General features: G+C 41.2%; 1 protein-coding gene across 1 annotated transcript; it reads right to left on the bottom strand.

The window, feature by feature from the left end:
• Positions 1-507: 507 nt before the first annotated feature.
• arhgap20 (Rho GTPase activating protein 20) lies at positions 508-34,131 on the bottom strand. The gene is made up of 15 exons (XM_053328338.1): positions 33,866-34,131; positions 30,825-30,910; positions 21,174-21,350; positions 19,589-19,738; positions 18,887-18,928; positions 18,384-18,468; positions 18,136-18,213; positions 17,249-17,315; positions 16,688-16,897; positions 13,149-13,339; positions 12,382-12,546; positions 11,516-11,625; positions 10,804-10,993; positions 4,968-5,082; positions 508-3,449 (listed from the first exon to the last, which is right to left on the bottom strand). Exons 1-15 carry the CDS (start codon positions 33,956-33,958, stop codon positions 1,807-1,809), a joined length of 3,402 nt encoding a protein of 1,133 aa, XP_053184313.1. The 5' UTR covers positions 33,959-34,131; the 3' UTR covers positions 508-1,806.
• Between the last annotated feature and the right edge of the window lie 18,654 nt (positions 34,132-52,785).

Here is a 52,785-nt window from a genome sequence, read left to right as displayed (position 1 = left end):
GGATAAAGTACTTTTTTTCGAGACCATTTTAAATGGCAGCACAAGACTATGGCCTTATTCCAGCGTGAGACCTGGTGGACAAGTTATGTTAAGTTCATAAAAACACTGTGTTAATATTTCTGCTTTTATATACTTTTCTGAACGTTAACTGAACCGCAGAAATCAGCACTGCAATGATGGCTGCACTAGAATTAACATATAATATTATTATGGACAAACGTACAACAGCTAGAGAATGCATTCAACTTAAATTTACACGCACGCACTCACACATAGAAACACACACACACACACACACACACACACTACTCTCATTCTTGAGAGACTAAGAGGAATTCTTGGTGAGAATAATGAAGTACTATAAAAGCAAGAACAAAGGAGATTTCTCCCTCAATGGCACACATTTTCTCACATTCCTGTTGTGGACATGCTGTCAATGATCACATTATATTCACCAACCACTTTCTTTTTCACACACACACACATACACACAAACACACTCCCTCCTCCCTCCTTGCTCCTCCCCTCCCAGGTCACAGCGATAGAAACCAGAGCTGCAGTGGACAACACTATGTGTGCTGTGTGTCTGGAAACAATAGACATGAATAAATACCTGCCCCGCTGATTCACTGCTGAATCAGACACGTGCTTCACTCTCTAGGGAAATAAAAGTTGACAATAAGGATGGCCATTGGTCATAAAAGGTAAAAGAATGCCCTTAAAATAGTCTAAGATGGGTTTTTTAAGGTACAAATAAGGACAGCGAATATCTGTCTTAAAAAGTTCCTCCTCTGGTAAAACAGTAATGATTACAGGTGTTGTGAGTAGAGCTGAAAGCATGTGTGTATAGTATTTGCATGAAGTCACAGCAGTCATCTTGACCATATTGTTGTCGTTACTTCTACACAATCAGCCAACATTTTTGTACCCTAACATTGTTTTTTTGCCTTGATGTGTCCCTGTCTGAAATCTGCTTTGTAAGTGATTATGAAATACAGTATAGTATGAATTTTAGTTGAAAGTGTTGTATGTTTGGCTGTCAAAAACTGAATACAGAAATATGTCATCACCTTGACTTCTCACCAGATTTTTTGCTGGAAACACTAAAAACGTATTTAATTTTTTTTTTTTTCAAAAGGAGAATAGTTAAAAAAGAGCTCCTTTGTCCTCTTTCTCCTCTTGCTTCATTATTTCTTCATGCGCTGAAAAAGGCAACAACACATTCCAAAGGCAAAACCAGGACACGAACGAGGACAAAAAATATTTTTCAGAGCTCGCGACGGTGACCCAATTTTTGACGGAGGCTTTAACGATTGTTTCGGGATCCAGATGTCCAATTAAACTCTCTCTTTCATGAATTCTCTTAATCGGGTGTCACCACTCAATAAATGATGTTTGGAGGATTCCAGCTGCAGCGCTACGAAGCAACCTTCAAATACGAGGAAACGCTTTAAAACTCGTTCTGTGAATTTCTTATTATGACCCATCGCTTCAACGTTTTATATCAACTTTTTTTTCCACCAGATATCACGGCAGAAAAAGAAATCAAAACGTACATTTTAAAAGATTTCGGCTACCAGGGGTGAAACACTGAAGCAGGAAGTGCATGTGTACCTTGGATGTACCGTTAACAGTAAACAGGAACAGCTTTTTTTCTATTGGGCTGACTGCTGCCATGAGGAACAAGGTGTATACGGATGAATATTATTATAACATCAATAATAAAACAGCTGCATACAAGCCAACGTATCAAATAAAAATCAGTCTCTCTCTCTCTCATGCAGTTCATCTGTACACACTTCTCATTTACACGTATGACTCTTCTGCAAAAAACAGCTGGTCAAAGTCGTCCACTCGCGGGTCGCTGCACCGCCTGTTCTGCCACTCCCTCTTCCCCTGCACTATGGCCAGCGCCACCTCCTGGCTCCTCCTCAGGCAGGCCTCCGCATCAGACTGGCTGTGCGAGCAGAAGTAGTCCCTTACGGCTCGGGTGGCGGAGGGAGACAGGCAGAAACGTTGCTCGGTGGAAGACGGAGAGTTTTTGGGCTCCACGTCTGACACCCTCAGACCCCCGTCTTGAGCCTGGCTTTTAGAGACACGAGGTCTGTCCAGGGTGAGACTGGCCGATTCCACCTTGGCGGGTTCGGACGCTCGCCGGGGAAGGGTCTTCCCTTTGTCTCCTTCTGTGGCTGGAGTTAAAGAGTTCTGCCTTTGGAGGACCAGAGTGGTGGTGCTTTGTCCATAAAACACACCTTGGGGGGGCTGCACGCACTCACTTTCGGCTGGCCTCTGTGTGACCTCGCCTCCTGTGTGTGGCTTGGAGTTGTTGGGGGGTCTGAAGGTGGAGGTCTGGTCGTGGAGAAGCCTGAACTCTCTGACGGTCAGAGGTTTCTCCGTCCCCCTATAGAAAGGAGATCGACTGCGCTGCAGCTGCATCAGAGCCTGCTGGTAGGACGGGGGGCTGCTGGACCTCCTCTGGCAGTTTTGGTTCATCATCAAAGCCTCCAGGTTGCCGTTACAGGTAGAGTGACTTTTCCCGTTCGCCAAGTCCTCCTCTGTGTGTCCGTTATTAGACTGCCTCAGTGACAGGCGTCGGTCCTTCTTGAGCCACGTGTTGGGGTGGCCGGAGGGAACTTGGCTGGTCCGGGGGGCGTGGCTGGACTGCGGCCAATGAGGCGGGGCTTCCCTCTGAGGAGGAGAGCCCCTCGGAGACAGCTGGGGCCGACCGGGAAAGAGAGGGGAGAGAGGAGCCGGCTCGCCCAATGCGTTCACCCCGTTGGTGGCGTAGTCAGTAGAGTACTGCGAGAAGGCGGAGTCTAAAGAGCTGAGGGAGGAGCCTGTGGGAGAGGTCGCCGGGGACGACAGACTGGAACAGCTGGCGTCCAGTCTGAGCGGAGGAGGAGGGGCGTGCTTCATTTTCCTCCGCCCACCATTCTGGGTTTTGGCTCCTCCCTTCTCACATGTGTCCCCTTCCTCTTTTAGCTGCAGCCCGTTCAGTCCTTGCTGCATGAACACATCGTCTTCATCCTCCTCCCCCTCCCCTTCGATGGCGGCGTCGTAGCTCGCCTTCCTTATCGGCAGGCCGTGCTTATCGGCATGAACCGTCACCGTGCTGGAAGGAGGGGTGCTCGCCAGCGCCAAAGCGGGCTCCGAGCTCCTCCTCAGTCTCCTGGGACCCTGCGACGGGCAGTTGGACTGGCGGGTGCGCGGCTGTCGCACGGCGGGGCTGAACCTGCGCGGCCTGGCCAGCGGGGGGAGCTGCAGCAGGTGGTCGGTCTCCGGTTCGGGGTCCGGGTCGCAGTCGCTGAGGGTGATGACGGAGTCACGGCTGCAGCTGTCCGGCTTGTCGCGCAGGGGCAGCTGCTCCTGGTAGGGGGACTCGGGGTCGTCGTTCAGCTCGTTCTCCAAGCTGTCGTAGGACGAGTCGTTCATCTGAAAGGATGAAACATCTGGCGGGGAGGAAGAGAGAGGAAAGAGAAAGGGAGAGGAAGAGAGGAGAGAAAGAATATTATTATGAGACTCGGACTAAACATTGTGGAATCTGGAGTCAGGATCAAGAGAATTTAATCCAAAAATACACCGAAAAACACAATCATTTAGCAAGCTAAATACACAGACTTTGCTGTAATGGTGAAATAGCCCCAAAATTATACATCTTTTGCAGACATCTGCTTTCCTGCAATTATCCTGCAATTTTGTGTCTTTCCACCTACCAGCTACCAAAACTTGCAGTCAAACCTTTTTTTTTTTTATTTACACAACAACCTACACCAAACTGCAATAAAAGTTATAACTACATCTCCCACATTCTGTAGCTCTAAACTTCAATCCACAGAGCTAAAAAAAGAAAAGTGAGAGCTAAAGAATTTTGACCCCTGAGCTGAACGAACAACGCCACAGTTCACGGCTGGAGACGAGCAGAGAACAGACGAGCATAGCGTGGTCCTGCTGTGAGCTGCCTGGTCTCTAGTTAGTTATTTATAGCATGAGGAGGAACGTTAGCAGCATTTATGAATGAGGAGATTCAACGCTCTGTTAATCAGCACCTGTGACCCTGGAAATCACTGAAATTACCCCGGAGTCAACCTGCTGACCCCAATCAATGGGGCTGAAAGAGTCTCTGCCATTCAGTCGCACACACCCACCCACACACACACACCCACACACACACACACACACACACCCACAGTGAGCTAGTCTGTCTCAAACTGCCTTGTTACAAAATTTGAAGGTGTAACACATTAAAGCGTTGTCAGCTAAAAATAAATCCTTTCAGAAAACAAGTGAAGGAGCTCTTGTTCAGCCACACACACACACACACACACACACACACACACACACACACACACACACACACACACACACACACACACACACACATACACACTTTACACACTTTAGTAGACTTTCCCCTTGACCTTACTTTCATTAAACTATGTCAAATTGTCTATTTTGCCACAGTTGTGCTTAATTTCTCTCTATCACTTTTTAGCCTTCATCATTTTCAGCGTGGGTCAATGACAAGTAAGATTATTTTTTAACCAACTAAATAGATACAATTTTGAATTTGAGGGTCATGGGAAGATATTCTGTGTTTGTGTTACAGACTTACTTTGTTAAGAATGTCACTGACAACAATAACTCTTTTAGTTTCAGCTCTGACAGTTCTATCTCATGATATTTTAAGATTTTGGAAAACCACCAAACAAAAAAACAAATTATTCCACTAAAATATCAAATTGCAGCATTTATCATGATGCAAATACTGATTCATATGTTTCCTTGTTGTTGCTTTTAGTGGAAAGCAGAAGATCTTGAACAAACAATAGACACAGTGGGAAGTCAGACCTGGCCTTATTTTCTATTTATACAGTATGATTCCTCCTCAGGCTGATTACATCTCTCATTTCCTCTCCTCTCCTGTCCTTTCATTTTGAATCTCTTCTCTTCTAGTGTCTCGTTCTCACCTGATCCATGGTCGCTGCTGCTGCTCTTCTGGCTGAAGGCTCTAAACAGAGAGGTGACGTCTTCTCCCAGGACGCTGGTGCAGTTCTCTATGAGGAAGCGGACCAGCTCACACACCTGCGAGACGGAGAGAGAGAAACACACACTGTGACTTTTCCCACATCTTTACTCCTGCTGCTGCTGCTGCTGCTGACAATTCGTTTTAATAGTTATACAGTTGGATGAAGTGTAGCTCTGTAACTGTTTATGCAGAGCTGCGTTTGTTGAAGCGGTTCATCAAGGAAGCAGCCAAAGTTCAGCTCGGCAGAAATTCGGCAAACATGCAGTTTTCCAGCTTTCTACGTCTGCACGCCACTTCAAGTAAACACGTGGAACATACACACAGCGTTTATTATATATAGATATGACGCTATGTTAAAACACTGAAATAAAACAGCTATATTTTGCTCATACTGCAGCTACCGCCTGCTTCATTTTTTTGTGAAGTCATGACCTAAATAACTTTGTGATATCAGTTCAAAAGCTATCCAAAGTTGTGTGTGTGTGTGTATGTGTGTGTGTGTGTGTGTGTGTGTGTGTGCGCGCCACATATTATCACTCTGAGAAAAGTTTGTGTTCGTTTGTTTGCGCTGATGTCGACCTTCCAACTCCTACATGAGTATTTGCATTCCAAAGCCAGCAAGAAAACATCAAACTCCTTCCTCCCAGCGCTGGATAATGTCCTGATAATCATATATGACATCATGTATTGGCCATTATGCTCGAATGCTTGCTGGATGACCACAATGACAGACTGATGTAGTGCACGGGAGTTTCTGACAGTGACTTTTATGAAAGTTTGCTTTTTTTAAAAATGTTTATATGTTACAATTTTCGTCATTACAAAGGAGAAACACCCCAAATCACAGCTACAAATGGCTTCACATGGTGACTGTATTTGGACTTTTATGGGGAATAATCAACCCACAAGTCACTTTACTTGGCTGAAACCAATTCTTGTTAAACTAAACACACCAAATATACTAAATACATATGACGTCCTGTGACACAAACAGTCAGAAACACCAAGGCCACTCAGAAACTGTGACAGGTTTTCATTAAAATCTGTCCTGTTGTGTTTCTGAATGTTCTTCCTGTCATTGCTCTGCCTCTGTGACACTATGGAAACACAGCGGAGACAAACACAACTGTGAGACCTCCTTGTTTGTTTGTTGAGCCAGATGTTGTCTGTGTGGTGTCCATATGCTGTGTATTATACCATGTTTAGTACAGAAGAAGAGTCTGCCTGCTTTAACAGTGAACACTCAGGCTGCTGTAGGGATGTTAAATCATTCTTTCCTATTATTAACCTCTAAAACCTTTATTTTCTCAAAGCCAATCAAACAATCTGATCGTCATCATCGTCTGATTGTCCTTTTATTGACAGTCATTTCTACAAAATTGTGGAAACAAGAGAAGCAGGTTAAGATGATTATACACCGAAATTTGGATTAAAAATTGAATTTTTTGCAATTTACTAAAACCATCACAGATGGTGCATTTGCTTTTTTTTCCACCTGCCTGATGATGGAAAAAATATTTTTTTTACAGTTATATAACTTAATGACTTACACAATAGTTTCATTCTAACAGTCCGCTGCAGTTAATCCTTCAAAGTTGTAACCGGAGAGCAAATGTAACATGTTCCTCTTGGTTTTTATGTCCTGCGTCATGTACACTACTTCTCCTCAGATAACACATGCGCTAATGTCTGCTGTATGAAAGCCCTGAGGACACGGTTTATTTGGATTATGTGTAATTCTCTATGTGCCTGTCTATGACTAGCGCTGACTTACACAGGGAGAAAATATGAAAGCACAAATGTCACATCTGCTTGTGAAAAGATGTTCAAAAAACAAACTTAAATGACGCTCTTTCATTGCTTCCCACATGACTAATACCATTAAAGTGTGTAAGAAATTCCATATGCTCCACCTGTGTACATCTCACATTTAACATTTAATTATCCTCCTTCATATTTACCAAGTATTTCAGTCATTTGCTTCAGGGAGAGTGAAGCTATCCAATTATCTTCCAGAGAAGAAACCTGTTCCTGATTACAGGTAAGACATCTTTACCTTCATACTGTATGTTGTTGCTTCTATATGTCAAACCTGTGTGCTATCAGTACACAATGACTCCACTGTCTCCTTCCTCAATAACAAGTCACCTGATAGATATTTTAAGTATATGTTTATCAATGGGAGATTACAGTATGCATCCAGTGGTGCAAATCAACAAATTAATTAGAGGTAAGTATCTGTGCTTCCATGTTTAGGTGACTTATCATGGAATGTTAATGACTTAAGTGTGATGTGAAGGCCAGACATGTTGAATCATAGTCATTAAAATACCTGAAACTTAGCTCTACTGTCTTACTGGGGTTCTGATATGACAGCAATTAAACATTTCTTAACCTAAATGATAATCAGTTTGTTTGTCATTGCCACTAAAATGAGTCATATGAGTGTTTTTGTGGTCCAAAGACATAGTTTCACCCGTTCTCCAAAACTATTATAATGACCTTACACAAAGTCTTCACATTGACAGTTTCTGATGTGCACTGCTGTGGTTTAGATTTGGTTTATAGGAAACTAAAATGATTTGGTTAAGAGTGGCTTCCTGTGTCAAAGTAAAAAGCTTTTGTATACCCAATAAACCAATTCTCTTCTCACAGACATTATTCCTACGACTGCTAGAGGTTGCTTATGAAGGACACATGAAGGTTGTTTGAAGTCTTTGTTTTATGTCAGATGCAGTTGTTTTGCAACTGTGGCTCTATAATTACTGAGAAAATCTGTCTTTAGCCTCAAATGTTGGGATTAAATGACTTCCTGTTGCCCTCATGTGAAAATAGGCCGTTTAGCTTAGTCAGTCAGAGTGCTCTGATAACCAAAAATATGAATCTTTTCCTGGTTTTAACCTGGTTTTCATTTCAGTTTAGTCTGAAAACAGCAGATAATGCAACAAATGTGAAAAAAGTGAAGAAAATTAGCTTTTTTCTCAAATTCATACATGGATTGACAATTTATTGAGTTGTCTGGTCTAAATAATTAAGTAAAAATTGCACAACTCAAGAGGAATGGGTGTGTAACAGCTCTTCCTTTCTATTCTATTCTGTCTCCTTTTCACCACTTTCATTTCTTTCCCCTCCTCCTTCTTTCTTCACTTTTTCCTTTTTCTGCTTCCTCGCTGTCTTCTTACCTGCCTCTGTCTCTTTAGGCCTCCTGCCCTCCTTCAATCACTCACTCGGCATTCCTCTCTGTCTTTCAGAGAGCGCTGCTACGTGACACTGAGCACTGTTTCAATGAGCCCCTGAGCTTTTTCCGGGAGTCTTTCGCCAATCTGTCCATCAACGGCCCATTCAGGACTACACCTTCTTTAACTCAATAGGATGTTGTGTTAATCTCTCTCTCAACCATTGAAAAACAGTGCTGTATATACAAAAGATCTACCTGCTATATAAATGTAGAATGAATGCAGGTTGAGTGTGCTTTTTTCACCACTGCATGTACACATCTGCACGTGTGCGTGGGTGTATGTGTGTGTGTGTGTGTGTGTGTGTGTGTGTGTGTGTGTGCGTTTAGAGATGTCACAGCTGTGTGTAAGTGGGCAATTTGTGAGTATTTGTGAGGTCATCCATCAACAGATAAATCTCATAGTTCAAGCACTTTTCTGTTTTTTCGCGACGTTGCTCCACCGGTCCGATAAAGTCACAGAAAAAAAAACGACACGTTCCAAAAAGCAAGGGGGGAAAAAAACAACCTTTCTCTCTAATGATTTCTCTGCCTCCATCTTAAGTAACACACTAACTATCTAAAAGCTATATTTACCTCAGAAGCTCCTAAACAGCTGCATTCAGCCAGAAACATTTAAATTACATGCTGCAGTGAAGAGGAGGGGAGGGACGCAGCAAACTGAACTGAATTGGCTAAAGCTGAGTGTTCACGTGTCTCCAGACAAGGCTGGAAACTCGCCACGGCTCGGCCAGGGGCCCGAGCCTAGTTTAAATTGGCCCCTGGCTCCGACCGCAAGGAGGGAAATGTCGAAATCTCACTTTGTTATTTTTTTCCCAGAAAAGTTTTTCCCAGAAAAAAAAAAGAGGGCTGCCTGTGTTCAAGCCGCAACACACACAAACAAGCAGTGTAACTAGAAGGAGAGTGTTATCAGGGGAGTATTTGTGAAAGAGAATATTTAGGTATTTGTGGGTGTTGAGGTTATTTGTGCTGACAAGTGTGTGTGTGTGTGTGTGTGTGTGCATACATTTGCGGGTTGACTGTGTGGGTCTTTTTGTGTGTCTCAGTCGTGCATGTGCAAGTGTGTTATGAAGAAGAGGAAGAAGAAAAGGGGACGCGGGAGCGGGGGGTTTCGGCCGATGCAACGCTCCGCTGAAACACATGCTCGGCCTCAGGATTTCGTAGGAAATTCTCTGCGTGTTTTCTCAATGAACCTCAACCACCTCGTAGATAAACACACACACACACACACACACACACACACACACACATTTGAGAAGATAAGTAAACCAGCCACCCACAGAGAATGTGTGTAACTCAATAACTGTAACTTTCCAAACTTGACCACAACTCAAAATTATATGCTGTATGTCTTTGTGATTTCATGATGTTCTCTGATGGACGGGGAGGAGGGGTGGGGGTGGGGGGGGATTCCTCTGTGGTCTCTGGCTGCAGCTACTGCTGGAGGTATTAAGTCATTTCAGGTTAGTTGAGCAGGCCAAGACGAGAAAGAAAGCCAGAGCAAGAGTTGCCTCACTGCTGAGTTAACTTTGGATTTCAAAAAAGAAAGAATTAAGCCATGTAGTGTCTGTAAATGTGTATTAAAGGAATGGATCACACAAATTAAAAGGTTTTCATTTGGGACTACTTTCTACTCATTTTGGATTTGTGTGTGTTAAGCTTGCTCAGATTGAGATGTTGAGAATGAGACACAATGCTAAAACTCAAATGTAAATGATCCTTACAATAAATGCCAGTGTCCTACTTTAACTATTTGTGCTGCTACATAAGACATCAGAGATAATCCTGTTGTTTTTATCTGGGTGATCCGACCATTTAAAGGTGACATAAGGCTCTGTTGTTGATGTTGAACTCCATACATATTGTAACATTATATATTTTCCTGTGTGCTTGTCCTGTAAAGCCTGTCAAGTCTTGCTCTAAGCTCGGGGATTTCAAGCTCAGTCGAGTGTAAGAATGTTGTGATATGAGCTCATGAGTGATTGTCAGTGATAACATGTAAACTTAACTGAGCTTGTGAGTGTGTGTGTGTGTGTGTGTGTGTGTGTGTGTGTGTGTGTGTGTGTGTGTGTGCCGGCTGTGTGTTAGTGGGTCAGCTCTCGCTCGGAGGTCGGTGCTCGCATCCACAAAGAAACCTTCAATCTGCTGACAAATGGCTTCCAGGTTGTATGTATGTATGTGTGAGTGAGGGTAGTTTTGTGTGTTAAGTCTCTTAGCTGTCCGTCAAACCCCCCCCACCCCCCCAACCCACCCCTCCTCGGCCTATCTGTCTGATCGCATGTGCTTCATACATCCAAGCAGCACGTACACACACATGGCGAAACACTTTGCTCCCATAATTCCACTGAAATGTTAAATTCCTTGGGGTTTGCACACTGTCTCGACAAGCCTCCACCACACACACACACACACACACACACACACACACACACACACACACCTGTAGCTCCTCCTCAGGTGTATTCACTGTTTAAATACCTTCCAGATTAAACAATTTAAAAAAATCTGTGGTGTGTGTGTGTTTTTGAGAGTTCCTTCTCACCTTTTTGGTACCCTCCCCCTCCATCTCGGGGGTGCTGGGTGCCGGGGCCCAAAGCATGCTGGGAGCGATGCAGACGGACAGGTTGAATGTGTTCATCTGGTTGTCGTGGGCGTTGCATTGGATGCAGTGCAGCACGGCCATCACGTGGCGCAGCAGGAGCAGGTTGTCGCCGGGCAGAAGGCGGAGCAGCCTGAGAGCGATGGAGGGAAAAAGGAAAAAGATGGAGGTGAGAATAGATTTAAAGGAAGGATTTTAAATCTTAAAACACAAATATTGTTGCTGTTTGATCTCTGTCTCTCATAGCTTGTGTTTGTTTTTCACAAACATTTGCTTTCATGTAACTTATATTTTCCCAAGCTGAAGGAATTTAGTTTGTTGCTTCTGGATCTAGACTCTTGCTCTCCCTGTCTTTCTCCTCCCCCTCTTTTTCTCTTTAGACATAAAAAGGGTGTAGTTAAAGGAAAAACCAATAAAGCGTCTTTAGTAAGGTGTTGAGCCACCACAAGCCTCCCATTTTTACACCGATTTTTTTTTTCTCCTTTCATCTCTCACCCGTCTGTCTAATGAATGTCTGCATGACTTGTTGTGTCTGTGCTTATGACAGACAGACAAAGAGTTACAGTTTTGTGCGCTGTCACGACTCTCATTTTGAGCGGCAGGATTAGGATTTTGGCACGCACGTGTTTTGGGATTTAGAAGAGAATGTTCCTACCTATTGACGGCTTGTGTCCTCTCCTCCCCTTCATCCCCCTCCATCACATCCATCCACTGGTCGTACAGGTCCACACACAGCAGGCTGCCTGGGATGTTTCGCAGGAAGTCCTGTATTAGAAAAAAAAGAAAATGCAGCACAATGAGTGTTTTCATTGTCCATTATATCAGTTTTTTTTTTTAAATATATTTTTGGGTTTGGAAATGTATGCTTTTATTATGCTTATATTATATGACAAGAATTGAAGGGGGGTAGTAATATGGCATGTCTCATAACCAGTAGGCTAACTGCTACCAACTACTAAAATGTTAAACAGTCATTTTAATCAATATTACAGCCCCACACTGTCAACCAAGGACACAATTTTATCACTTAATGTATATTTATTTCATTATTATTCTCATTCATGCTGCTGTATTTTTACTTGAGTGACTTATTATTGTTATTTTTACAACTGGCAGTGGTTCATTTTTCTGTCAATGGACTAATCAACCCACAGCAACAGTGTTTTTGTCGAGGCTCTCTCTCCCGTCAGCTGTGCAGAAAACAGGTACAGCCCAACTAAGACAGGAGAGGAATCAGCTGGGTAAAGAAAGTGGAATCACCTCAGCTGCTCCCTGGATGCCCAACACTGCAGTGGCTCTGTTTGGCCTGGATGCTGAACAATGCTGCACCTTGTGTGTGTGACTGGCAGCCTGCCTGGCTGTGCAGAGACAGATTATCCCGTCTGGACTTATGTGACTTTGGAAACACATCAGTCGGGCTTGCTCTCTGTTGTCTGGTTTCAAACGAGTTTAAACGGGGCGTATCTGAGCGTGGTTCTGTGTGTGTGTGTGTGTGTGTGTGTGTGTGTGTGTGTCTGTTACCTTCAGGACAGCAGCAATGACGAACGCAGATTGGTGTGTGATCTCTGGATCCTCTGTCCCGGCGTCCAGTCTGTCCCGCAACTCCCGGCAGGTTTTAGCTCCTGCCGACCGCCTGAAGATTCCCTTGGTGTAGGGCCCCTCCAGGTACAGGAACACTAACATGTCCTGGAGGAAACAGGGATTAGGACAGGTTTAGGACATAAAATCCCTTCAAATGATATTTTTATCTGTATTCTGAATGGAAAAGGTGTTTTTTTTATTGCTGGCAGATCTAAGAATTCAAATGCTGCAGCACAGCAGCTCTGCATGTTTTACCTCCAAATACCAGAAAACAAATTCAATTGTGGTACTGAAGACCTTTTTATTGATGAATCGAAAGAAACATCAATAAAAATGTCTTCAGTATCACAAATGAATTGCCTAAAATGAAACTTGCAAATTAGAAATGACACTCTCACTTACAATATTTCATGTATTCTTTAAAGGTTGAAAAGATGGATTAAATGTTTTCTAGTCATTCCAGTCTGTCCTCTATGGCTTTAATCTGTTTGTCTGACATATACAGTACCATACACTCCTGTTTGAGCAGGTGGTAGTTGCTTCCTCAAACAGTAATCAGTAACACTAAAAGAATTTGGTATCTAAAATGAATCTTCTTCCTCATACCCCTACATACAGTTCACTGTCAACCTCTAAATCATCCAGTGACCCCTCCAGACAAGGTCTCAACCCTTCTTGCTGGCCTATGTGACCTCTGCTCAGCTCACCATGACAGGCTTAGGCAGGCCATGGTCTGGAGAGCAGACGGAGCTCAGGGGTCGTCCGAACAGCCGTCCCTGAGTGGGTGAGAGTGAGGTCGGGGACAGGGGCAGGCCATCCAGCTGGCTGCTGGAACCTCTCCAGAAAGGCCAGTTGATCAGAGACCTCTTCCTCTTAAAAGACTTCTGCGATCCCGGTTCTGCAGGGAGGGGGGGGGGGGGGGGGGGCACAGAAGAGGAAGAGGTGAGCTGCGGGTTTCAGATGTAATCAAGCTGCCGTTGTTTGAGTAATGCATGTTGAAGTCACTAGAAGGCATTCAGTCGGATAAAAATGATTGCTCAACGATTGACCCTATTGCAAAATTTCAGCCGATGTAACTCTTTATGCAATGTTTTGTTTTTGAGTCTGGTTTGGATTTTGCAGCGAAATAGGTCAAACTGTTTAGTAGTGACCTAGGAGTTCTAGAGAAGACAAAAGGAAGAGTGTGAAATAAAGACAGAAAGACACCAAAAAGACAGAGAAGAGAGAACCATTGATTCAGTGTTTGTCAGAGAAGCATGCAGACATGCGCTCATGCTCGAGGGCACCGTTTAATTTGAGGGTTGTGCGTGCGTGGAGGCGTCTGTGTTTACCCATGCTGCATGAGTATGAAAGCATACATGAATGTAAGGGCCTCTGTGCGACCCTTAGGGGCTTGTGACTGTGTGTTCCTTGTTGAGTGTTTGCTCAGTGGGACTAAGTCACGATGTCTACCTGTGAGGTTTGTGTTTAAGTGTCTGTCTGCAAGCCTGCCTTCATGGTGTCTGCATGTTCTCAGTGACATAACAGCTCAGTGTCTCTGCTGTTAGACAACTGCATAGTGTGTGTGCATTGCTAACAGACACCATGTATTTATGTATTTGAAATCCATATGTAAAATGACTTGATTCAAGACTGTGTTGCCTTCATGGAACACTAAAAGATAAGGAAAATTAGGAATGACTTTAAAAATACTACAGCAGGGTGACTTTCTAATACAAGTACCTGCTTTGGACTAATGTTTAAACACATGAATCTATGAGGTGATTAATCTACAACAATTACGATAATCAAATATTTATTTAGGTCATTTATCATGTTTTTTAATATCATATCAAGGTTTTAGACAGTTGCTCAAACAAAACAAGTAATTTTAAGACCCTGGAAAGTTGTGATGGACATAAACGATTCAACAAAAAAATAAACACACGTTAAATTTCTATTCAATTAATTTAAAAAATATCCAGTGCATTAAATTGATGGCGCAAAAATTGATTAACTGCAACATGTTCTTTATTCTAACTGTTATAAAATACCTGTAAACTACTGGTGATATCTGTCTATTTGCAAATATAACACTACAGCAAACCTTTTAAAGGGCTGTTGGATTGCATGACAACCTCGTAACAGCTCCAACAATCTTGAAACCATAGCATTTATTTCATTAAGAGATTGCGATTTGTAACCTAGGGTGGGACTTCTAATACACGATTCTTTTAGTGGGTGGAGGACCCGGCGGTCCAAAAAGGCCCCAGAAAATATGTAGCATACCTCACATAGAAGTCATTATTTAACAATCTGCTGTGGCGTTGTGCCCAAATATGATCTGGAACAAAATTACTTTCCTGCTCTGGCACTTCTCAACAGGCCTAGCCATCATCGGGGGGAGAAAAAACACAACTTTGCTGTAAATCAGGCGAGTCGTCATTAGGGCTTTCTAGTCAGGGAACATTTTTAGACAAGGGGAATGAGGGAATAACAAAAGACTGGGTGGGCAGTGTCTGTCATCCTCCTGTAATCTTCTGTGCTAGCATGTTACAAAACAGGTGCTACAGTACGTATAGTATTTGTCTCCAAGGGTAATAAAGTACAACACTAGACTAGACTAGTTTTGGTGGACCACGAGTCAACCTGTAGAGTAGACTTTTTATGAATCTGGTCAACATTGGTTTCTTTTCCTAAATTTAATTGAATTGAATTTTAATGAGTTTTTTGGAGGATGTGGTTCATTGTGGTGACCCAGCTATGTAGGATGTCAAAACTACAATGAGCAGAATTTCACTTAATTGTCAGGTGTCTTCAAGCCAGCTTTAAGGCTATTACTTCCTATATAGCTACCACTCAATAAATATACATGCGTTCGTTAGCTTTCGGATTGGGTGCGAGTCATTAGGCTTGTATATTGGTGGGGCTGGTATGGAGCAGTTATGTAAGATGCTGTTATGCTTGAAGCAAAGGAATCTGAGGCGAAGCTTGCGGTTGGCAAACTGGAGCCTCCTTGACTGGAAAACACACACTTTTTCTCTTTAACTTGTTTTCCTGTAAGCCCCATCTCCTCCTCCGCTGTCGTGTTTCCATCCCGGTTTCTGTATCCGCTGCTTATCCTCTCTCCTGTCCATAAGTCATCTTGTTTGTCTTTTTCTGCTCATTTTTCTGTCCCGCTCATTTTTTGAGGTCCCCTATTTTCAGTTTGTTCCCTCTGGAAATTCCTCTCACTCTATCTGTTACTGTCTGTTGTTTCTTTTTCCTTCACCTCCATTGACCTGCAGACTTACTCAATGGCTGTGTCATCTCTTTTCATTTTCCATCTTCCTATTCTCACACTCATCTGTCCCTTCTGGGGTTTCTTCCCCTTTGTCTGTCTGACATTTTTCTTATTGTGACACTTCGCCTGTGCTAACCCCTGTTATAACCCCTTCTCCGCTAAAACCTCCTTTCCCACCGTTCTCATTGATGTATCCTTTTCTTCTTAGCGTATTGATTCAGAAATAACAGCAAGGCTGACGTGCCTATGAGTAACAAAAATGAGAACAAACAAAGTGAGATAGTTTATGTAAGCGAAACAAATTCTGTTGTAAAAGTACTTTCTGTTCTGCACTGATACTTCTGTATACTCATATTTCTTCTTGCGGTTTCATAGAACTTTGGAGGATTTATGGGCGGATGAATTCTTGTCACTGGCCAACCATATACTTGGAAACCTCAACTCATGTGGTGATGAAAAAAGAGCTTTTAGTCAGTGAATCCTCCTGTGTGTATAAAGGTATGTGAGCATATGGACAGTGTTGCCAGTGGTTATCAGTCTGTTGTCTTTTTGTTACAAGCATCAACCCAAAATATTGGACTTTTTAAACCAAATGGGGTTATTTTGAAAATTCGTTCTTGGAAGATACTTTGAAGCTTCAATTTTCCCAGTTTTATTCAAACTAGTGTGCAAGTAAAGACCTTGAGCATGTATGAAAAGTATTAGACCATAACAGCATCACAGAACGTGGTAAATCAATATTCCCTAGTGTTTTTTTTGTTTTTGGTTCTTCCACCCTTTGGTTCCCGCACCTTACTCTGGTAGCACCACAGATCTTCCAGAAATGTATAATTTGAGGGTTACTGTTTTTTTAAGTCATCACGATGCAAGGTTGATTGAAATGTACTTCCTTATGCAATCCTAACCACCAAAATGTCAAAATCATGTGGTGTCATGACCTCCCAAAATGAAAGAAAATGCTGTTTTAGGTCTTGACAGTCTTACCTAAAAGAGAAGTCTGTCCTGGAGCAACCTTGCTGGGTTTGAGGATGAACTGGCACTGGGTGTCTGGTGGGAGACACTGGTCCAGCAGCAACACCCCTGAACAATCTGTGGGACTCGATGAATCTCTGCCTGCTCCTCCTCCCAGTCCTCCACTACTGCTCCCACTATCCCGAATATGGCTCATCTTAATGCTGAAGGGAAACTCGTGGCCTGAGGGAGAGGTCAGGGTCCAGAGATTAGAGGTCATGGATCTGGTATGTGCAGTCTCTGCATGTGTTGAGGAGCCAAGGAAAAAATCTGATACAAATTAGGGCAGAACTAGTGTGGTGCAACAATGAATCAGCAAGCTGGAGTTGGGCTGTTAGTAATTCAGTGTGAAGAACAGAACAAAAGATTATGGTCACAGAATGTCACAAATAAGCCACTGTGACGTCAAACAAAACACTAAGTTCTCTGAAATGTTTTTTGGTGTACCACTTATGCTTGTACAATAGTGACCCTGCACAGGGAGTAACTGTTTTTTAACAAGGTTGTACGTAGTAAAATGACTGGTGGGCTCACCTATGAGAGGATATGGAGGGTCGTCCTTACTGGAGTTCACCCACAACCGGTGGTCTTTCACACAACCCTAGAGATAGAAAAAGAAAAACAGGTTCAACACATGTATTTTAAATATAACACTTCTTCTGACTCTATACCCTGCCTACCATACCAGTGAAAAGCTGACTGTAGCTCTGTGCTATAACTGTCACACTTTAGCATAGCCTACAAGCTTTTTTAGACAGTTTTCAAAATGGCTCCAGTAAATGCTCATTTCAATTTTTTTTAAAAGCTAAAACTACTTTTTTTACTTACTAGGTGTGGTGGCAATTTCCCCCCAAAAGTTCAAAAATATCACAGCCACCCTTGTTACTGTCTCTGGCAGTACAGGCTTGAACTAAATGCTAACCTCAGCATGCTAACACGCCAACAATGTCATGCTAACATGTTCATGTTTAGCTGGTATGTTTAGTCTATTGTGTTCACCATTTTAGTGTAGGGTGTTAGCATGCTAACATGCTCACAATATCAATGCTAACATGCTCAGCTTTAGCTGGTATATTTAGCCTAATGTGTTTGTGCACCGTCTTAGTGTATAGTTTTAGCATGCTAACGTTTGCTAATTAGCACTAAGCATAAAGTATACCTGAGGCTAAAGGGAGTGTGTTATTTTTGCTAGAATTTTGTCATAAACTTGTGTAAGCAGTCTGGACCTCATGTTGGTGTTAATACTTTGGACAGTCTAATATTGAGACTCATAGCTAGATGTTGATCTAATAGGACTGTAACTTTAAAAAATACACAAGCCTAAAAGCTGCCAGACTGCCAACTTCCAGACTGGATAACTATATTAGACAGTGGTCATTAGACAGTAAACTGAGTATCAACAGTGGTCTCTGTGTACTTACTGATATGCCAAACTGCAGCAGAGCCATGCGGATGACATCAGTTGTGCTGTCATTGTTGCTGACCGCAAGCGTCTTGGCCTAGTGGGAAGAAAAAAATTGGAAACATTATGGAAATATCTTAATGTGTGTTACATAAGTAGGGATGCCATTAATTACATACTTAGAGACAGGTTCAGCGGTCCAACAACATTCATTTTTGTGCTGAAGGAAGCAATATAAAATCACAGGGGAAAGAAGAGAATACTTACATATGCGCAATTTCCAATATCCTTTGCAAATATCTTCAGTGGAATGGTCTTGGGGTCGTCATTTTCTTTTCCCTCATTTATCCGACTGAGTGTAGGAGAAAAACAAAACAGGAGGTCAGTGTTAAAGTAAGAAGTATAATTTTAATATTAAGTTTGTTCGGTCAATGCAGCACTGTGATATGTGAGAATAACATTCAGCATGTAAAACATCAATCATCTGTGAATAAAATACATACTTATAAAACATTATCTAGACTATATTCATCATGGTTGTTCCGATGTTATAAATTAATCTCATAACTTCTGTTAGGCTAGTTGATTCCTATTTATTCACACTGTGATTGTTTTCACTCATATTGAGCTGGCGTCTATTTAATCACTTCTGTTCCATCCATATGAAATCCCCCAGTGAGGGAAACTGGATTTGCAAGATAAACTTTAAGCAAAACAACAAAAGCAAGCAATCACAGACAAGGTAGCAAGGGGTATAACCAAATATTTACCTTTTGATGAGTGCCAACCATTTTTCCTTGAGCTCCTCAGAGCTGAAGAGGAGAGACAACGGTGAAAACATGATTAGAGGAAATCATGTTAAAAGCAACTGCCTGTTTTTCTCTGTTACATAACTCCCACTGGCCAAAACCGCAGACTTACGCCATAAGCTATGACTGCATTCCTGGCTATATAAAATATAATGGGTGAGTAGGAATGAGCTTGAACGTGTGGATGCCATTGAGGCAGGTGCAAATGCATAGTCCACATGTTATGAATGTATTTGTATGTGTGTAGCATGTTCCTGCCTGATGTGTGTCTACTCTCATCTTACTGCGGTTGGGTTGAGCAGCTTTACGACTGGGTACTGCCTTCCCTGCTTAAGGGTTTATAGATTTTGTGGTTTGGGTGTTCAGTTTTTAGTCCCCTGCTATAATGTACATCTGCCTCTCAGAACATAGTGTACTCTCTCAGAAGTACACTGGGGAGGCATTTAAAAAATATATGTTTAGTGTTTTTAGCACAAATAATTATCATGCAATGCCAGTGTACTGAATGTACTGTAGTTATATAAAGGGAAATTGAGGTATATTGAATTGCTCGTATTTGATCAAACAAGATCATCTTGAAAAATAAAAGGTATTCCTCTAATTGAATGTGAACAACTTACGTTGTGTGTGGTGTGTGTGTGTGGGGTGTGTGAGTGTGTGTACCTGAAGGTGGCCACGCAGTTGCTCGTTGGCCAGCCCATGACGAAGCTCCTCTCTGGGTTAGTGCTTCCTTCACAAACTTCCTCCATGCAGCTGGCCGTCCACATTTCACACACGCGGACTTGGGCCTTCACTTTGAAATGAGTGGGAGACCTGCAGGAAACACAGTGTACAGACTTCAACTCCTGTTTTTCATTATTAAATCAATTCATCTAATTAGGTGTTTTTTCAATAAATTGTTTGTCCAAGGTGATGTCCTTAAATGTCTAGTTTTGTACACAACCCAAAATGAATCTGTGTACTGTCATAAAGGACCATAGAAACCAGAAATATTTCAGAAGAATTCGACAATCAACTAATTCTTTTAAAATGGTATTAATTAACATTTAGGAAAAATCATTAAAATCCCAGAACATGTTAAAAAAGCTCACAAAAAAGTAAGATTCCTTCTAAAGGAGTTCCTCAAGGAAGCTACTGGGAGCCCCTGAAGTTACCATCTGAGTTTTCTTTAAACAACATATTTATAAACCTCCAACATATGACAATCCCTAGTTAAGAAATATTTCACACTGAAGCAAAATTGAAAACATTGGGTTATTTTCAAAGGTTAAAAACAGCCATGCTCAGCAGAAGTGTATTTATACACCGCTACATCTGTGATTATAGATGGAGAAACTCCAAATGCACACATGTGGGACACACATCTCGCAAACACACATGCACACTCCCTGCTATTACATAGATATGAAGGCACACAAACACACATACACATCAGTGAACTTCTTTTTTTTTCTCCTTCTGTTGCTCCTCTCTCTCTCTAAAATACACACGTGCCAATACACATTCCTCTTACTCACCCTGTGTTCAGCCACAATGTAATAAAGCCAATTATAGCATATACTTGCTATGCTGGAAGGGTCAGCTCCGCCCACTGTCACATGACTCCCAATATGGACCACAGACGTCCTGCTGTGTCTGCACTGAGGTGTGTGTGTCTGTGTGTGTGTCTGTGTGTCTGTGTGTCTGTGTGTGTGTGTGTGTGTGTGTGTGTGTGTGTACAGTGAGTACATAAATACACACCAAAAAAAGTATCTTTCCGTCTCTGTGTCTGTGTTTAAATGTGTGCATGAGCTCATATATGTGTGTTTTTGTGGACTTCAAAAATGTAATGTGCTCTTTAGGTTTCTATTTTAGTACATGTGTGTGTTGCAGTGTGTGCACTGGGTGGGGAGTCTCATACTGTAGGAGCGAGGCAGGCCTGCTCGGCTTTGATCTCAGCCAGGCTTCATATGGATTTAATTGGCTGGGAAATAATTATATGCTGGGGAGAAATGAGGGAGGGAGATGTGAAGGAAATAGAGGAGTAAGAGAAGGAGAAAGGGAGGGAAGATAGCTCCATCCTCTACAGATTTCTGTTTGCTATCAGCGTTAGAAAAACAACTGGAAACAGATGAAATATTTCTCCTTGGTTTCGTTTTTTCCCCCCCTGTTTACGCCTCCCTGTTTCTCCATCACATACTAAACCACATAAACAGGCACTCCTTTATTCTCTATCATTTCTCCAAAAAAAACCCAGAAGGAAACTTACTTGGCCTTGGTGACAAGGAGCGTGTCGGAGAAGAGGAAGAGGTGTCTCTCTTGGGTCTGAAGGCCCATCTTTAGCTGCGTTTGGGCGTGACCCAGGAACACACGGCCTGGACACTCCGCCAGGAAGGCCTGCACGAGGGGACATGACTCTGGGCTGACTGGCGACAGGCAGCTTTCCCTAGAGGGGACAAAACAGACACAAACAAAAACACTGAGAATAAAATACTGTATTTGGTGAAAAGGAGAAATTGGTGGTCTGGATGTTTTGGAGGCGTGCTTCTTAATGGAAAAATGCTCAAATACACTTCACCTCCTTCAACAGCTACTGCAAGATTGCCATAAAGCAATGGAGCTGCTTAGTGACCAATGTAAGAAAAGGGTGCAGCTGCTGAAAGTGAAAATGAAGCTATGTCAGAAGCATGCTCAATAGTCTGTTAAATGATATATTACTGTATGTATTACTGTAACACACTGCACATTTACAGAGTTAAGCACATATAGGCTATTGAATAACTGCAGTATAGTGCTCCAGTGACACATAGTGACACATAAGACACTGTGGACCTTTCACATTCACTTTTAAAAAGCTATTGAAGGATACAAATTGGCAACCTTTTAGTCAGAGTCCAGTAACCTCTAAACTAAGTGCCATTAACCCTATTTAGCTGATAGATATTCAATAAAACCTTAAAAATCTAACAAAGTCTCTACACAACCTGGGTCTGAAAATGCATTAGCTCCACAAGATGTCATTTAAATACAACACTTTTAGGTGTTATGGTATAAAACTGTGCCTGCCAGCATATTAGGAAACTAGCTGGATGACTGTAAACACTAAGGAATCTGGTGTTTTGATGGTTGCATGCAAATACTTGGAAGCTGAATCTAATAAATAGGGAGTTATCAGCTAAAGTGAAAGAGAGAAAAAAACTCACTGGATAAAATCTTAAGAAAATATAAGCATGATTGAGACTGGGAAAAAATATCAAAATGGAACAATCTCGACTATTTTATCCATAATATTTAGCTTCATGCAGGCTGCAAAACTGCCCTTGTTATTTCCTGTATTTCCTCTACTGATTCCTCACAGCTGCATGTGAGCATATAATCATGCATTGTCCGTAGAATAAATATTAGACTTTTGGACCTGCAGCGCAATTATTTGGCTATAAAACACCTATTGTGTTGCATAAGTGTGCTGGAGAAATCTGTAGAAAATGATTTGCATGTTTTGGAGCCGCGCAAAGATGGCTCGGTTCACTCAAACAGTCGGAAATGGCTGCGATGGAATTACAGCAGCAATGGCAAGAATGAGGTACACTAAATGAATAACTTTGGTTTGTTTTTCCTTATCTCTTGTCTCTTTTATTTCCTTTTTTGTAAGCAGATTTAAAAGTTGTACAAAACCCTACTTGCTTGCGATAAAAAATAACATTGTTTTTAGGTCAAGATTGTCTTTCTAGATGTTTCCCCCGCTGTCAATTTGTGCCACTGACTTGATAGACGGATGAAAACAGGGGAGTTTTTGGAGGAAGAGGAAATTGTTAGAGCTCCATCCTTTCCTGTTTACCTTTCACAACCAGATAAAAAACCTAAATCTCCACTCACACACATCTGCTATCTCTGTCTCTGTTTTTCTGTGTCTCCTTTCATGTACACAAATATGCACCCACATTTTCTGCTCTCTCACGCATGTACACACCCTCGTAGATTCCCCCTCTTTTGCATCCTTGATATCAACAAGCGCACACACCCACACACACACAAACACACTAGCTGTTAGAGTCTCACTGTGGCAAAGACCAGACAAAATTGGATCGGAGTTCTCTTGTTTCCATCATACTCCGAAATCCTTCCAGCTACATTGCGTAAGTGATTGGTTACGTAATTAATTAACGATGAACAGACGACCACGCTGGAGTGCTTCGTTCTTTGCCTCGGCCTGTCTTTGTGTGTCATCCAAAAATAAGTCTAAAAGGGAAAGGGGGGAGTGAGTGAGTGCAATTAAAAGCAATGAATGTAGCCAATTAAGTGCTGATGCTCGCTTGGACAAGTTGCCCCGAGGGAGAGCGGGAAGTGAGGACTTTGAAATGTTCTAAAAGTGTGAACAATCAAAGAACCCCCCCCCCCCCCCCCTCCTCCTCCCTTTTTCTTCTTTTTTTTAAAGATATAACTATGTTACTATAACAAAATACAGAAATCATTCCTGGAAAAAAAGAGCCCTTTCCATGTGGCACACTGTGAAATGATTTAAAAACATTCACGTAATTCATCAACTCTCCTGCTGCTATAAATTAGAGATTCCTTTCTTTCGTGTCTCTGTCAAGGAGATAGAATGTGAATCTTCAATTTGAGCATTAATTTCTCCAGCGTGTGTGCAAATCCTTCCTCTACTCCAAAGAAGTTTATAAAGTTCAAAATGAGTTTTCTCTCTCTCTCCTTGGCATGTGACTGACCCAAATCAGCTCAGACTACATTTATCAGCACGCTCTCTTAATGTCACATCACATGCTGCTGCTGCAGGAGGAGGACAGTACAAGGGTAAAAAAAAAAAAAAAAAAAACACTACAGAGGGATGTTGGGAGGATTTGCAGGTAGCTCGATGAAGTTCAACTGGGATTAACACCATTATAGAGAATAAGTGTCATACATTTCCATTGGGCTTATCAACCACACACATCCTCCTCTAGTCCTATTATCCATGGAGATCCGGGAATGCTCCTGTCAGAAAAGCCCCCTCGCCCCCCCGCCCCCCATCCACACACCACACACACACGCATGGACGAACCTTCATGTAAAGCCCCCCTTTCAGATCCGACAACATTTTCCGTATTCACCACACATCCCTCCCTCCTGAATGTAAGATTGACAGCTGAGCCGCCCGTCTTTTGAATCTGATGGATGTGCGGCTAATGGCTCCATTGTACGTCATGTGATGTTGATAAATTGAGCGCTCAGCCCGCCTGCACGTACATGGCCACCTTTGTTCAGGCTTGGCACCACCGTGGGGAGAACTGTTGACTTTTGGGAACACAATAATGGAGGGGGGGGTGGGGGGGCCGGTGTACAATGAACCACAAAACACAGCATACTAATGTCTCAGTGTGCCAGCATGAATATTTAAATAGCACCCGCTAAGGTTGGTATATAAAAGGTCAACATATTTTATCAGTTTAAATCACAAAATACAGATACAATCTCATATTGGTCTAGCTATAGTCTATAACAGCTTTCTATAATAGATGTAGGACATTATCTGAGTCCTTTATTAATGGGCATCTGGTGATACACAGTCCAATTCAATGCTTATGTTTAGTTAATATGCTAAAATGACTTATATGATGTGAATGATGAGTTTAAGAGAAGACATATCACTCTGTTGGAGTTGTTGGAACTACACATACACTAGAGCTACAGTTTCTTTTCTCACTAATGATCATTGGCTGAGTGCAGACACTGGCCGCATTTAACTAGACAACAGCAGGCCTGTCACAATAATGGCGTTATCAACTTATCGTAAAATAACGTAATTATCAATTATCATCATGTCTATATATGGATTTATCATATGATACATGGACTTTGATCTTTTTTTTCACTTCAGTATTGCCACACTTCACATTAGCAGCTAAGAGGCTATTCATGTACACATTGGCTAAACAAGTAGTGTCCTCCATTCCTCACTGTGTACGTCCTGAGTGGAGACTGTAGAAGAATTAAAGGTAAATAACTCTAAAAGTAGTGTAGCACCCACTCTCCAATCCCACCCCCCACCCCCCTTACATTATTATGCTATTATATTATCATTATATCAGTGGTATAAAATGATCTTCAAATGACAATAATATCGTTTATCGTGATTATTTCTGAGACAATATATCGTCTAATAAAAGTAGTTATCATGACAGGACTCGGCTGCAGAATTTAGTCAGATTTACTTCAGTTACTGTGTGATTTGCTGTTGGCGACTTCATTTTAAGCAGTGATAGTCAGACACAGTACTGACATGTACTGTCACTATTTTAGGGGAACTCACTTTTGGTTTTTACTTCCACATTGGAAGTTTAGATAAGCTGGTCAACTTGTTTGCTTGTTTACAACCTGTCTGACAGTCTGACTGCTCTGACATTTACAGCAATGTCACCCAGTTTACAGCTCTCAGTAATTACTTTAGTGGGTGACATTTATTATGACTAATAAAAAAGTTTGGTAAAAGCTACAAAATAAAACGCAAGATGTAATAAACTGTAATTATCCTTTAAGTGGAAGTGGATAACTTGGATGGAGAAAAGTGTCATTACTGAGTGAGACACTATTCACTTGTTGTTACTTGCCCAAATGAAATTCCAGTAACAGACAGAGATAGAGTCAAACTTAGGTACTGAGCTGCCTCATTCATGCAGCCTCACACGTCCCGCAATGACACTTACACATACACGTACACACACACACGTACACACACTTATGATTCACTGAGTCCTAACAGTAATGTCACGCTGATTGGGAGTTAAATCACAGACACAACCATAATCAATATGCATATACACACACCTTCAAGTGCACACCCTGAGGACAACAGCTGGACAAACAGCTGCAACTTTCCTTTTCTCTTCTCCTTCCATCCATCCTGATTATCTTTTCTTTTTTTTGTCCACATTCTTTCACTTCGCTCTTTTCAGGAATCTCTCCTAACATTACTCATCCAACTATTTTCTCTCTTTCAGTTTCAATCTTTTTTGAAATATTGTCATTGCACCCAGTAGGTTAATTAATAACCTCATTGGCGTAACTTCTATTTAACTTGTTACATCACTCGTTCACACCCCTGCAGTGGAACAGCATAACATCACCTCAGCTGTCAGATGGTCGACCCTGACCGAGCAGACCGGCTCCCTCAGGCAATGACACACACTTATATAACGCTGTCCCTTTTCTCAACTTTATTAATAACACAAGAGGGACTGTGTATGTGTGTATGTGTATGTGTGTGTTTATACATGTTTCAGATCTCCATCTGCAGACCTGCTTCTGTTCTCCAAAGAGTAGCTGCGTCACCAGTTTCGTCTGTTATTGGCCTCTAGAAAAAAATCAGACTTCTCTAAAAAGCAGCCGACCTGCTTCCGATTTTTACCGTAACGGCCGGAGACAAGCAGAAGCTTTCATCTGGCTCTTGTGTTCCTTATGCAACATGTCAACACTGACTTCACTGTAGCTCACTGAAGGTGTGTGCGTGTGTGTGTGTGTGTGTGTGTGTGTGTGTGTGTGTAATTTGCTTAAAAAGAATGACATCACCAGTAGCTTGACCTCTTTCTCTTAGATAATGGCTTTCCACACAAGCAGCGACTGACTGGTCAATGAGTGTGTGTGTGTGTGTGTGTGTGTGTGTGTGTGTGTGTGTGTGTGTGTGTGTGTGTGTGTGTGTGTGTGTGTGTGTGTGTGCAGGAGAGAGAGATAGAGAGAGACAGAGAGATTGAAAGAGAGAGAGTAGTTGTCTGCTAACATGCAGATTAAAGAAGACGTCATTTTGGACAAAAAACACACCAGTCTGTGCCGTCTCCTAGATCCACAGAGGCAACTTTTGTTCACTACCGCCACAAAAGTACAGTATACATGAAAACAAAGAGATTCCACATGAGCTACATCTGTGAATCACACTCTAATTATTACTAACTAATTAAAAACACAAGTATCTCCTATCGTAGTGGTACATGAGCGCTTTACTCTTAATTTGAAGCCCTTTACACCCTTAGTAATGCTTTTTCCATCTGTGTTTATGTATGTCATGATGGAAGAATTGTGCTCCACGCTCCCCAGGCAGATAACCGAGTGATTCTAACCTAATGATCTGACATGAACCAGGATGTTTCTAGTCTTTGAAGCTGGTTTTTAAAATTCATGCGGAGCTGTTTACAGGACATCAGTTCCGTGAGCTGTAACCTGCAAAACGTGCCAGCTTATTCATGCTTGTTGAAAAGTTGCCTGCTGCTGCTGGAAATGAGGTTAATGAGAGAGAGAGGAGGTAGAGTAGAGTTATAAAAAGGTTATAAAACCAAAACAATGAGCTGAAAGAAGTTAAAAAATGTCCTTTTTTTGATCCAATGTTACAAAAAACGATATAACAGGCAAAAAAAGAAAAGTGAAATGAAATTCTTTGTTCTTCTTATTGTTTGATTGACAGGTGATCTCTGCATGTGCTGAGACACTAAAGTAAAAAAAAACAAAAAAACACCAAGCATTTTTAAAATCAAACTGACTACTTCACCTGTTTTTTTTCTCTTTCTGTCTCTTTCCTGTTTCCAAGTGACTCACCTCACCTCACCCTGAACTGGCTCTGGCTGCACCTGATCATTTCCATAGGCAAACTATAATGTCATCGTTGGCTCCAGGCTGAAGCAGTGCTCTCTATACACCCGAAAGGCAACACACACACACACACACACACACACAGAGACAAACCCACACACACACAAAGGATGAGGTCAGACTACTGAAACTCTTCCCTTTTTTTCAGTCTGTAAAAGAGAAGTGACCAGAAGCTGTCAGCCATGATATCCTTAACAGAACTCATTATCAAAAGCAGGAAATGTCTTTTGCATGATGTGTGACTGAATGTGTGTTCTTGCATTTGTGATTTCCAGGACCAAACTGTCCCTTAACAGAGAGGAAGAAAATGAGAAAAATCTGCCAGAAAAAGGAAAATTTTCTCTTTTTTTTTCTGGCTTGGGGTTGAGATTAAACTTGCGATTCTGTGAATGAAGTCATATCTTAACAAGTATATCAATACAAGTGTGTGTGTGTGTGTGTGTGTGTGTGTGTGTGTGTGTGTGTGTGTGTGTGTGTGTGTGTGCAGAAAAAAGTGAATGAAGTGCCAAAATGACACACTGTACACATCTGTGCTTTGCATCTCTGTGTGCATGTAGGTGTTTACAGTCAGGTTGTTTTTGGATTAGGTGTGTGTGTATGAGTGTGTGTGTGTGTGACGCCATAGCTGGTAGTGAGTAATAGCGAAAGGTCAGGAGTGTCAGCCAATCGTATGTTTTAATGCTTTACAGTGAAGCCACCTTCCTCCCCAGCAGTATAGATTTCATTGCATGGGAGGGGTGGGCTTACACTCTAGTTTCAACCCATAAAACCTCTGCACTGTGAGCCCCGAGGCTAAAAGATGAGGTTATACTTCTGGATGATTTGTAACAGTGTGTGTGTGTATGTGTGTGTATGTGTGTGTGTGTGTGTGTATGTGGAAGTGATGTAAGTGGCTCAGATAAAGTCCAGAGAGCCTTTTCAGCGCCTCTTGTCCTGATGGGAAAGACAGGACAGTGGGAGCAAAAAAAAAAGAAAAGAAAAGAAAAGAAAAGAAAGGAGTCACCTCACATTTAAAGGGAATGGCTACTTTATGATTTTACAGTATAACATTTCTTTGGAAAAAGTTGTGCAGCTACACTAACAACAGTACACACAGCATAGTAATTACTTTCCTCTTCTTATAATAATACCTGAGCCAGTGTGATTTACTTGAAGAAAGAGCACAGCGGTGTTGCAATGATGAGCCAAGGCCAAGTATTGTTGGCAGGAGCCGATGTGTCCATTATAGCTGTATTAATGGGACTATTGGGTGTTACTGCTTTTATATAACAGCTACCAAAGCGAAGAAATGGTTTGAAAAGTTTTAACTAATGCGTACAAAAAAAAAAGAAATGCTCATTTTCCCAAAATAAAAAGATGGACATTCACAAATCCATAACAATCACAATCAGCTGTGACAGGTTAAGCCACCTGACCCCCTGTAACCCCCCCCCCCCCCCCCCCCCCCCTTCAATGAACACCTCACACACCCGCTGACATGGGAGGTGTTGACCTCAGGTGACATCTACTGGCAACCATGGTTCCTGATGAGAGGTCAAAGGTTAAGGGTGACAGCTGAAGAGTGTCGAGCCCTGGCTGGCTCCGTTCTTTGGCAGACTGGCTGGTAATGTACAGGCACACACACACACACACACACACACACACACACACACACACACACACACACTGATCAGACTGGGCGACTCTGTCACTCTACCTAAGACTATTTATCTTTCACTTAATACTCTGCCTATCTTTCCCTTTCTATGTGTCTAAAAACAGAATATGTGAATTGTCTTTTTTTACCTTTTTCTGCACACACACACACACACACACACACACACACACAAAAACACACACTGCCCCAAGAGCACTGACCTATTTAACAGTGTGGACTGTTTTGCTCAGCACTGGTCTAAATGGTCCAATTTCACAGTTGGTGCTGCAGCCCAGCCTCATCTCCCACCGCTGCAAACAGCTACAGACACCAGTAACTGCCACCAGCATGCACACACATCATAAACACGCCACGTCAAATTTCATCACCAGACATTTGTATCCCCTAAGGAGCTCTGTGACATTCCTAAAGAGACTTCCCATCACAATTCTTGATTTAACTTCCCGTAACAAGTGTTAAATGCCTTCAAATGCCCCCAAAATCTAGCACCAGTACCTTAAACATAGTATATGAGACTAAGAAAGCCAAGAATTTAGTAAACAAATACTCTCCCCAAGTGGTTTGTAATGGCTTATTTCCGACCCTGTTAAAGGAAGAGGAAGGCATTTGTACAATACAAGCGTGATGAAAGGTCTGATAGCTCTGGGAGAAGTACAGTAAGCATTTAAGCATTTAAGCCCCCCCCCCCCTCTAAGCCATGAATGAGTCTTGGTTTTTGATGTTTGGACACACATTTAAGGCAATGTAGGAGAAATGAATGTCAGAGACTTGTAAAAACATCTAATCAAGTCAGTTTAAAACTTTTTTTTTTTTTTTTTTTACATTTTATTTTGTAATCAGTATTTGTCCAGAGAGAGAGAGAGAGAGAGAGAGAGAGAGAGAGAGAGAGAGAGAGAGAGAGAGAGAGAGAGAGAGCGCATAACCCTCAGGGCTGCTGCGGAGGGAGAGGAAGCACAACCTCCCACTTCTGCTCTCTTTCTTTTTTTCTACCATCAGATTTTCCAGTCTGGTCTGGTGATTTTAACCTAAAGCCTGTTTCCTCTCTAATCTCAGCGCTATCACCGCTTTAATTCCCTGGGTCAGTGTTTGGGAGCTGAACTGCGGAGAGGACGCTAATGGGTTCCTCACTTTTCATCTGTCATCCACAATTACCAATATTGGAAAGTTACTCCTAAATGCCTCTTTTAACAATCTTAAAACATTGGTAAATGCTTTAAAAAAAAGCTGATGGTGAATAGATAATGCTCCCAATGTTCTGCAGAACTGAAAAGGTGACTCATTTTCACAACCTTTGCAACATTATATACATATAAAAAACCATGAATCAAGCATTAGTTACAACTTATAAACTCAGTAGAGAGAGACACCAGAAGTCAACACAGGACAAGGAGGAAACTGGTAAACAACAAGCTACAAATAAATCTGAAAGCATGCAAGTCAAACGTGCACAGCGGGGTTAAACTCTCTTCCAGTGATGCACTCTGCAGCAGCTACGTGGGCAAAGCCAAAACTCTTAGCTCCATTGAGAAACTGCAGGCCAACAATGATTTCAGCCCTTTTTGTTCTTTTGGAAGCAGTCTACGTATATGTGTGTGTGTGCATGCGTGTATGTGTGTGTGTGTTTGCTCATACCTGGATGTGCTTTTCGATCTGGTAAGTGCTTTGCTGATGACCAGCGATGGAGCCGACTGACGTCTCTGGGCCAAAGTCTTCATCTTCTACACAGTCGGAGAAAAAGGGAGGAGACAGGTCAATGCAAGTGCTGACTGAAGGTTTGCACCATTTTGACACGCCATGTCAAATAACATATAATTGTTATGGAAGAGAAGGAGACAGATTGCAAATAACGCAGTCAGCAGTGTGACGGAGGCTGGCTGTTGGCTGCGGAGGGAAATACAGGGCAAGAGAGAAGGAAATAAAACTCTGGTAATGTGTGCGACTGTGTTTGTGTGAGTGAGTGAGAGAGAGAGAGAGAGAGACAGAGAGGGGGGGGGGTAAAAAGAAAGGGAAGAATAGTGGCTGAGAGAAAAAGGAGAAGTGGCAGCACACAGGGAAGAAGAGGAAGTGAGCTAAATGGTTAAAGATGGACACCGCCAAATAGGATGAGTAACAGAGGGGAGACTGAAGTGGTGAAAAAAAAAAAAGGAGTGAAATATGTCTTCTGGCTGTTGCACAATGTTTATGATCCCTCATATATATTCACACTGTAACATGATGAATTGTGAGCGCCCTCACTAAAAAATGACAGGAATCTCTGCGGCCCGCTGCAGCTATTTCATATTAACCCTAATCTATTTAAAACACACTGAAATCATGTGATCTGCCCCCCCCACCCCCCAAACCCAACATACACAACACTCATTCAAGGCTGGGGAATTTTCAAGAAAGTTCAATAGCACTGCCAGAAATTCAATTAGACTTTGCTTCCTAAATTCATTCTGCAACAACTTATGAGTAACCTCTCTCTGCTCTCCAGAATTCAAATCGAGTATTGAAGAAGGAATTTGGCTCATGTTAAGAGTTTAAGCAAGATGCTTAAATGCTGGATTTGAGATTTAGACGTTACCGTGCCGACACTGAAATGCTCTTCGGGCTGAGAGTGACTGGAAGTTTAAATTAGGCTGAGAGGCTACAGTAACACTCCTAAAGTGACATGTCTGTCCTTCCTGCAGGTGTGAGGTGATTGACAGGACGCATGGAACACTGATATAAAAACATTCCACCTGGCATGATGAAACAATAATAAGACTTCTTGTGGAAAAAAACAAAAAAAGTAGCCGACTGTCTACAGAAACCAAAAAAAAAAAACAGGAAAAAAGCCACTAATTAATTAACTTACTGTGCAGCTTAAAGGGAGATTGCATATAGTTTAGTATGCATGTATCTATGTTACACATCTACCTGTCACGCATGCCAAGAGCAGCTCAAAATACCAACCATCAATCTTTTCACACAAATAAGCCCCTGAGACAAACTCTTGTGTAAAAAAAAGAAAAAAAGGGTGGCATGTGGAAAGTCTACATTCAGTCAATGATGATAAAGCACAGCTCTGGTTTTTTTTTAAAAAAAAGAAAGAGAAAGTGAGTGAGAGAGAGAGAGAGAGAGAGAGAGAGAGAGAGAGAGAGAGAGAGAGAGAGAGAGAGAGAGAGAGAGAGAGAGAGAGAGAGAGAGAGAGAGAGCAAAACCTTTCCAAACCAGGCCAGAGAGCAGCAGCTGCTTGGGGAAAGAAAAAAACCCCAAAAGCAGCAGCAGCAACATCTGTAGACGTGTGAAACAACATTTAAACAGCACCGAACACCAAGATTGAGAAGGAATTACAAACATTACAAGATATAGATTTTTAAAAACCCATATAATTGTATTGTGATGTGTTGTGATTAAAAACATTTGTGGCTATTGGAGGATTCCAGCATATCAATATCAACATCATTTACATGTAATGGAATATTAAAGCCGTAGCCAATTGCTGTGTAATTGCAAACCATCATGTATTGATTGTAAAGTTACTCTGCTGCCATGTTTACACAGTCAATAGATCTGGGTGAGTTTGGTGAATTAGTCATTATGACTCTATTACTAGCTTCTTATCTCATCCTCACACTGTTTTCATCTCATTTTCATGATCATCCAATTTATTTCATTGTTTTTAAATGTTCCTTATTGCACTTTTTGGCCCGTCTGGAGGATGCAATTCCAATCTTTTTAAATAAGATCTGGAGGGGGGCGCTGTTTACTACAAATTCTCTGCTCTTCTGCTGAGGAATCACCTCCTCTGTCTACTGTATGACTGTCAATGACCTAATCTGAGGTTCAAACAATACAAAGAAATCATATAAAGCGATGCAATCTGCTTTTATCTGAAGGTCAGAAGTGAGCAGTCTAATCCGATTCATCCAAACATATATTTTTAATGTTTCTTTCTTATTATTATTGTTGTTGTTTTTTTTGTTATGAGTGAAATGTGAGTGCAGGAATCTTTCCTCTGTTTGCGTGGTGACTCTAGTCTGTCTGATGAACAAATAATCACTATCAGCAAATGATCCTGCTCTGTTGTTTGGTAAGACTTCTCAGTTGTGTTATTCACTGCTTTATCCAAAACAATAACCCCCCCCCCCCCCCCAAAAAAAAACCAACAGGAGATCAGCCAAATCCAAACAAGAATGCGATTATTACTTCTTTTTTTTCTTTGTTAAAAAAATCTCTGCGTAAAGTAAACTGAGAAAACATCCAAATGCAACAGATTGTATGATTTAAAATGCGTTTTCAGTCAGATAAATGTCTTGTTTGTTCAAATACAAGCCAGTCAGAGAGGCACCGGAGCTCCAACCGCCACAGACTCAATCATTATCCAGTCAAAAAAAACCCAAAACGGACTGTGACTCTCAGCTTTGCACTAATTCATCCAATAACAAATGATAGGAGAGCATGTCATTAAAGGAAAGATTTTATTTCTATTGGAAAATATAAACACTACACTACTGTAAGTCTTTATAGGAAATGATTGAACCATGACACTGGCACTGTAAAATACCAGTTTCACACTTTCTGGGAGTGTAATTTGGAATATACTAATTATCCCTAATGAGCGCACTGGGTTGCCCAATGCGTAAAAACGCAAACAGTGTTCCAGAGTGAAGAGTTGAACAGCAGCAGCCTTAAAGTCTCACTTGTACCTTTTTATTGTCGGGAATCGCCTTGCTCTCTCCTGTCAGAGAGTCGGACCTGTTCTGTCCCATCGTCCCCTGCTGCGGTGACATGGTTTCCATCAAGGCTGTATAAATCCACGGGCAGGAGCGCACCGATTGTATATTCCCATCATAATACGAGTTTATCCAAAAGTGTTTTTTTATCCGGCGGAGAGAAGGGCACGAACCCGAGGAGAGTCCATGATGGAGAGGAGTGTGGATCCTAAAAAGAATAAGAGGTGTAGCTGTGTGGCTGTGTGTTCCTCACTGTGACTGTCTCTGTCTGAGCGCTGTTTGTTCTGAGCGCCGTGACTCCTCTCCGCCTCTACTCACACTCATGTTGTAAAGCCGACGGTGATAAAAAACGCACGACATCCGCTCTGACTTTTCAAAATAAAGAACGTTTATGAACCGGACATTGACGTTTGTTGATGTCATGTAAAGTGAACATAAAGAGTATAAAGTGAAGATAAAAGATAAAGATTTTAGACTCATGTTAGTAGTGTTTAGGACTCATATAAAAGCGATTACACCTCTCAATGTTGTGAGTACATAAGTTCAATTTAATTGGTCAATCAGACTTTCCCAAATAAGGCATTTATGCCATTAAAAAAAAGAGGAACAGGATATTACTAATGGCAGCTTTACTATTAAAATCTATTCATTTTTCCATAAGTAGTAATAGCTAGTAAGACTATGAAAAAAGGAAAAACTCATCCTTAAGAAAAGACTGGAATACAGAGCTCTAAAATGACGTCCACCTTAATATCTGTGCTCCAAAGATACAACAACAAAAGACAGCAAACAATAACTTGCAATAACAATAACAATCTATCATTTCTGCTTGTGATTTTTATCATATTTGTAGGCAAAATGTTAGCATATTTATATATGGTGTGATATGGGTTAGTGCTGCTTTGTGCTGAGTGAATTCTGATGGATTGAGCACAGCAATAATACAATTATTACAGCAGCTAAGAGCAATGTGAGATATATTTATCTCCAGCGTGTGTTTGTCAGCTATGGAGATGAATCTGTGCCTTGTAATACATCACAGCCATTTCTGTTGATTGTTAACCTGATCAAATCTATTACATAACAAACTGCTTGAGTGTATCTCTAAGATTTTTGGACAAACTGTTCACACCGGTCTTTTTATCTGTTGTATGAATCTGCTTAATTCACCCCTATTATTTTGAAGCTAGAACCAACTTCTGCTCATACCATGACTTAACCTGCACCTCTTGACAAACTCCTCCTGTAAGTAAAAGCCTTGGTTTGACTCTTGTTGCTTGTCCGTTTACCTACTTATATGTGTGTGTGTGTGTGTGTGTGTTTTTATTTGAATGACCCATCATATGTTTTGCTTGTCTGGCAATCAGAGCCGTATAGAAGCCGACTGTTCTCGTACTACAGGAAAGCCGTTTGCAGAGAGTCCAAGCCAGGTGTAAGAATGCACACCGAGGGCCAAGAAAAACATGACTGATGAGGAGGAATGTCCACACTATTTTTTTTGTACATAGCCATGACGCATGACACATTTGCCTTTTAGTTACAGTACACCTCACTGTAGGGGGAACAGGGTGGGAGTGTTTACTTTTAAAATGTCTGGAGAAGTTAATAAAGATCTGATGAGTGTGCAGACTGAGTTGTAGGATTTGGGATTAAAGCTCCATGTAAATTGGTTTCATAGTCCAGGATTAAATGACTTAAATGGATAACCATAAAAATCAACAGTTCCATTTAATCTATTTATGCTCCAATTTTTTAAATATCCACTTAAATGAATCATTTTTTCACAGCTCATTGAGGCTCATTGTCTCCTCTGCACAAACACAAAGGTATGCAACAATTGTTCCATCTTATCTGTCCCTTGAATAGTGGCATGCAAACGATGATAAGAACATTGATAGTGCTCGGTCATCTCCTTTGATCATATCACAGGCTGCATGTGCCAGCAGCCAGGGGAATACTGTCGGAGCTTCAGTCTGCTTCAACTCTCGCTCCACAAAAAAAAAAAAAATCTGCATTCCTTCACTGTGAGACTAAATCATCCTTTTAATCGAGGGCCCAGCGTGGCCAAGTCACATTTGCTCTTGAGCTGAAATTGCTCTTCTCATGCCCCCGGTTTTTCAGGGTGAAATGACTGCTTTTGTTTTCCTGCTGTTTTTCAGAATCAGGAAAAGCTTAAAGCAAGAAAAAAGAAAAAAGAAAGAAATGGGGGGAGGCTAAATTGAGGGTGTGTCAGAACTGTGGTTGGAAACGCCGCCGCTTGACCACGACTGCCACTGTGCTGTACTGTTTTTTGGTTTCTAGCTTCTAAACGTTCCACCCTGTCACTGGTTGTGACTATAAAAACTTGTATATGAGTTTTTTCTCTCAGTATCCATGACGAAAAAACAACACATTTCTCCTTGATAAGTCAAACACACACATTTTTTAATCTGCCCCAAAGTGGGTCACACACACACATCGCCGTCTCACTGCAACCAAACACTCCAAGAATCTCTTCACGCCTCAATTGCGCGAATGACTTCAGGTCAAGAGAGGAAACGGCACGGCGAGCCTGATCTGCACCGGTGATTCTTCTCCCCTTCCAATGAAAGACAGACGATCAATATGCGTCCTCGTGAATATCATCTGACATTTCCTTTGAAGTGTGTCTGAAAGGGAATGTCTCCGTCATGCCGTGGGAGTCTGCTTGTTGAAAAGCCGAAGTCGAGGAGAGGATCGACTTGGACGGAAAACAGTCAGACAAAATGAGCTGGAGAGTTTCCAGAGCTCTGACAGGGAGCTCTATGGTTGGGGTTGCCACTTTACACTGCAAAGACACACACACATATACACTTCCATGCACACACACACACACACATATACACACACCCTATACATAGCTGAGTATCTATTTAAAGAGCACTCTGCCCTCCCTTCCTTAGAAAACAAACACGATGGTGTACTGGGGAGGTTGACGAGAGGCCGCAAGGGTGTGATGAGCAGTTTTAGAAGCTCTACCCGGATAGCTGGATGATGGATGGATGCGTCGAGAGAAAGAGAAGGATGGATGGATGGATGTGTGATGGATGACAGAAATGTTTTAAGCTTAGCGGGAGATGCCACGATCCAAAACGGCATCCTCCAAACCCGGTTTCGAGGCCACTACCTCTGCCATGGACGCTGCCACAGCTACTTTAAGGAGTCAGACTTCCACGTCGCCTGCCAAAAATAAAAAGCTTCACTTTTCTATTTTTTTCAATGAATCCAAAAGGCATAATCCAGAAGTTTTTGAGGTGAGAAATGTTAGAGGTATGTAGAAATTCTGGAAAAAATGACGTGGAATAAAATGTTTGTGGACATTCTCTGACAGACTGTTGGGGTTGGTCACTCCCTTTGTTTTAAAAGTGCAGCACAGATTAAAGACACAATAAATGCTACATAAAGACTTCTAATTCTGGGATGCCTGTTGCATCGTATCTTTGTGTCACTTATGAAAAATGTGATGGGGGAATGCCTCCACACACCGCACGCTGACCCTGCAGTCCATAAATAGGCCGACCTGATATCAACCCTCCATCAAACTTCTGGTTAAACAGCAAACAAACCGACCCAAACTCAACTTAACTGAGATAAATAACTATAATTATTGAATTTCAAATAGGAAACCCTTTACTAAAAAGCAGTCAACACATTGCCGGCCTTCCAAGAGCATCACAATTTTTCCCAAAAATGATCCACACGACTGCTTTCTGCCACTGCAGTGGTTAGGCTTCGGTTAAGTTTAGGCATATAAAACGACTTGGTAGCGGTTAGGAAACATTTTGATCATTATTAAAAGGGACCGACATTGGCTGTCAGGATGCAAACTGTGGTAAAACCCGTGCCTTGTACGCCCAAGAGCTTTGCTGTGCTGCAACAACATTACGCCTCTCTGCCTCTCAGAGACAACAGTTATTATTCGTACAGCCACAAGACGTTGTATGTCAGGATTATGTAAATATCATTTGTTTTAAATGAGCAAAAGATTAATGTGGTCGTTTTTGTGATGGGGGCAGTTTTGAAGAAGCATATTAAAATCCTAACAGAAGGAGTTATGCGGTTGAACCACATCAGGCTTCATTAGTTTAGAAACATTGCACAAAGTGATTTTACTGTTATACTGTTGCATCCATCTCAATAAATTTGACAGCGAAGACAAGTTTTAATTTCCACTATTCCTGCCTCCTTGTGGTGCAGTCCATCATCTGTTTACCTCCTCTGGGATTTACGGATCCTGCCTTTAAAGCCTCCGACGCAAACATTGGGGACTTGTTATGCGAGAATGAGAAGGCGGAAATTTTAGCATCACTCTCCGCCACAGTCAGCGTGTCTCTGTCTCTTTCGGTTTGTCTAAACATTGTGGCGGCGCGAGGAGAGGCCGAGGCAGATTGGACCGTGGAGACATGTGGAGGAGACAGACGAAAAAGAGAACCAGACTGAGACAAAAGCCTGCGGTGAGAGGGAGTGACTCAGGTGGAGGAGAGGGAGGGAAGACATCTAAACAACATTGTGCTGGAGGTGGAAACTGTGGGTTAGCTGACCGCTGCCTCTACCAAAGCTGGCTCGAGAGTTATGACATTTTCATGGGGCTTGTTTAAAGCTCTTCAAAGTAGCAAACGGCGGTGTTTTCATCACATCGGGGCCTTTTAAAACCAGATATTGTTCCTGAAAGCTGTCACATGTAAACTAGCTTTGACTGATTTCTTTGGTTGGAGCTAAATGGGGAAAGTTTAATTTGGTTTTCTGTTTGGTTAGTTTTGGTTCAGACGACTAAATTGCATCCAGAGCTTGTTAATTACGGTCTTAAGCTTCTGGTTTACTGGACAGTTTAGGCAATCTGTCATCCTATCAGGTTAGAGAATCCAAACAAGTCTTATTCCAATTACTGAACCTTTAACATACTTATCTTTCTCTTCATCAGAGGTGTTTACGGCACTTCAGAAGCACCTGAAAAAGCCAAATATGCACATGGACATCCATGTGGAGATTGTGTGATGAGCTACTTCTCCTTCAGATCAATATCAGTCAGATTTTCGGGTCAAGTCACATTCTTCCACATCAGGAACTCATCAATATTGAGTATTTCCAGAAAACAATGTCCCAGAAGGCAACAGATCTTTCTGTCAACACGTTATAGAGACTATTTCTACAGTTTAAAATATGTTTAATTGAGCAACACAAATCACATTCACCTCCTCTGGAATGCGGTGAAAGCACAGATCTCAGAGATGAATGTCTCAAAACCTGAACGAAACCAAACCAAAATGATCTGCATGTCTGTAGAGATCACACCAGATAAAACACAAATATGTCTTTTTCTTATTTGAATGCACTGACCCTTTAAGTTGACGTAAATTGCTCTTTTGTGCAACAGTTTCTGATACCTGTGGTGGTCCCTTAACCCCACCCATCTGATATAGACTAACAGTGACACACACACACACACACACACACACACACGCAGATAGACAGACAGGCGATCATTCAGTCAGTCAGACAGAAGACAGAAATCAGAGAAACAGACCGTCTGAGCCCGGCTGTTGGACGGTTACATCTGCTCTCTTATTGGGCGCGTGCACACACATACACACACATACACACAACAGACTCATCCTCCTCCTTCCAGACCCCCTAACTCCGCTAATCTGATTAGTGCAATCTCCCTACAGAGTCAGGGATGCTATTGACACACTGCCATGTGCGTGCTAGTGCTTCATTGTTGTTGTTGTTGTTGTTAACGGCTTATCCCGACTTCACTTTATCACATAATAAAGCATATGTGGAACGTGGAAATATAACTTTACACATTTAAAGACATTAAAAGGCTTTTTCTTTTGTTGTGTCTATATTTTTATGTTGTTTGTGCTGATTTTTTGTACCATTTAAAGAAATGAAAAAATATGAATAATCATCTGGTTGAACTGTTCTTCCTGTGCCTGCAATTGTGTCTCAGCTTGGTCTCTAAATCAAATCATTTGTGTCTTCTTGTGCAGATGTGTGTGTGTGTGTGTGTGTGTGTGTGTGTGCGTGTGTGTGTGTGTGTGTGTGTGTGTGTGTGTGTGTGTGTGCATGGATATAAGCGTGCAGAAGACAACAGTCAATTAGAGGATGCAGCGGGACAAGTTAAGTTATTTCCTCGGGGCTGACAGGACTGTTTAGGTTTTAGTTGAGGGGGTCAACAGTAGAACTAACCTAACAGGGTTCCTGTGTTAGAACAGCAGAGGTCCTGTGTGAGCATGACACATCAAATCTGACAATCAACCAGTTCATGAGATAATACTGGGATCTGATGGGACATGTGGACGCTTTGGTGAAATTGCCCAGAAAATGAAGCAAATATTCACACATAATTATTAACTGTGTTAAGAAAAAACAATTGTGGCCTGATGTATTTCCCTGCCCCACCACTTTACCCAAACCACACAATGTTAGAATGCTAATTACTTCCTCTAAATGACTACAGGGTGTAAAGACCGACAAGCGAGTTATTCAAGATATGCAAATGACCACACATTAAGTCTTACCTGACACTAGTTGTCACATTGCTGTAAACCCCACCCATCTGGTGCTCCCAGCAGTTAAAACAATCACTAGAATTGAACCTTTAAAGTTATATCAGTACTTTAATTTCAGAGTGCAAGCTACTAGAAAACCTTCTGCATAAAGTCTGCTGTAGACTGTAGATCTCTTTGTTTGTGCTGTGTAGTCTGCAGGTATAGGGCTTTCATTACCTTGCTCAAAGGCACATTAACAGGACAAATTCCTGCAGCAGGGGTCAAACCTATTAACTTTTAGCGAGCCTTTAACCCACTGCCTAACCTGACTTTGACGAATAGTTACTAACCGGCCCAGTATAACTACAAATTGGACAATTCTGCAGCAAGCAATTTAGACTGTGCTACTAAGGAAAAACAAGACCCAAAAATGACATGCAGTAAATTAATGTTCAAGTGAAGCGCCCCCTAGTGGCTGTAGTAATTATAATGGCAGCAAAAGAGGAAATAAGGGGATATTTTTACACTGACAAAGTCTTTAAAGGAAGGAAGTCGTAAATTTAAGTAAAATAATTATCTTTATCTAATCCTAACCAAGTGCCAAAACTTAACCCTTATATATTTGTGGGTCAAATTTGACCCGTTAAGACAGTTGACAGCTGTAAAAACACCACATATGTTTTTACCCTGAAAATGTATGATTTTTCCTAAAGCACAAAATGTTATACTTTTTTATAGGTACTATAAAATTTGTCCATTGTAGTTGTTCCGGGTCCAATTTGACCATATCTATTAACATGTTTTTTAATGTTATGTATGTAGTTTTTATGATGTAGCAGTGAAGACTGGTGGCTCTAATGGTTATACAATAAACACCACAGTTCCATAAAGTTCTTGTAAGTAAGGATGTGGAGGTGGTTAATAGGTATTTAGTGTGACCCTCATGACCTCATCAGCTAAACAATGACATCTCCAAACAAAGGTTATCTTCTAATTGTCTTTTCCCCTAGACAGGACTCAGTCACATTTGACCTCCGTGAAAGTGTGTAAAACTCTACTGTGCAGCTATAATCTACCAAACCAGTATAACTGTGTGTATGGAGCCACTTGAGAATTGTTGATATAATCACACTGTATCATCAAGCTGCCAGGAAATGTTTACATGCATATTTGGGACCATTTCTAACTCAACCGACTGATGTTTAGAGACTAGAAAAATATCATAAGAGCATCCCAAATCTATTTCTGTGAATATTCAAGAAAGGTTTGGGAGGGGGAAAAAATGCCTCTGGGTAATGACTATGACAGTGCATGCACAGGTCACCCTCCAATCATGTGAGCAACATTCTTTCCCCAAGTAAATGTGGTCACGTTTGACCCCTTTGGCTGCATAGAGAGCAGCATAGACTAGTGATTTGAGCTAAATTAGTTACTGAAAGGAAAATGATCACATGTAGTGGATCAGTTGGTGCTTTTCAGACAACATGCAGGAACTTGTTTGCACATGGCCTGATATCACTCCTGAAACTAGTTTTTGGTCTCACTCGGGAGCATGAAATCATTTTTGAGAATCGATTAGGCTCTAATTTTGGTTGGTTCATCTAAAATGTTGAATATTTGCTGGTTCCACTTCCTCAAATGTGGGGACTATCTATAGATTTTTACACTGTTGGTTGGAAAAAAAACTAAGAATGTCCCATTAGAAAGAAGAAACATGAGCTGGACATGACACATAACAACATAATTGGTTGCAGTTGCATCCCTGCTTACTGAAAGTAGCCCATTGCCTTTAAAGGTAATATAATACAAATTTGACTAACTGCTACCACTACTTACTGTTATTATTGTTAGTAATGCTAATACTACTTTTGTCATTCATCTAAATCCATCCAATCAATCTCATTGCCCCCCTGCTAGCACACAGCCGAGGCAATAATGTGACCAACCACACAAAAGCATTTGATATATGTTCATATCCGCTCCATCAGCTAAGCCCTCTTAGGGGGGCTTTACACCCCTGACCCCATCAGACCTGGCAGCAATGTGTCTGACAGCTTGACAAGGTGGAGCAGAGAATTAGGCTTGATAGAAAACATCACTTCTTTCAACTAGCGGTGCTACTCAGTTTAACTTATGAGCTTTTACAGCCAATATATTAAATGTACTGTATGTACATGATTTCCACTCTGTCTCCATTGTGATGTTTATGCACTGAACTAACCACAGTCTAATCTTGGGCAGAATCCACTTCCTCTTATTTTCTGTTGATGCAGCAAATATAGGTACCAGTCTCTTTTTCTTTCTCTTTTATGCCATGGTGTTTTTGTTCTTGCAAATCTGATATGCTTGAAAAAATCCCTTAGATCTTAAGGGAACTATGGCCTAGTAGTACCTCCAGTCAGTTCAACTGTGCAATGTATTTTTTCTAGGGCTGTCAAACATATCATTTCTTCAATAGTGATTAATCGCTGAATTTCAATAGTAAGTCGCGATTAATTGAATTTTAATTGCATGTTTAAAATTATATTATTTTGCTTTTCACAACAGTTTTAAGTCCATATTAACAATTCTTACCAGTGTATCTTGATTGGGAATCCAATTAATGCAAAGAAAGTTACTTAACTTAACTTTAAGATTTATTTAAAATCAACAGTGCAATGAGCCTGAGCTAACACAATGTCTACTTCAAAAATATAGCTCACCTTAAACAGTAAAGAAATGCTACAACAACAGTGTAGCCTTGAGGTAGGAGAGAATTTCAAAGTAAGCACTTTTTCTGTGAAATACATTTTATTTTGGAAGGATTACACTGTTCCTGATTGAGATAAATGCATATAAGTGCGTGCACAAAACATACGGCGCATTATAATAAAGTGCATAACAAACAGAAACTTCTCCATAACTCTGTTATCTTTGAGTTCGGATGAAAACTGAGGAACTTGCCACATTGAGAAATCTGCACAAGTACACAACACTATGCACAAACATGTACCCAGAACATACAGAGTGATGGGACATTGCAAAGAAAGTCACGATAGTCGGCTCAGACAGTGCACGGAATATGACAGCAGCAGCAGCAGTAAGAGTCCTACCATACCAACACATGGCGTGCATTGTCCAGGCTTACAGAGGTTGATTGCAATGGCAATTCGTGACAGTGGTTTTGAGTGAGTGAGTAAGGGAGTGAGTGAGTGAGTGAGGGAGTGAGTGAGTGAGTGAGTGAGTGAGCGAGGGAGTGAGCAGCATGATTAATCCCAAATATATAACGCTTTAACTCTGACAGCCCTACTTTTTTTTCACTTTAAATCTGTGCAATATCAATATCAAACTCATGAATATTATCATAACACCAATATCCTCTCAACATACTGTTACTTTTTTATTTCCTGTTCTTCATATTGCTTGTTTTTACTTACTTATTATTTAATATTCCTTTTTTTTAATGATATTCTTCAATTTGAATATCCACTTTGCTGTAAATGTCCCCATAGAGAGACTAATAAAGGATTTCTCTTATCTTAAGCCACTACCAAACAAGCTGTATTCAAATCTAAATGTCAAACTTTTCCTGTTTTTCTGTGACTGATTCATTTTCACTGCGTTGCACTGAAGCTTTATGTAAATGTAAACTTATATAAAAGCCTTTAAATAGCCAGTATGTTGGAAAGATCATATACAAATGAACTTGTCTCGCCTATGTTCCAATGAGAGGGGAAAATATGTAAAGCATCAACAACAAGTATATGATAAGCATCCTCTTCAAAAGGCCACTGGGCAATGTTGACTTGAATGACATTGTCATGCTCATAATGTGTCTGAAAGCACCGCGGGGGAGAAAAAGAAGAGTCTGACTCCTCTCTGCCGGAGGAGTCAGACAGAGAGCCGAGAAAGAAAAGCTAATCAGGAGCTTTTAAACGAGGGGATAAATGTGTTTATGTACACTTCAGTCGGCGACCTCAGCTATTTATCGCTGATGGCGTGGGTGTGTGTATGTGTGTGTGTGTGTGTGTGTGCAAGAGAGAGTGGGTGTCTGATTGTGTGATTCCATCTGCCAGTGTTTGTGCAGTGTGTGAGCGTGTCAGTCAGTGATCACATTCACAGCATCGGCAGAGCCGCTGTGTGTGCGAGGCTCCTATCACTACCAGCCGTCTCTTATCAACCCAGCACAGGTCAAAGGTCAGGAGGTCAAAGCTTGCATTCCAGTAGAGGTCAGCATCGTTAGTGGACGCTGTAGGACCACATTGAAGGAAAAAAAAATGTATGTTTGAACATTTTGGTGAAAAACCTTGAGTCCAGCTCAAAAAGTGTAACAACCTGAATAATGAACATCATAAGCAGCTAATAGTTAAAAGGTCAAAGGTCAGGGCTACTCAGAGGACAGCAGCAGTAGGCTTAGGTTGGGCTGTAGCTGCTTAATGTGAATGTGTGTGTATGTGAAGCAGAGTATAAGTCTGTCTTCACAAGACATTTTAGGTCTTTTAAAATACAATAAAACATCTGGATACATCTGGATACATCTGACACTTGCACAGCAGTGGGTGATGCATTGATTGTAGGGCAGCTCGTGCGGGACAGGAAGAGAGAGGCCGACCTGAAAGGGAGGGAGCGGCTCCGAAAGTTGTAATTTGACAGGATCCCGTCTCACTGCGGCTTCGCTAACCGGGTATAGAGAAAAAAGGGAAGGCATGGTCTGGATTTTATTAAAGGCAAGCGTGTGTGTGTGTGTGTGCATGTGTGAGCGCATGTGTGTCTTAATGAGACTAGATGGCACGTCTTGACTATATACAGTGCCAGAAATAAACCAGGATCTGGACCAGAATTGCAATGTTGAGCGTTTTCCATTTTCTAGCCACAATTAACCCGGCCTAAAATCTAAGAGCACACACACACACACACACACACACACACACACACATGGCTACACACTGACGCAAACCCCGATAATCACACGCTAACTCACACACATTCACATACACTCACACTCGCAAAAAAAAAGTGTCAGTCTCACACAGAAACACACACACAACTCTCTCCCTCTCCGTTTCCAGGGAACGCCTGTTGCTATTTTTAACCTCCGTGGAGCCGTGAGTGCTGTAATCGGTTTTCACTCCTCATTCAGTCATGTGCTCTGTCATAACAAAGCGGGAGAGAAACGTGCCGCAGAGGCCAAGAGCCAACTGTACGTATCAGGACTTTTTGGCCTGATGCCATCCTGCTGTGCCAACATCTGTGTGTACGTTTGTGTGTGTGTGTGTGTGTGGTGGGTTTGTTTTGGTATTGTACGTCATCCATTGGGTTTGGGAGTGTGGAATAAGGGTGAAGGCCAGAAGATGAGATCCTGGTATTTGCAGGGATTTTTTTTTTTAATCTTACCAATAACTGCAGTAACTTAGCATGTGTGCATCAGCAAGTTCTCATGCCAAAGTTGCCTTCTCCAAGTCACATAAAGCTTTAAATGCAAGGATTATCAAAATGATGAAATGAGATCAACTTTTCAGCCTGCAGCTGTTTCTTTCCAAATACTTGTCATGATAAATAGCAACTTGCAAGTCTGTCTGTCTGTGTGGCAACCTTTAGTTACATAAATGTCAACAAAACATGTCCAAATGTGCAGATGGCTTAATCATGAGTGCAAAGCGGAGCACACGAGAGCATTCAAGGGGGGGAGCAGCGAGGCACGTGACAACAAATCATCCCTGAGCCAAAGTCTGGCCCAATCAAAGTGGATGAGATCCTCACTGAAGTGTTAGACATGTGTCAGATTCTCATTCACTGTCTCCATATGTAGTAAGTTCAGATAAGCACTAAAAATATATACACAAATGTACACTCCTACAGTAAAAGTCATATAGCATTGTTCTTTATATTACCATAGAATCTCTATTATATGACATACACAGGCTGAAAATTCAATTATAAAACAGTGAGAAAGTTTTAAGAGCAAAACACTAATATTGTACATCCAGGGTTGAGAAGGTTACTTTAGAAATGTAGTTGCTTACAGATTACTAGTTACCTTATTTAAAATGTAATGAGTAATGGAACTATTTCAGTTACTTAATCAAAGTAATGTAACTTATTACATTTGATGACTTTTTTCATGATACTGACATGATTTATAAGAGAGATCATTTCTTATAAAGCAACATTTATCTCTCATTAGAAAATGTATTCATTAGTCAAATGTCTGGCATGAGCTTAATTGGTACATTTAAGCTCATTTGTGCTCCAAATAAGCCCACATCAGGATTTATTCACAAAATATGAAAAAATATTGATTTAGAAGAATTAAAAACAGCAATATATGTATTAAAACATGAGGAAAAAACCCTCCTGAGCAAAATCTTTAAGGTCTAACTTCAGATATAACCTCATTTGTAATGATCAACATTTTTATAAATAACATCAACAGTAACATAAGTGTTGTTTGTAATAAAAGAAGAGCTGTGATCATTTTAATATGACTAATGACAGCTGTTTTCAGTAACCAAACTATTTTATTTTTTAATTTTATTCTTCAGTACTTTAGTATTGAAGCTTTTGCTGAAGATGCTCTTCCGTTTAAAGCAGGATGGCATGACTTCTACTCAGGCTCTAGTTACACTGTTTAAAACAGGCTGGAGGTGTACATAATGTTCAATGTTACATTCTCACTTCCCTTAAAAAAAAAGTCTGACACTGAAGTTTTGAACTTTTACCTGAGAAACTGTTAGTGCACCGCAGTGGAAAAAAACCACAGTGGGAAAAGTCTCATGATTTACTGCACTTATCTGTTCATCAAGGGCTATCTGATAAAGACAGGCTGACACAACAGATGAGGGATTGTTAAGTAAAAACCGTGATAAAGCTATTCATATACCTGTACACTCTAATTGAGGTGTCACCCAAAATTAATGATCCTCACGTTATGCTTCATTACAACTTAGGTCTTATTTTTGCACTTTTGGCCATTCTATCAGTTATAATAACTCACTCACTGAGATCTGGAAGGACAACTACGTGACTACAAAGTAAAGTGTAGCAAGACACAAGCGGTCGGTGGTTTCTTTTCTCACACGTCCAGCATCAACACGCTACATACTGGAAACAGGAATTAGTGTGCAGTATACGTATTGAGACATAACTTGATGGTTTGTGGGTGGTGCAATTTTCTTTTTTCATCCAACCATGGTATCTTTTTATGCTAACTACCCACAGTTCCTCTGCTTTTGTTTGTTGGATGGAGGGAGGGGGAAAAAAAGAGCCTGAGATGTATAATGCATCACTTCCTTTGCACTTGAGGAATTTTTCCCAGGAAAGAGCTTCCAGGAAGAACATGAAAAAGCTTCACTTGTTATTGTGTTTTATCAGACTTGCATAGAGAGTAAGAAATGGATGATTATTCATTTAAATAGCTTCTTATTACTTCAAGAACTGTTTGTACTGCTGCTGAATTGACTGTCCTTCCTTCCTTCCTTCCTTCCGTCCTTCCTTCCTTCCTTCCTTCCTGTCTTCCTTCCTTCCTTCCTTCCTTCCTTCCTTCCTTTACATTTTTAACACATCTGGCCATTCTTCTTCTGCAAGGAAGTATCTTTACTTATCAGGAAACTGGGGCCTATTTTCTGCTCCAATTTGAACAGAAAATAGGAACAGAAAGTAGTGTGTCATGTAAAGTGTGTGTGTGTGGTATGAGTGTGTGTGTGTGTGTGATATGAGTGTGTGTGTGTGTGTGTGTGTGTGTGTGTGTGTGTGTGTGTGTGGTGTGTGATGTGTGTGTGTGCATGTGTTGATTCTTTGAAGACAGTCTATAGAGTTTATTTCTTGGTAGCGTGCCATTAAAGGTCAACACACACTTGCACACACACACTCTTCTTCTTCTGCTTCTAGAAGCGTTCACATAAAGTCATTAAAGCACGTGTTGCCATAGCAGAGTTACAGCTACTGCGGAGGAAAATTAGCAGTATCACATAAAGTAATAAGAGGTAAAAATAGCTGTGATAAACTACGAGGCTTGTTGTTCTTTCTGCTCTTTGTGTCTTTCTACTTTTTTTCTCTCTCTCTCTCCCTCCCTTCTTTCTCACCCCAACAGCCCATCGGCTCTCTCAGTCAACACATGGAGAGGTGCTGTCTTGTCTCACTCTTGTCTCTCACTTTGAAGAGCTTATCTGTTGAAAAGTGCTCTGCAGGACAACCTTCACTTTTGTCAGATTCCTCTAAACAGGACTAAAAGGAGCAAACCAAAAAAAGTCCCAAACCTTTGCATATTTAATTTATTAAGCACTGGCACACTTTGCAGACATGTATATTTGCATACTATATGACTGACAATGCAGCATAGGTTAAGGTGGTAAAAATGAAATACTGATTATTAAACTTGGCAGTTGTCGACGCAATAAAGAAAGCCAACATTTTTCTCCTGGGTGTGCAGCTTTTGTTCAGTTTGATCTTGCTGACAGAAGCATGTTATATGATATTTTTCTCAAATCACATAAAATTTTATTTCTGGGAATGAGAAGGAGAAAGTCCAAAAAAAAGGGAGGTTGCAAGGTGGAAAGACAGAAGGATTTATCTTGGATATAAACATGAGATATTTCTTTTTTCTTTTTTTATATTTAAGGAGCCACCATAATTAATTTAAACCTTACATACTGTTAATATATTCCCATTTTTTTAATTTGAGAGCTGTAAAAACACCCTATACACATTTGTTCTAGGTTGATTTTTCCTAATGTGAATCACAGTGTTGTATACTATGGTTGTATAATATGCATCTTTTTTTAATTTTTGTGCAAATGTACAAATTTGACCTGTGTTTATTAAAAAGAAAAACTAACAATCAAAAATCAGCATCAAACATCTCCTGGAACATAAAATAGTGTCTGTCTGTTTTACCACAAAATGAATCAAACATTTATTAATAACTGATGGGGAATTTATACGTGAATTGGTGTAGAGACTAATTATGAGTCAGAATATAAACAGTATGTAAAGGGTTAATACAAGCTATTATCTGTTTTTTAAATTGTCAGTGTGTCAACATTTGCTCTGAAAATGCAGTTCAGCTCTCCTTCAGCCTCTTATTAAAACCAGGAAGCTGTGAGTTGTGTACAGTGATTATGGAACAGGGTGAAAGGGTGCAGGCTCATTCCACACACATTAATTTATTTAACCCCATGTTTTCCTCTTTCTGATGTTAAATGCCAACTTATCTCTATGCAAGAGCTATCAGTGTTCTATAAAGCCTTCCTGTCAGCAAAACAATTAACCACAAGTTTTATCTGCAGCCAAAAAGAAGCTCATCAACCATCAACCACAGCTCATATCAGCAGCCACTGTTCTCTGCGTCTCCTCGGCTTTTAGTGCCACGGCGACGAACATTTTGATGCAAAGATAGAGAACAGTTATTCAACATGGTAACATACAGTGTGTCTACTGGACAAGATTGAAACATGAAAACAAAAAAAGAAAAAAAAAGGTGTTAACTTATATGTAGCTGCTTTGAAACAGGAAGGTGATATCAGAAAATATGCAATGTTCATCTTCAGGATGTGTACACCGTTGAGCGATTTAGCAGAGTTTTGACCTATAATGAACCATTTGTCTTTTATAATCATTACAAAACAAGTACTGACTTAATAGAATAAACAGTGAACAGAGAATATTGTTTTCCAATAATGAACATGACACAAACTCATCCAGTGGATTGTGCAATCTGTCCAATTTCTAATGTTTACAAGGCAAACATGTCACATGTCGTTAAGTATGTGTACTTCAATGTAGCAACAGGGAAATGTTTCCAAAATCGTGCTGCTGTGTTGGCTGACCTAAACCTTTCTCTGCTATTAAAAAGAAACATTTTCCTTGTGCATCCTGCCGCATTTTCCTGTGCACAATAAACTACATCACCATCCACAGTTTTCCTCCTTTTTTTTTCCTCTGGTGTACAGCGCCAGACTTACTGATGAATCAGCCCCTCCGATGTGTCAGAGCTCTTTCTTTTTTCTTTCTTTCTCATAGTTTTTTTCTTCCTGTTTTTGTCACTCTATCCACATCTGCCTCAGGCGAGCTGCTGGCCCTCGCACGTCGTTTCCATCATTGTTCCCATGATTCCCATGGAGAAAATTCACAGAAAACACTTTTGGTGTTTGTTTAAATCTCATATACTAAACCCAACCAGCTGATCAGGTTTCATAAAGTGTGTTCATACTGTATATATGTGTGTGGACTTCAATCAGCATGAATGAAAATAGACATGTGTGTGTTTTTACACTGGGTCAGCCTCAGAAACCCATAATAATAACCCAGCCTATCACCAAATTACTTCATGGACATGTTAGGAGCAAACTCCACTTCTGCACATACACATTCACTCAAGCACCACAATAACAAGCCCCCCCTCCCCCCCCCCCCCACCTCACAATCTGGTCCTCCATCTCCTCTAAACGCTCTGGAAACAATCTGGACGAGCTCATCTGCTGCAGAGCTCTCAGGCTCTCTGATCGTCTGCTGATAGAACTGCACTTGTGTTTGGTGGTGTTGCTATAGAAACACAGCGAGAGAGATGATGTATGGCCACACATATATACTACTTTGTCACTTTGCTGTCTTTTGCATCGTGGAAATTTATTACCACTGTTGAATCTCGAGAGTGCACGCATGGTGGATCGCTGCATGAAATTATTCTACACAGAGAAGATTGTAGTTAGAGTGTCATTAATGTCATGATGGGTTCAAGGCAGTTCTTTGCTGCCAAAATGATTGAATCAAGAGCTGCTCTTCAAAAATATTTGATCAAAAAGCACTTAATTCCAACTATTTGTAAGGTACTATGCAAATGCAGGGTATACCAATCATTAATATGTTATTCATGTATGCAGTCAAATTCATTGTGCATCTTTGGATGGTGCACACACACACACACACACACTTCCCCGTCCTCAGCCCCTCACACACACAAAATTGTCTGTAGTTGCTTTCTAGGTTTTTCTCATGTAAACAATCTCTGCACCAGAAAGACTTTTCCTCCCAGTCCTCACAATAAGTGTTTGGCATCTGAAACACACTGATGCAGTAAAACACAGTCGTAACATACACAGATCACTGGTTACTACGCCGACTCTGTTTGTAACCATGGGACTAATGAGCGATTTTGGTCTCTACTGTACCTGCACCTTTTGTAATTTTATACAAATTGTAGTTTTTTTTTTTTGTTTGCCACACACTGCTCTAATGAAGCAATGCACTCTGCAGGTTTTGTTTCTATTGTTGATACTTCAAGGCTAGACTTCATGCAGGGTAATGCCCTTATCAGTAAAACCACAGTTTAAGTTCAGTTCATGTCAGGAAAAGGAATAATCAGACAAATACCACAGAACAAACTAAGATAAAAAAACAAGATTACTAGAAAACAAAAGTGAACACTTGAATTGGGTTAGGGTTAGGGTTAGGGTTATCTAACCAGCGCAATATACGTTTGTCCTTTTCATGTCAAAGTGTTATCTAAGACTTTGCCTGTCATCGATGGTGTAAAGAGGAGATTCATTAGTGTTGAAAGTGCCTCAAGTGCTTGAATCTGATGCTTTTTCCAAAAAGTAGTTTGCTCTAAAGGCCAGTTTAAACCAAACATTCACAACAAGATGAAACCATTTTTAGAACATTGGAGAGTAAACTGGCAGGTTTCAGAACATTGCAGACGGGCGCATTGCAAGTATTGGGCTATCTTTGATCTGAAATGGTCTAAAGCGACACATGGTAGCGGTTAGTATTGAACTTGTGATCTTGTAGCAACAGGCCAGTTTCCAGTAAGCAAAGGTACTGTCCGTCTATTTTGGCCAACCTGTTGTCAGTGTGTTCATAAACACAGCAGCAGAGGGAGCTACCTCTCTCACTGTAGTTGTATAAGTAAACGGGGGTCAGGCGAGACCCGCCAGTTGCCATCTCATTAAAAACTTTAGCCTTTTCTCCTTATATCCTTCCCTATACTTTCACATTCCAACCTTTCCTCTCCCCTAACTCCTAACCTTATCCTCCTCCTCTCCCCTCCTCTCTTTCTGTCTCTATACAATGATCCCTCCTGTTTACCTTCAGTTCCTCTCCTCCTCCTTGTTCTTCTTTTCTTTAACCTGGGAACGCAGGGTCAGCGGGACATAATCCCTCTTCTTATAGCTGGCCTAATACCTCCTGCCGCCACCCTGACGTCTCAGACTTCACAACCTGCCGTGTCACGACCACCGTCTAAAGCCGAGGAGACATAATGCAGCCTGACGTTGAAGGCCTAGCTTTTGCTCTCTTTAGAAAAGCAAAGCACTGATGATGACAGGTAAAGAGGCCTCACTGAGCACTAATGGCCACCCATTGGTGGGGTTTGGGAGGGCGGCTAGTGAAAGAAATACCAGTGAAAAA

The sequence above is a fragment of the Scomber japonicus genome, chromosome 11 (genome assembly GCF_027409825.1).
Source record: "Scomber japonicus isolate fScoJap1 chromosome 11, fScoJap1.pri, whole genome shotgun sequence".
Classification (NCBI taxonomy): domain Eukaryota; kingdom Metazoa; phylum Chordata; class Actinopteri; order Scombriformes; family Scombridae; genus Scomber; species Scomber japonicus.
The sequence above is the reverse complement of the archived record's forward strand: the minus strand, read 5'-3'. Positions and strand labels throughout refer to the sequence as shown.

What these genes read in the sequence shown, in the direction of transcription:
- arhgap20 (XM_053328338.1), bottom strand. Translation starts at nt 33,958, where the DNA reads ATGGAAACCATGTCACCGCAGCAGGGGACGATGGGACAGAACAGGTCC. An exon ending in GCCTGCCTAAGCCTGTCATG is followed by an intron (nt 12,547 to 13,148) that starts GTGAGCTGAGCA and finishes TGTTTCCTCCAG; the next exon opens with GACATGTTAGTGTTCCTGTA. An exon ending in CAGCAGCGACCATGGATCAG is followed by an intron (nt 3,450 to 4,967) that starts GTGAGAACGAGA and finishes CCTCCCCGCCAG; the next exon opens with ATGTTTCATCCTTTCAGATG.